The 72,089-nt window shown below is 41.4% G+C and overlaps 1 protein-coding gene across 1 annotated transcript; it reads left to right on the plus strand.

Moving 5' to 3' along the window:
* Positions 1 to 11,605: 11,605 nt before the first annotated feature.
* On the plus strand, positions 11,606 to 46,493 carry UGCG (UDP-glucose ceramide glucosyltransferase). Its single transcript, XM_064736457.1, has 9 exons — positions 11,606 to 11,890; positions 34,863 to 35,004; positions 38,454 to 38,556; positions 39,475 to 39,576; positions 39,978 to 40,090; positions 41,958 to 42,136; positions 42,586 to 42,672; positions 43,093 to 43,282; positions 44,046 to 46,493. Exons 1-9 carry the CDS (start codon positions 11,793 to 11,795, stop codon positions 44,214 to 44,216), a joined length of 1,185 nt encoding a protein of 394 aa, XP_064592527.1. The 5' UTR covers positions 11,606 to 11,792; the 3' UTR covers positions 44,217 to 46,493.
* The last annotated feature ends 25,596 nt before the right edge of the window (positions 46,494 to 72,089 follow it).

Raw genomic sequence — 72,089 nt, forward strand, 5'->3', positions numbered from 1 at the left:
TTGGGGTGAAATTTTGATGCAGCTGTTCCCACTGTTTCATCCTTGATGTCCAGATTGATATCACTAACCTTAACACAAAAACAACCAACTGCTTATACTTCTGTTCCTGGCAAGACTGTACTCGTACAAATATATGCAAGGCTGAACACAGACACCATTGGTTGCAAAGACTAGTTGATTCCAGAAGTAGGTGAGTCGATATTCCATTTCAGGGGCATCCTTTTGGAGAGCATTCTACCATTTATCCACACCAAATCACGTTAGTTCCAATCTGTACATCTTTATATAACAGTCACTCTCTGGGTCAACATGAAAACCAAACTGAAGAGAACTGCTGAGTAAAACAGAAGTCACTACCTGAAAAGACCATGATGCTAAGGGCTCTAGTAAGCCTCTGTCTCTTCTACTGCTGAGCAGTCCCCAGCATGAAACTAGTTCACACAACACCTAACAACTTAGTATTTGCAAAAAACTAAAATGGGTTCTGCTTAGAGAAAGGAAAATGTACATAGAATTTGTTAATTCACTATTTAAAAAATAGAGTTCTATTTTCAGAGCTGACTCCATTGTAAAAAATCAAAATTCAGCCTTCTCTCTCACCTGTTTTTCACCTGATTATAAGAATATTCTTTGCAAAGAAATTTAGAAGAACGGTAAACTGTAGTGCTTTTGTAATGGGCTTAAATAGTAAATGAAACTTGATAATTTCCTCAGCAGTTTTCCTCACATTTTTAAGGTTTAAGTCCTGTCAAGAACAATGTAACAACACAACTAAGGATGATCATTGCAAAGAAAAGGAAAATGCTATGGAAATACTGAATGTTTTTAGAAACAGAAATTCAGATAGCATCATTTATATTGGTTATCTAGAGAGAAGCTGAAAACTCAGGCTTCAAACTGTGCCTGTCTAGACTCAATGTATATTAGTCTTCTGAGCCACTTAACAGCTGCTTCACCGTGAAAGTGGTAATTAAATAACCACAGCAAAAATACAAATGACCGACAACAGAGGAAACTTGGCAGATCAGACCTCTCAGGTCACCTGATTGCTTCTAACTGGATGCAAATCCCTGTGCAAGAGTCTGTAACTGCTGTGGAAAATGGGCAAAGGTCAGAATAGATGATCCCTGTGAGCTGGGTAAGGAACATCCGAAGCACCAATTGCAAACACTCTGCATGAAGGACTGCACTGTTTCAGCTAGTCTCGGCTCACCACACCCTGTGCACTTCCCAGACATGCAGGTGTACCCACTGAAGTTGGGACCTCTCAGCCCAGTTCAGCATACAACTGGGAGAATGGCTGTATTACTCCAAGTCCTGAGCAAAACAGTTCTTTTATTCTGGAAAAAAGCACTTCTCTGTTTGAAATAGCAGGTCTGGGTTATGCTATAAACACATAACACAATTTGGAACAGTGGAGCTTCTCAGGTGCAGGGGCCTGTTACTTGCAACTCTTTTAAAGAAATGCAAGTACAACTTTTGCAGGATGTATACCTGTATTAGACATGGTAAATGAGAGATGTTCCCAAAAAAGAGTTGGGAAAACTTGCTCAATGTGGTTGTGAAACATATTTTCACAGTGGCTTTTATCATGTTCCTATGACCTCTATTATTGAGCTTAGTTTCACAAAATAAAGGAATTGGAATATCTGAAAGCATTGTGGTAAGATGGAGGAGCAGCTATAACAGCTAAATGATCAACTCTGAAATCGTTCATATCTGATTGAAATATTGTGTTAACAACTATTTAGAAACAACTGTTTATAAACCACTTCAGGAATAGCATTTAAAATAGCTTTATAAAACATTGTTTTTAAAATGCCAGACAAACTTTTCTCTTGACAATTTTAACTGTGTATTTTTGCCTTTAGTCCTCAAGTTCTTTCAGCAGCAGCCAGGGAGAAATTGAAGAAGATGTCCCTTTCAAACAGTGCTATGAAACTGTGACTCTTTGTGATGAGAACCAAGTACATGGCTAGAACAGATGTCTCAGTGCACTCTGGCTCCTTACACATAACCTTTCTGTCCATCTTTAGTCTGTACCTCCACTCATATTGTGGGAAACTGCATGCAAATACTCACAGATATCAGAAAGCAGATCCCAGCAGTCCATAAATGAGTGCAGAGTGATTCCTGGATGCTTGACAATTCTGTAGTGGTTGGGAAAGATTCAAATACAAATCATATCTTCAGAGCCATTTGGGAAAGAGGCATTCCTTAGGGATGCCTCTGACGAAGCTAATGGTGTATGCTGTAATTCCAGCCCTTGAGACATGAGTAGGAAACCGTGTGAGATATCTTGGACTGTATTCAATCACAAGTTATCTTGTCGTCAGTGTGTTAATCTCGACTTGAGAAATTGCTGGGTGCTCAGCTTCAAGGCAGGGCTGATCCTGATATCTAAGACAAATATATTTCTAAAGCGGTTACTACCTCCACCCTCTAAGCTTTGATAAGTAATGACCAAAACATCTTTACAATTTTGCTCACCTGTCTCGTCAAGGCAGTTTTGCTTCCAGGCCATCATGGCTGTAGTAGTGAGAAAGGACTATGAGCTTTTCAGCTGCTCCTGGATCTGCTTTGACTGAGCTCAGGAACCAGCTCAGTCATTAGCCACCCTTTTTGTACCGTGGTGCTAGTGTTGGGGCCCAGGAGTTTCTTAAGGACTAATCTCAGTGTCAGTATCCATAGATCCATTTAAATGTATTATTTGTGCAATATGTATTCTTGGAGTATCAAATACTTATTCTTGGAAGCAACAAACATTACCTTTAGATACAGTGTCCCATTTAGTCATGAAACATTACTATTTAGCTCACTTCTGTGCTAGATTCTGTTCCCTGGATTTCACCCTTTTTGGCTTTTACTCTTGGCTTACAAAAACACTCATGTTTTTGATCCCCAAGGGGGCTCTCTGATCACAATTTCTGTTGTCTTGCTCCCTGACCAAATTCTTTCCCCCAGTTCAGGCCCTGATGCATGTCTTTGGTTCTTAAGCCCTGAAACAACCTGTCCTTCATTGAATCCACTAAAACTTGGGAGTAGCTCTTGGCTATCCTTACTTGGGTTAACAAGAATGCGACAGTTTTGCAATAAAAAGAGTTGAGAGATGCAAAGAACCCTGAGTGTCTGCTTGGGTCTAGCAGGTGGAAAAAGAAACTTGATTACTTGTTCCTAATAGTAGTAGTATACCTTTAACTTGCACTCAGCATTTTTAATTTCCAAGAAGGTTTACTCTGATGAAACTCAGAAACTCTTCTGAAAATTATCAAATATGTAGCTAGCTAATAAATTTGTAATTTTGCTTGATTTTTTCCCTTATCTTTATAAAACTGAGATAACCATAGAAGATATTGGCCATTATGAGGAGATGTCAATGGCCAGTTGAGTTCCATGAATAAAACTATGAATTACTTATAGTCTGAGTGAAAAGTCCATGCATAGTGGGTATCCAACTGGACAATTAACAGCAAGAAATTTTTTAAGATACTTGTGAAAAAATCCAATTTTATTCTCAAAACTATTAATGAAAAATGTAAATTTAAAATATTACCCAAATAGATAATTACCTTCTTAATTACAGTAAATTACCTCCTTCTCTCTTGGCCAGTGCTCTCACCACTGCACATGGACCAGGCTGCTTCTAGGGTCCTTTTAAGGATGCTTTGTCCTGTTCCAAAAAGGGCACAGTCTCACCTTTGGGACACCTGTCCCCCCCAGATTTCACCCCCTGGGGCCGAGGGGTACCAACACTGAACCCTCTTGGCTCTGAGCCATTGCCTCGCCCTGGATGCAGTCTCTGTGTCACAGGAAACATGGTTCTGTCCATGGCTATACAAGAAAAGTGCAGCCAAAGGCCACTCCATCATCTCTTCCTACCTAAGATTCTTCTCTACTCTTCCGCATCTTTCACGTGCCCAGACCTTCACACTTGCACATTTCCTTCTTCTATTTCATCTCTGTCTCTCTTCTTGGAAGGTTAATGTTCTGCAAAGTTTTCATTGTCCAGAAAAACTGTTAAAAGCTCGGGCTCTGCCTGCCCAAACCTCCCACAGCGACCGGACACCTTCTCACTGCACACCCCCCTCGCCCCTTCGCCGCCGGCCGGGCTGTGCTGCCAGCACATGACATCAAATTTCAAGGTGGCACAGGCTCTCTCTCTCTCTCTCTCTCTGTCTCCTGGGGGGCCTGCCCGATGCCCCTCGCTGCTCTTCCACTCTTCCCCCCTTCCATCTTCGGGCCCGGCCTACCTCCCCTCTCAGTCCCAGGCCCGGCCTACCTCACCCGGCCGCATGGCTGCCCCTCTCCCGCCCGGCCAGCGGCTGGGACAGGGCAGGCCTGACCTGCTTCCCTCGCCAGAACCCAAGAGGGCTTCCCATGGGAATGCTCTGCTTTTAACCCCTGTGTTCTCAGAGGCGTATCCAATGTCCCCAGTGGCCACACCAGGTGCCAGTATTCAAATCTGAACACCTATTGGTGACCACAGCATATCCCAGAAAACTTACTTCCTCTCAAACCACGACACATTGTCCCTGGAGGTGTTTAAGGAAACACTGGATGTGGCACTCAGTGCCATGGTCTAGTTGACAAGATGGTGTGAGGTCAGAGGTTGGACTCGATAATCTCAAAGATCTTTTCCAATCATGCTGATTCTGTGATTCTGTGGAATATATAGAGATATAGATAGATTTACTATTTCCTTTTGTACTTCAGATATAAAAAGTATCATAACTATCACACTTTTTCAATCAGATGCTCTCATACCTATGCTCTCATCCCTGGTCACCACCTTCTTTTTCTCATACGTCCTCACAGGGAGAGATTCCTGGCCATCCTCCTTCAAAATACTGTGGCCAGATGGTTTTGTTTTCCAGGAGGTAAGGATAGTATAATATGCCTAACAAGGAGCATGTAATTTGTTTATAAGACTTAAAAAAAAAAAAAAAATACACTGGTGTGTAGATATGACAATTTTGTGACAATCTGTATATTGAAAATTATGTCTTTTCATCTCAGAGGGATAATGCTTGCTCTAAAAATTTCAAAATAAAAATGGAGAAAATAGGAGGTAAAGGAATAAAAAGGGAGCAGATAAAAAATGAAAAAAATTACCTGTTAACACTTATTATAATAAAGCCGGATTATTCTTGTTCATTGATAATTGTAAATTAAAAGGAGAGACTCTGGAGCATGTAACACAGGACAAGCCAGAGCAGACATTTGGAGGTGGGTCTTGAAGAACAAACCCTTACGAAATGTGGCTGCTGAAGTGAGGAATAAGAACTCTGAAGGAAAGACAGGAAAGAGCAGTAAAGACATGGAAGATATTCAGAGCATATATAGAAAAAAGGTTGAAATTATCTGTATGAATAAGCAAGGTCTCCTCATCAAAATCAAGTATAAAATGGAATCTTAGAAGCGGTGGGACCAGTAGCTCTGGAGGAATACTGACACTCTTTCTGAGCACAGAGGGAAATCCACAGTCCATCTGGAGTTGAGTCTGATAAAGAATGTGAAGGACAGTGAAGTACTCTGTAGCAAAAGAAAGATCATAGAAAATTTATGACCACTGCTTAAGCAGGGAGGATACATGGTGACAAAAAACGTGGATATCACTGAACTGCTCAGTGACTACCTTCAGTGGAGGAAGATCAGGAGACCATTCCACCTGACAGATGCACATGAGTGCTGAAGCAGCGTGCCTCTTCTGATTGTCTTTGGCACATCTGCAGAACGTGGGAGGTCGTTGAGCATTAGGAGAAAGCAAATGTCCCTCCTGTTTTCCAGCAGGGCCACAAACTACAGCCATGAAACTACAGACTGATTGGCCTCACCTCAATTGCTGGGAAAGTGATGGATCGACTATCCTGGAAACCATTTCTAAACAAACAAAGAACAACAAAGCGATTGGGAGTAGTTGGCATGGACTTATGCAGTGGGAATCAACCTTCTATGTAGGTTTCTCTGACCAGATTACTAGTTTTGTGAATAAGGAGTGGTAATTGGAAGTTGTGAATCTGAACTTCAGGAAGGCTTTTACCACTTTCTCCCACAATATATTCCTAGACAAAATGACAAGGAATAAACCAGATAAGGGAAGTAAACTGAAAGCTGCCTTGGGGAGCCAGGCTCCAAGCCTTGTGATCAGTAGCAAGAACTCCAGCTGGTGGCTAGTCCCTATTGGAATGCACCAAGGGTCAATAAGGGGGCCAGTGCTGTTTGAACCCTCAGAAAGTTTGCAAATGATACAAACTGGGAGATGTGGCTGATAACATACATGGGTAGATTGAAATTCAGAGGGATTTTGACAGTCTGGATGGATGGGATGACAAGAACTACATGAAATTAATGTAGAACTAAAGGAAGAACACTACAAATCCTGCATCTGGGGAGGAAAAACACAAGGCAGGAGTGCACACTGAGGGATAACTGTCTGGAAGGCAGCTTTGCAGAGAAGGACCTGGGGTGCCGGTGGGCACAAAGTTGACCATAAGCAGCAATGCACCCTTTGGAAAAGAAGGCCAACGTCATTGTGGCTTTCATTGTTTTGTGCATTGCCACTGCATGTAGCAGCATGGAAATAGACCAGCTGAGGGTCACAAAGATGACAGATACTGAAGCATCTGACATATGAGCAGTGACAGAAGAGTCAGGATTGTTCAACTTGCAGAAGGCCCTGGGGGAATGTTACCAATACACACAAATACCTCGTTGGGTGGAGTAATGAAGATGGAGACTGACTCCAAACTCAGCAAATTACTCTCAATGACCCTGCTCAAGCAGTAAGCTGGAACAGATGATCTCCAGAGGTCTATTCCAAATCCAGCTATTCTATAATTTTGCAGGTGACTCTGCAAAATTATTTACCTTGGTTATGTAAATGTAACTATTCTCCAGGTATTCCACAATTTAATGCTGAGTGCATAAGCCTAGTTATTTCCAACAGCAATACATGGGAGGTTTATAGGCTAATCAGCCTGGATCAACTTGTCAAGAAAAATACATATACCTGAAACACTGTTTGATATTTTTCTTTTAAAACTGCTTTCATGTTCTATTACAAAATTATTTCTGAAGATCAAAAGTACTGAGGCTTTATTGCTTTCAGACTTCTACTTTGAGGTTTCACTGCAACCTGTAGCTTTAACTTTTTCAACCCTTGGGCATAAGAGCTCTGGTCTCTGTTTTTTCTGGTGTTTAATTTTTTGCGACAGTAACAAACAAGACAAAGACTGTGTTATGGGCTAGCCTAGAACTACATTTGTTAAACCTCACAAGCCACTTCACATATGCAGATCAGATTGCTCGTTACTGCCAAACAAAGAGGATGCTGGCAAAAGTGTCTCTTTTTGGTCTCCCTTTCTTGTCCCTACTAGACAGGCTTTTATATACACAAGTGCTCTAGGACTTAAATATAAGTTCTAAACTCACTTAGGCATGGAGGCTAACAAGCAGGAAGCAATTGCATAGATTTCTGTTTCAAATCCAGCTAATAACTGCAAACTTAATTCTTAATCTAACCATGTAAGAGGAAGATGCAAGGCAGAGTACTCATATAGTAAAAATCATGCAGAGCTGTAATACGCACATTTCTTTGATTTAATTAAAAGGAACAAAAGTGGATTTTTAATAAAAGAAGACAGACATCTCAGAGTTTAAATTACTAGAACCACGTTTCAAAGACACACAATCCTTACCCATGCATGTTCCCTTTACAATAAGGTATTTTACAAAGCAGTTTCAGAGTGCAGATGCATAAATGGATCAAATCATTAAGCAAAGAGAAAACTTCCACTGTCTGTCCCCTTATTTTATATTTTCATAAGGAAATGACACATAAGCAAGAGAAAGCTAATTTATTCTTGCCTTTTATTTGCCCAGAACCTCAGTGTACCATTCTAAATGGAAACAGTAATGGTAAAGTGAACTGGAGAAAGTGTACTTGAAACACTAATAAAAATTCTGAAATAGCATTTCAGCAGATTTTAAATACAATTTTAACTGAAATCCAGGTGACAAGCTGTCTTGCCATCTGAGGATGGAGACTCAGATCAATTTTATCTCTCCAAAGCTTATGGTTTTTTTGCATGTAAGCAATGGTTTTCAACAGAAACCGATGGTTGAGAAGAAAATTGGGAGGTCTGTATAGGGTAAAAATCTTTCATAGGTATACCAGTAAGAAAAACTTTAGTGGTTTTGGTTTCCACAGCCTTCTCAGCATTAACACCAGTATCACTACAGATTAATCCACTATTGTTCCTTTGTTAACTAATTATATTTATCCCTTTTTATCAGTTCAAGATTACGTGTTTCTCTTGCATCATATTTGTTGTGGGAACAAGTCTCATATCTAGGCCATCTCAGATTTTTATTATGAAGATTTGTATTAAATTAATCTTTCTCAGTCTGCAACAAACTACACTCAGATGCTGTTAAAATCAATCAATATGTTGGCAAAATGATGAATGAACCAAGAACAGCAGCTTTATAGGATATGGGAGGGCTAATTTTTGTTTTTATTTTAAACATAGTACACATTTGCATTAAGTCCCAAGCACCTGATTAAACACCAGGGTGTACCATGCCCCAAGGCATAATGACGCACCTTTGAGTAGGCAGATTTGTCCTGCTTGAAGAACACTGCTCTCTGTGAATTGCTGCCTTCCATGCTTACAGCGGGGAGACCAAGTACATGTCCCTTACTACTGAACTGTCACAACTCCAGGTGGCCCCATGCTTCAGGAAATCTTTACTCTTTGCTCCCCCACTAATCTTAATTTACCTGCTGAAAGAATCCATGTGGCAGCAAATTTTACTAGAGAAATTGCTCAGGTTGAAGGCTATACCTGATTTTCCTCCATTACAATTCTGAAAGTATACTGAAGATTCTGCTTTTAAACCTTACATCAACTTGAACATTGTGTGCTGCAGCTTTTTACCTTAAACACCTCATGGGAGAGTTCTTTCTCCCCATACAACCAGAGGGCAGAATGACATCCCAGAGAGGATGACAGAAAGGTGGATCCTTGTCTAGACAAAGTTATTTGTACTACCTTGGTGTTTCCTCACACCTGCTTGAGGACTGCTCATTCATCAGTATGGCTAGCTGAAGTACAGGAGTCAGTACCTCTATTCCTTTTATTTATGAAGAATCCTCAGCAAAGTTTGTTTGCATGGAGTCATTGACCCTACCTGTTGCACAATAAGCAGCCTCTCAATTTAATCTCCCAGGCAAACACTTTCTAGGACAAAAAAAATAAGCTTTACTGCTTCAGTTTAATAAACTCTGGTTATTTGCTTTACTGATTACTGGAGACAGGCCCTCAATCTTCTTCAATTCCCTGTACTGTCATATTTTAAGCCAAGAGAATCTTGTGCACAGGCTGTTTCTGCCTTAGAAGAGAGATGCAAGCCAACCAGGTAAGGGTTATATGAGCTATATTCCAACAATTAATATGTATCAGCTCTGAATTCTTTGACTCAGCTAGTTTTGTGACTGTGCCAACATTGAGCAGGCAATTCAAATCATGGCTAAAAAATGCCTATAAAGCTCATTGAGGCAATCTTAAATTAATATAAATGTTATCATTAGACTCTAAATGAAGGAACAAATAGAAAAAAACCTGCCACTTGCAGTTACAAATGACATACAAACACAATAGGGGAATTGTAAAATTAAGGTAATTTGTTTTATTTGAAAAGCTACTTTTAAGGAAGTTATAATAAGAAATCACTGAAGCCAGTGAAAAGGCATGTTGCTAGCCCCATGATTTATTTATGTGGAAACTAGCGTTAACCAGGAACTACAGACTATACAGGCAGTGTTCACACTAGAATGGACTGATACCTCACCTGTTCTTACCAGTTACTAGTAGCTTTTCACTTTTAGTTTTAAATTCTAATTTGGTCAATTCCACACCAGATGAGATGCCTTTTTAAGTTGCCTTTAAATTAGTATATCTTAACTTCTCTCATACAACTAGAGCTAACTTGAAACCCAATTCTTTCTACAGTTATTGTGGTGCTATAATACTTTTCAAAACCACAAGTGAGTTCTTAGCAGAATTTATGAACACTCCTGAACCTACATTAGTAAGAGAAAGCGGTGGAGGGGAAAAAAAAATAGAGAATATACATACATTTTGCAATGTTCAGCTTGTGTTATTGGTGAAGACTCCTGAGAAAAAGTATATCTTCTCATGTACAGGTAAACATAGTGTCTTATGTAAGGCTATACTTATTCTGGCAAGCTCAGTATAGTCAAGGAACAGCCAGTCAAGTCATTTTATCTTCCCACAGCATACCCCAGATTAATGGAGTTAAATTTAAAACAGCTAATGCAATGCATGTTTGCCTATTACACAATAAGCAAAAAAAAGAAAAAAAAAAAAAGAAAAAAAAGAGATAAATTTATATTTCTGACCCCAGATCAAAAATGCTGAACTGTAAAAGAAAGCAGAAGTGTTGGGTGGTTTCTGCATATGAACCCCCTCAGAAATGGAGCCACATCACAGTAATAGTAATTGCCATTAACACAGTAATGAAATAAAGGCAAGAATAGCTGGCTCAGAGGATTAGGAATGAGCAACTGACTCTTTCATTAACTGGATGCTAACTCAAACGTAGCCAAGGCTAGTAGTCACAGGTTTCATTAGCCCTGCTTAGGCTCCACAGATGGCAGTATGACTGATGAATTGCCCCAGTCCTTGGAGCAGCTGCTCTGACTCACAGAGTTCAGCGCTGCCAGCCACTCACAGGTGCACACCTATGCTAGAAATAGCAATCCCGTCCTGCAGCATTCAACATCACCAAGAAAGTGTTTGGACTCAAAAGCAATAAAGAAAAATAACAAAGGCCATGCAGCCCTGTATCAGCCCCCCTGTACTAGATCTCAGAATCAGAGAGCAGTTTGTGTTGGAAAACACCTCTGGAGATCATCCCGTCCAACACTTCTGCCAAGTCACCAAGGGTCACCTAGAACAGGTGAACCAGGAACAAGTGGAGGTGGGTTTAGAATGTCTTGGGACAAGGAGACTCCATGACCTCCTGGCATAGCCTGCTCCAATGCTCTACCCCTGTAAAGAAGGTCTTTCTCACATTGAGATGAACTTCTTGGTGAAACTTCTGATTTAATTTATGGCCACTGTTCCCTGTCCTGTCACTGGGCCTCGCTGAAAAGACTCTGGCACCTTGGTGTCGCCACTCCCTTTTGAGATATTTATATCCATTAAAGAGATCCCCTCTCAGTCTTGTCTTTTCCAGACTGAACAGCTCCAGCTCCCACAGCCTCTGCTCAGAGATGCTCGGCAACACCGACAATATCCGTCTGCCCCCGATCCCCGGCTCTGTGCACAAAGGGCCACCGTCTCCTCAGCGGCCAACACCGAAGTTGGACGATACGGAACCAGCGCCTCCGCCGCGCCCGCACCCCTCCCCGGCGGCCGGAGCGGGCGGGGCGAGGCACCGCCGCCCTTCGCCTGCGGCCGCGGCCCCGCACCTCCCTCGGCGGCCCGAGGGGGACGGACCCAAGGTCAGGCGGCGGCAGCGGGCGGGGGCCGGGCCGGTAACGGATGTGCCCGCCCGCCCCGCCTCCTGCGCTGACAGAAAGGCGGCGGCGGCTCTCGGTGCGCTAGTGACTGCCGCGCGCAGGCCGGTGCGGAGCAGCAGCGGCGCCCCCGGAGCCGCCCCAGAGCCCGCCCGCAGCAACCGCCGCCCCCGGGCCGCCCGCGCCCCCGCCTCGCTCCGCTCCGCTCCGCCGCCGGCTCCTGCCTGGGCCGCCGCGCCCCCCGGGGATGGCGGTGCTGGCCCTAGCCTCGGAGGGACTCGCCATCTTCGGGCTCATCCTGTTCGTCGTGCTCTGGCTCATGCACTTCATGTCCATCATCTACACGTAAGCGCTGGGGTACGGGGGGATGGCGCTGGCGTTGTTCCGTCACCCACCGGCCATCGCGCCCGGGGAGCGGGCCCCGTCCCCCGCGCCGCCTCCGCCCCGGGCTGGCGGCTCCCCTGCCCCGGGTGTCAGCCGGGCACCCGCCTGCCTGCCTGCGGTGTGGTCCCCGCAGACCCTGCCGAGAGACGCAGGGCTCGGGCTGGCCGTGCTTAGGGCACGCCTGTGTCCCTGCCGTCGGTCTTCGGCCAGAAACCGTCCTCTGGTTTTCTGCCTCTTGGTCTGTGCGGTGATCTTTGCTCCGTAGCCCTCAGTGCTGCTGAGGAAGGCTTAGTGTTTGTTGTGTTCTGGTATACACTTGTAAAGTGTCCTTTCCCTGTGGTAGTGGGTGACCAGGGTGCACAGGACTTAAAAAATGTGTGATGTTTGACTGCAAAGGCTGTACGGTGCAACAACTGAAAGAGCACAGTACTCTGTGCCAGCCATAAGCACACTTCTTTTTTGTATTGAGAAATAATGATAGTGCTAGTAAAACAAGTATATGTAGTGAGTCAGATCCTTCTTGGATAAGTCCAACTGAAAATGCCTTTAGAGTTTGTGAGCAGTGTTTGCATTTTAGGGACTGACAAAGCAGATAGAACCTGGCAGAGGAATTTTCTATAGGTATGTAGGGAAAAGATTAAGAATGCATCTCTTTGTAGATAGTTGTTTTGCTCTCTTAAGTAAAAGGCCATTCTTGCATCACTACTAGGATTAGAAAATACCTGAATTTCAGTTTGCTTTCTTTGTGCTTATCTGTTCTCCTTTCTTGCTGCTCTACTGCATCTGATAGGTACCTGTGATAAGCCTCAGCCCGTTCTGAAAGCAAAGCTCACCGAATGGGTTAGGTTGGAAAAGACCACAGTGGATAATCTGTTAATCCTAAAGCACATAGCACAGGACTGTGTCCAGATGGTTCTTGAATATCTCCAGTGGGGGAGACTCCACAAACTCTCTGGGCAGCCTATTCCAGTGCTCAGTCACTTGCACAATAAAGAAGCCCTTTCTAATAGGTGGAACTTCCTGTGCACTAGTTTCTGCCTTTTGTCCTATTGCTTGGTACCGCTGAGAAGGGCCTGGCTCCATCCTCTTGGCACGCTCCCTTCAGATACTCATAGACACTGATTGGGTCCCCTTTCAGTCATCTATTTTCAACATTGAAAGCCCCTGCTCCCTCAGCCTTTCCTTATATGAGGAATGCTCCAGTCCCTTAATCATCTTCAGCGTTCTCTGCTGGACACTCTCTGTTGTCTCTTGTACTGAGGAGCCCAGCATTCCAGGTGAGGCCTCTCCAGGGCTGAGTTGAGGGGCAGGGTCACCTGCCTCAGTCTGCTGGCACTGCTCTTCATGATGCAGCCCAGGATGTCACCGGCCTTCCTGGCCACCAGGGCACTGCTGCCTCATGGAGCGCTTGTTGCCCACCGGGACCCCCAGCTCCTTCTCCACAGAGCTGCTTCCCAGCAGGTCACCCCCAGGCTGTGCTGGTGCCTGGGGCTGTTCCTCCCCAGCTGCAGGACCCTGCGCTTGCCTTGGCTGAATTTCAGCAGGTTCCTCTGTGCCCATCTCTCCAGGCTGCTGAGGTCCCTCTGAAGGGCTGCACAGCCCTCTGGGCTATCGGCCACTGCTCCCAGCTTTGTGCTGTCAGTGAAATTGCTGAGGAGGCCTCTGCCCTTCATCCACCTCATTGATGGGTAAATTAAACAAGACTGGGCCCACTAGGGACCTTGGGGGTCACCATGAGTGACAAGTCTCCAACCAGAGCCTGTGCCACTGATTGTGAATCTGGGATCTGCTGTTCAGCCAGTTCTCAATACGCTTCACTCTTCACTCATGCAATCCACGCTTTCTGAATTGAACTTATGGATACCAAAGAAACTTATGGATACCAAAGATTTGCTTCTGCTTCTTTTTTTTTTTTTTTCCTTTTGTGGTTTTGTTGTTAGTTTTTTGTTTGGTTTTTTTTTTTGGGGGGGGCAGTTTTTTTTTTTTTAAATGTGAAGTCACTAATAAGCTCTAATTAGTTTTATTTTCTTCTACTGTTGTTCAGTTATCCTTAGATCTTATATTCACTTGGATAATTAACTTCTTTCTTGAAAAATACCTGTATGGTATGTATATGGTATATAACCAAATGGCAGGGTTTCACTGGGGAGCAGAAAGGGCGCTTAGTGAGCGAAGAGACTGCTTTGGGCATGGCTGATTTTGGTCAGCTTTAAAGATGATAAAACAGTCCATTGCATGCTTAAATCTCAACCTGTCAAGTGGGCATGTGTGGTGCTACTGCTTAGAACTGCTTTTACAAATAAGTGACAACTGAAATGGGCAGGAGACATAAATGGGGAAGATGTGCAAGAGGATGAACAAGAGGCAGAAGTATGAAACATGCTAAGAGATGTGAGAAGAAAGAACAGGGAAGAGCTAGAGGGAAGAGTACACTTTTGGGCAGACAGTGCCACAGGAGCTATGCCCTCAATGGGACTGCCTCCTGTGGAGGCGCTACTGGCGCAGGGATACTTCTGAGTGCACTGTGGGCTGCAGGTAAGGCACTCCTGAAAGGACTGTAACTGTAGAGATGCCTTGAGGGGCTGCAGCCCCATGGTTGACTCTCCCCTGAGGAGATTGGAGCCTGTGGCAGGCCCAAATTGAGGCACAGACTCTGCCAAAGGGATTGCAACCTGTACAGCAGTCACTCGTGAGCAGTCACACCTGCTAGAGCAGAGTAACAGTTTAAGAAAAACCAGCGGTGGAAGAAAATGAGTAAGAAGTAAGGTATGGAAGAAAAACCATTATGTGCTGACCCTTGCCTGCTGTGTCATCTTGCTGGAGGTCTGGGGAGGGACTGAGAGTAAGGAACCATGCAAATGAGCAGTTCACATAGAAGGGTGAGGGGGAAATGTTTCTTACTGAAGCAGAGCCTGGGGAAGAAGGACAAAAGGTACTTCCTTAAAAGTTAGGTTGTCTTTTTTTCCTCAATGCCCAAATTGATAATTAGTTGCCTGATGATTGCCAGTAGTTTAAATTGAATTGTCTGAGTTGAGGCAGTTTTGCCTGTGGCAGTAATTGGTGGGGAATGCAAGCAGCAGCTGGACCTGGTATGGCCTGCATCTAGAGTATTTGCAGTGGTGTGAAATCTGGAAGGAGTTGTGTTTTTTGCTAATGAGCATTACAAGTGCATGTATAAATTGTGTGTTAACAGGTGGAAAACTTGTCAGTTGTGGATGGAGTGGGTAAGAACTGGGGTGATCCAGTCTCAGCCTCTGAGGCCTCTGGTCTGCTTCCTGCAGGGCTCTGGAATTGCCATCTCAGTAGGGCCAGAGTCAGGAACTGTCTTTGACAAAGTAATGGGCTGATGGCAGTGGGGATATTTAGAGTTCAGTTCAGCAAAAGAGTGTCCTGTGGTTGGAAGTGAGCGGTTGGTAGCACTGAGGTGACCAAACTGCAAACTGTTCTGGGTTCACAGGCAGTTGTGGGGGAGCTGCCCTGGTTACAGTGATTTGGCAGGTCTGAGGAAAAAGGACCACAGCTTCCCATACTGTGACCACACAGCTGCCCTCTGAAGTGAAAATAATGAAGTAGGGGACACCATCCCAAGCAATTGTCCTTGCAGCATCTCTGGTGGTGCTGGGAAACAGTAGGTGATGGGATGTAGCCGATGGCTGGAGAGGGCACTGTGCTTTTGGAGCCTGAGCTGCTTGTTAGCATTGCCTGTGTGAGGGAGGATGGCTGGGAGGTTGTCTGATGGAGCTGCACATGGAGGAATGGCCTGCTCCTGCAAGCAAGGTAGTCCTGTGAAGGGAAGGTGAAGGAGGTGATCAGTGGTATGTGCTTTGAATGCTGGAGAGTATTTAGGGGCAAAGGGCTCCAGATTAATGATGATTGCTGGTGTTATGGCTGAAAATGCTGGTGGCTGGGCACTGTTACTGGTGCCCTCCATTTTATAGAAAGGATCTTCACTTATGGACAGAAACTGCTTTTTATGTTGGAAGATGCAGTATTAAAATGGAATTAGATTATATTTGGCATATAGTGGATAACACATTTTTCCTATTACAGGCAGTAAAGAAGAAGGATGAAAGTAATTAGTCCTCCTGTTTTCTCCTTACAGACAGGATTGTTGATTTAATTTTTTGAAGTCATTGAGGTACTGCTTGTACTCAGTCTGCACTGTGTGTAGCCATGCTCTATTGGTGAGTTGGAAGGTCCCATATGTGCTAGTGGTGTATTAAGATAATGTTGTAACATGGCAGTAAAGCTGTCGTGGACTAGACAGTCATCCTTCTGTGGTTTCCCATTGGTATTTAGGAAGTTTGATTTAGTAAAGCATTTAGAATGTGTTACTTAAGCAGGTAAATGGAGTTATTCAAGAAAGTAAGCTTTTTTGTATTGAAATGCTTTCAGCAGTTGTTGAGATTAAGATCAAGACAATATTTATTCTGCATTGGTTTATACTGTACTTGCATTCAAAGCTGTAGGCTTTGAATATCTAAGGAATATTCTTCCATTCTGTATTTGCGAAATCTGGTTCTTGCCACCTCTTTCCTCTACTTTGAATGGGTTTGAAACACAGAAACATCTGGGTTAGAAAAGACCTTCAAGATCATTGATTCCAACCTTTGACTGATCACCATCTCATCAATTAAGCCTTAGCACCAAGTGCTATGTCCATTTCTTGAATATCCCTGGGAAAGGTGACTCTGCAACCTCCCTGGGCAGTCCATTCCAATGCTTGACAACCCTTTCTGTGAAGAAATTCTTCCTGATATCCAACCTGAACTCCCTCTGACAAAGCCTAAGGCCATGTCCACTTGTCCTGTCAGTAGTTGCCTAGAAGACATCAACCCCCACCTGGCTACACCCTCCTTTCAGAGTTGTAGAGAGCAATAAGATGTCCCTGAGCCTCCTCTTCTCCAGTCTGAACAACCCCTGCTCCCTCAGCTGCTTCTTACAGGACTTACTCTCTAGACCCTTCTTTGGCTTTGTTGCCTGTCTCTAGACAAGCTCCAGCACCTCAGTGTCTTCCTTGTGGGAGGCCCCAAACTGAACAGGGTACAAGGTGTGGCCTCACCGGTGCCAAGAGGGACAGTCACTGCCCTGGTCCTGCTGACCACACTATTTCTGATATAAGCCAGGATTCCATTGGTTTTCTTGGCCTCCTGGACACATGTCTGGCTCATGTGCAGGCAGGTGTTGATCAGGACCTCCCAGACCCTTTCTGCTGGGCAGCTTTCCAGCTACTCTGCCCTCAGCATGTAGCCCTGCATGGGGTTGTCTGACTCCTGAGCACGACCCAGCAGTTCACCTTGTTGAATCACTGCCGTGCCTTAAGCCCAGTAGAAATTAAGCACCCACAGCAGCTCACTCATACCCCCCACTATTCCCACCTTGGTGGAACACCACCTCACAATTGATCCTGGCCTATTGATCCAGATCCCTCTCCAGAGTCTTCCTGCCCTCCAGCAAATCAACACTCTGGCCTCTTTAGTATCATTGTGAACATACTGTGTACTTGATCCCATTGTCTGGGTCCTCACTAATATATTAAAGATGTTACATGTTTGTCAACTCTCTAAAGCTATCTATCTTTTTGTCTTTATTTATCTGGAACTAATGTGAAGTCATGCTCTGGCTTTGAGTCTTCATTGTTCTTGTCCCACATGTCAGTGGCAATTCTAATTACAGCACTTAATGGAAATCACTTTTAGGCAGCCACAGTCAGTTGATATTGAGGTTGCTCATTTTCTTGGTTTGTAGGTGTAAGCAGGAAGGGTAGTGCATGACACTTAATTGATAAACATACTGCTGGTTTTAGACAAATTATTTTAAAAAGCTTTTAGTTACAGTAGTCAATGGAGAAATAATGAATTCTGCATTTATGTGGCATTTTGGGTGTAACAGGCCTTGTCTGCTGAGTGAACATCAAGACTTTTCAGAAACATATACAGATAATAAAAAACCCAGACGTAACTAAAAGTAATTAATAGCCTTATTGTGTGTATGGACACTAGGAGGAAATTCAGTTTGCACAGATGCATAAAGATCAAGTTTCCTGAGGTACTTCTGCAACATTGAAGGGCTTAAACATGGCTTCCAAACCTAAGCAAAAACCTCCCCATTGCTGATGTTTAACTGCTGCTTTTTTTAATGTGAAGTTAAAATACTTTGGTTAATAATTCCTCGTTGCATAGTAATTGTGATACTTAGTTCTTAAGAAAAAAATAATTTGTTTCTCTTCGCCCTGTTTGTCTTGTCAACCCTTTCTTTTTACTCTTTGACCATCTCTTGCTGCTTAGTCTGTAATTTGTGTCAAGGTTTATCCTCTAATCTCTTAGCTTCTCATTGTCATCTCACTTTCAACTTTTTGTGTGTTGCTGGGACTGTCTCCTCTTTTAAACTTTCTTGTATTTTCCATTGTCTGGCAATAGACTGGGTGAGATAGCTGTTAAGAGCAGCGCTAGTTACACAATTAGCCATGATCGAGTTGCATTTTCTTTGATTTGTGGAACTGCTGCAGACACATCTTGTTGCAGATAGGAGCTAGGTAAGTTGTAGTGTAAATCTAATTTAAAAGGCAGTGTTTAGAGAACTCTCCTGTTACTAGCAAGTGTTACCAGGCATAAGTGAAAGAACACTTCGATAGACTCTGATGGAGATAATCCAGCTCTCTACTCCTGGTAGCTGGTGAGAGGTACCCTTGCCTCCTGATGGTAACCAAACTTGGAAAACTGCAAAGTTTGATTGTACTGGAACTTCTCTGGGAAGTGGCTGGAATATGTCTAGCACACACAGAATGCTGTTTCTCTTTTTGGGTATGTGACTTAAATGAAATTTTAATCAACTTGAGCAACTTGCGCTTAAATGTCTTATGCAGGTTATCTTCCTCAAGGTACATAGTTTTTCCATTTATGTAGCTGATGACAAGGATGATGCAGAGTTTTGGTGACTCTAAAAACAAACAGATTGTTGTCTGTGATTTTGTATGTATGGAACAGGGAATGAAGCAAATTCATGATCTGATTAGCAGTGTCTTTTTACAAAAATTCTTTGAGGGTTAAAAGCAAGCAAAATGACATACTTAAGTGTTTGACCATAAACTGGGACATTGGAGAGGCAGAAAAAGTTGGAAAGTTATCTGAGGCTTATGTTTGATATCAGATGACATTTCATCTTCCTGATTTTTCCCTGAGTAACCCTTATCTCCCATAATCTGTGCATTGATGATGAGCCCTACTTTATACAGAGGTCCCAAGGTGTTTGCAGCAAGTGTTACATCCATAAAACTTCATGTTGTATGGGTTTTCAGCAAGTGGATAACAACATTGTAGCAAGCCAAATCTGAGAGATAGCAATGCAAAGATTGGAAGTCAAGTGCAGTTACTGGGGAGGAACACAAGAAATTCATAGGGTATGGAAACACAGAAGTCAGAATAAACAGAATATCCTGAGTTGGAAGGGACCCACAAGGATCGCAGAAATTTAGCTCTTCTTCTGCAGGACCAGCTTTGAGAGTCACAGCTACATGCCTGAGAGTGTTGTGCAAGCACTTCTTTAGCTCCAGCAGACTCAGTGCTTTGACCATGTCCTTGCAGAGGATTCTTTTTCTAATATCCAGCCTAAACCTTCCTTGACCTTCATGCCATTTCCTCAGGTCCTGTCACTGGTCACCACAGAGAAGAGATCAGTGCCTGCCCCTCATCTTCCCCTCACAAGGAAGCTGTAACTGCAGTGAGGTCTGCCCTCAGTCTCCTCTTCTCCAGCCTGAACAGACCAAGTGACCTCAGCCCCTCCTCACACGGCTTCCCCTCCAGACCCTTCATCTTCTTTGTTGCCCTCCTTTGGATGATCTTTAATAGCTTTATATGGTTTTTTTTTTGTATTGTGCCCAAAACTGCACACAGGACTTGAGGGGAAGCTGTACCAGTGCAGGGCAGAGTGGGACAATCTCTAACAACTTAGAGGTGAAAGCCATTTTTTTTCAACACTGAAGGAAAGTGAAGTGCTTTAGGTGGGAAATACCAGTTTTAGGTTAAGTTCCACCTCTTGCTTGAAGCGGAAACAAATTTTCATAGTTTGCTGTATACATATTGCATTGATATGATAATAATAGCTTGTGATAGAAGATGGAAACTATTGAAGGAATGCTAAGTTTGAGATGCACAAAATGATCAGGTGTGAATGATTGCTGGGGCCATTTGTCATCATTGATGACGTGCCAAGTTTGCTGATGGTACAGAACTGGAGAGAGTGGCTAATACACCAGATGAGTTCAGAGAGACCCAGACTGGCTGGAGAAATGCTCTGACAGGAAGCTTATGAAGCTCAAACTGGGAAAATGCCATGTCCTGCACCTGGCAGAAATAACTCTATGCATCAGCACAGGCTAGGCACTGAGAGGCTTGAAAACAGCTTGGCAGAGAAGGACATGGGATTGCTGATTTGTGCCAATCAGCCTACCAAACATCAGTTTGTGAGCAGTGACATTCTTTTGGTGGAGAAAGCCATTGCTGCACTGTTAGCAGGTTGAGGAAAGTGATCCTTCTGTTCTACACAGCACCAGAAACGCTGCCTGGAGTGCAGAGCGCAGTTTTGGTCTCTCACAGTATGAGTCATGGGTATGCTGGAGCAAGTCTGGCTTAGTGCTACAGGGATGATGGTGGGACTGCTGTATCCTTCACTCAGGAAGGCACTGAGAGCTGGAAATCTGCCTGGAGAAGGCTTGGAGGGATCCTGTTAATGTGTGTGAGTACCTGATTATTTGGGGGGGTGAAGGGTGTGAGGTCCAGGACTCATCTCAGTGGTGCTGTGTGACAAGATGAAAAGCAACAAGGACAAATTCAAGCGAAAGACTGTAATTTTAAAGTAGAGAGGACACTCCTGGCTGAATGTTGAAACAGGCATTCTGGAGAGTTTGTGGAAGCTCTGTCCTTGGAGACAGGAAAAACTGGGTGGTCCTTAGCAACCTAATCTAGTTACTCCACTTTGAGCCAGGCATTTGGAGTAGCTGACCTCCAGAGGTGCCTACCAACCTCTGCTAAATGGTGATTTTTTTTTTTTTATGTGTGAAAGATGACACTGAGGCAGCTGTTTGGACCATTACAGAGCAATAAACTAAGAAAGGTTGTGTGGAGCTGTAAGTTTTGTGTGTTGCTTGTTTTAAACAAGCTGAAATTTACCTGATACCATGTAATCATAAGGCTTAAGACAGTCCTTAGGGGAAGTAATATTTTAAAAAAACAGGAGGTGTTTTTTTATACACTAAGATTGTGGTTGGATGAGTTTCTGTATTACAGGCTTGAAAAATGGGGAAAGCAAAACAGTGCAGGACCAGAAATCTGAGAGTGGTAACAGTGTGGGAGAAAACCAGTAATGCGGAAGGCAATTAAGGCAGGCCAATTCTTTAATAGGGGAGTCAAGAGGATGAGACAGACTATTTGGGGTAAACATTAAGGTATTAGTGGCCCTGAATGATTTACTAGAATGCAAGAAACGTAAGCCTAAAGACTGTCTAGTGTTCATTTAAAGGAAAGGAATCATGGCAGTGGTGGATGGTGTACTTACATTGAGAAGAGGGTAGATAGTACAATAGATGCATTTTGATTTTAAAGCCCACTTGTCACATCTCTTGGAGTGGTTTGTGTGGAAGGGGAAGATAGAAGGCTCTAAGATTTGGAGTATGTAATATGGAAATTAAATGGGTTGGGTTAGTGGAGCTCTTATAGGGCAAAAAAAGTCCCGCTTTTTATGTGAGCTGGAGTGGAAAAAGCTGAATAGTGGGATGGGGAAAAATGTCTTTTGGTCAGCTTTTATCAGGATACATAGATTTTAAAGAAGTTGATATTTTGCATGAACTGTTTCCATTAAAGAACAAATGTTGATTAAGGTGGATGAGTAGAATGATAGATGATAAATTACTCTAAAAATTGGAATCTAAAAATTCTGTTCTAGCTGCTCTATGACATGCTGAGCATATAACTAGTTTTACTGGTTTACTAGAGCACCCTTCAGTATTTCTGTCCATCACGCCCTGAGAATGGTGTAATGGTAAATAGTGGTGTCACAATTCATTAGGATTTTTAAATTGCTTTTTAACTGAAATAAAATACCATAATTTTGACACATTTAATATTGGTTTTACATTTTACTGAATACTACTGTTTAAAATAAATTATTGATTACTTTATTGTGAGAGATGTTTTCCTATAGACTAAAAAAAATTTCATTTTGCTAATTGCAAGGTGACTTGTTTTGCATTTTCTTGTATACATTACTTTTAATAGTAGGTGGTGAGGTACATATTGAAGACTATATCATCTCATAAGTACTTTGGGTGAATTCATACCCTGAATCAAATTATTTCAGTTTCAGCATGTATAAAGAAAGTCTTATACTATCCTTTGGACAACTAAGGTAAAAAACTTTCTTACAAGTATAAACTTGTAAGATAGAAAGCTGATGGGATGCATTGTGCTAAATAAAAGATTAGGACTTTCTTGCCAGTGCTACTTTCCTGAGGAATTGTTTTATTTCTCATGACAGTTTTTTGAATGCCCGGTGCTTCTAGACCAGTCTTTTCTCATTAAAGTATCAGGATAACTAACAACCTATCTTTGCTCATTTGTACTGGTAGCTGATCTGGTCAGGTTTTGACCACTTGAGTTCCAGTCTTAGAAATACCACTTTATAAACTAAAGATTATTTTGTTTTCTTCCCCCTCTGTTGATAGGGCTCATCTTGGATTTAGTCCATGACGAGGTATCTGTAAATGAAGTTAACCATTCACTTTGATGTTTGCAGCTGTCCTATTCTTGTTAAGCACTTGCCTTGATCTTGATTCAATTTGCCCGTGTTGTAGTGATTTTCCAGATGACTGCTGCTTTGGTTTAATAATGGGTAGTATGCTGCACCTTATTTTATGAAGCAGAAGTGTCACTTGTCTGGTCATATGCATACATTGTTAAAATATTCAAGCCGATGAAAACCAGGTATTGGTTCATGTACTGGGCTGTTACAGAGCAAATATCCGATGTTTTATATTGAAATACTTGGAGTTAAAAATTGGATCAAAATTGAGTTCAAAATTGTTACTTCACACTTCCTTTTAAACATTTTTAAGAGATAATACATATGTTTTGTGCCTACATTTCTGAGAAGATTCTTTTGTGCAGATTGTGTAGTGGTAAGGGCAGTAAATTTTTTGGCAGTACAAACCAAGTATTGTGGTGTTTTTGTAGACATAAGACAGATAAAATTTGTGAAGTTAGTTTTTCTGGTTTGTATTGTCAGAAATGTAAAAAAAAAAATTATCCTTCTGAAATGCAGTCAAACATGTTGAATGTAGAAGTGTTATTTTAGCTTAACATTTTCTTTCAAAGCGTTTTTGTTTTTATGTAATTGCTTCCTTTAGTTTCTGATGTTTCATACGGGAGACTTATTCAATCTTTCCAAGGTATTTGCAGCACGAGGGCAGTCACCCTCTCACTGACAATTGTGTAGTGCAGACAAGATGTACCGCTTTTTTATTATCCCAGCTGTGGGTAATGTGGTCCCAGACTGTGTGTTCAAACTTGTGTGAATTGGTGTTTTAGTGTCTTTTTCAGCAGTGTGCTGTTTTGTACTCTGGAAACACTTGCTGCTGAGTTAATGACATAAAAATCAGACTGTCATACACTGGAAATAAAGAAAAAATGTTGGCATGGTACCGTGCAGTATGGTTGTTAATATAGTTTCTGGTGAGCCCTTAACATAATTCTGCTACTGGCAGTTAATTGTTTTGGAAGTTTTGAGGGAGAAGAAACTGGAAAAAGCTGCACAAAAGGAGCAGCCTGGGGTCTGTAGGATGCACATTATGTAATGTTTAGCAAATCATGTTGTCATTTAAACTTGTGCCTTATGAAATAATTGAGGCTGAGCTAGTTTAATCTTAACAGATTTTCAAAATACAAGTCAGAAAACCAAATAGAGTAGTCTCAAAATTTTTCTAAAGCTTTGTGTTTTAGAAGCTCCCAAACATTGATGGGTTGATCCTGTACTAAAAGCTGTCTCCTGTGGTTGGTTTTTCTGGCCCAGAGTTATGGCCATCCCCTGGAGATACTTTCATAAACAAAACATGAATTGTGTTGGATGCAGCAGTTCTCTAAACTTGCGCTGTACTTGTTGCAAGGGTTTCCAAAAACATTTCTGTTTCTATGCCTTAGTAAATCTTTATTTGATGCACCAGGGGATAATCCAAATCCCTTCCTTCTGTTATACTTTTCTAAACATTTCTGCCATTCTAATCTGCTTTTAGTGAGCGTGCGGCTATGTGGTGACTCAGATCAGCAAGCGAGTTTTTTCTGTGGGGTAGTTCCCTGTTTGATCAGCAGGCTGGTCCAATTTGTTTTGTGGTGCTGCCTGTTTTATAGCCACAAGTGGGCTGAGGGTGTGGGAAAGCAGAATCAGGGAATAAACTGCTATTTTGATGGCAGACTGTAGATAGACTACAAGGAAAAACAGTGTGTTTATTTTAATGTTTAGCATGATGCAGTAATGGATGTGTTGTAGGCATCTTGCTATGTCTTTGTTAACTCCATTCAACTTGCTGAATTGTGAACTAGCAAAGATTTGGTCAGTAAAAGGGTTCCTATTGCTTCAGGTTCAGGCACAGCCTATTGTATGGCTGTTTGTTTCTCCCTTTATCCAGAGGGAGTGGGAGGCGAGCTGGGGAGGAAGTGTGTTTGCTGGCTTTAAGCTGAGGTCTCTAGTGTTTGCTCTTTCTTACTCCTAAAAGATAACGTCAGGGTTTTTTCTACTTGAAACTGTTAAACAGGTTCGAAAGCATTTTCAATTCCCCCGTTTTCGAAAAGACTGTATCAAGTTGTGGGTTGCAGGTACTGAATGTGACTTAATGGTAATACTTGGAAAATCCTGGTTAAAGAATTTCAGTAGTGCATGGAGTTTTTAAATTTGAAATGGCAAATAGCACTAGATAGGACTTCAGCTGTTCTATATTTAATGATTTTTGTCCTTATTCTTAGCCACTGATTGAATGACTCCAAAATTGAAAAAGCAAATTGGTACTTGGTTTTTGAGAACACTCACCTTCTGAAAAATAACAGTGGTCACAATCTGGTTTGTTCTTGATCAATTCCAGTTCAAGGCCTATAATTTGACGCTTTGTTGGTTTTTTTTTTTTTTTTTTTTTGTTTAAAGTTTGGAGTTTCTTTTAGCTTAACTTTTATTTTTCTAATTTCTCTTCCTCTCCACTACCTATTGTGATTTCAGTGCATTACTTTGTAAGATCCCTTTCTTTTTGTCTGTGGAGGTTATGTGTAGGACAGGAGAAAATATGCATTGGAATTGAATGAAGTGTTTTATTTGCCTTGTACATTCAACTGGCATGTGATGAAGCTCAACTGTAACATGCTTTTCAACATAAACCCCTAGCATGCAAAAGGTGGGTTTGCTTTTTTGTTTTCAGTGGTTTTGCAGGCATGCACAAACCTATGACTTTTTCTGCTGGCAGACAGTCACAAGCAGTCTTCTGTAGCAGTCTTCTCTGCTACAAAGTGCGTATCTGAATCATACCTGCCATGTTTTTCTTTCAGACTCCTATACTTCCCCCTGTCTCTGAACATTTTATCCAGGCCAACTGACTTGTTAAATGTTTTTAATTACGTTAGGGTTTCCCCTTAAGTCCTTTTCTTGTTGTCCACAGCTGCCTGTTTCTGCTTATCCCTCTTGTTGGATCTGAAGGTTGTGTAGCTATGAGGCTGGTGAGTGGGTGGGTTGACTTGCCATGTGTCCGTGTGGCTGTTGAATTGGATGTGAGCAGTGACAAAAGTGGAGGATGGGAAAGAATGCCTCTCTGAGAGCAGTGACTGTCGGGTGCAGTGGTTTGACCCAGGCCAGCAGCTGAGCAAGGGTGCCTGGCACTAGCATATTTCTATAAGCTGATGTCTTCCTTTCAGTCAAGAAAGGTCGAAGAGGGATATGCCTGAAGTATTACTGCAAGAGCCACTTTTGAACACTGGCATTGTTTTCTGTTACTGATTAACTGAAGTTAGCTTTTTGTGGCAGATAAGGGAGTGAGTGCTGTGAGGGAAAACTGTGATGTGGAGTTGGTTGTGGAACAGTTTTTAGGGGCCTGACCCAAATCCAGCCCTTCTGGAATCCTGCTGAAGCATGAGGTGGAGGGAGACCCTATTCCTGCTCTTCTCCTGTGATCTTGGCAGCACATTCAGAGCCTTCTTGAACATACTGTGGAGCTTTGTGCAGCCTTCCATAAGATGCCTGAACTCTAATTTGGCAGAAGACAGTCTGAAGTGGAAGAAAACAAAATCCAGATTTAGCTTTCAGTTGGGTGAGTGATTTGAAGCAGGATTGTGTGTGCATCAATACTGGCACGATGTCTTGCTTGGCTGGTATTGATGGCAGCACAGCAGAAGGATTACTGGGGGACCTTTGCTGCCTGTGAAGCAGCATGATTATCTTGCTGCATCCTTTCAGGCTTGCTAGGTTGAACTGATGAAATTCTATAATTACATGTTGAGTAATAGTTATGTGGTGGTTTATGAATCTCAGGTAGTTCACTGTGGGATCAGACAGTTGTCAGCACAGGACATCCCAGAAAAAGAGGAGAAAGGGGGAAGAGGGAGTGCCTCTGAGCAGCAGCCTGCACTTCAACTGGTTCAGCTACATTATAAAGCTCTTCTCAAGGGGAAGAAAGGTTTAAAGCAAGACCAAGGTGTTTAATTCTTGCTTTAACAAGAATTCTTTCAGTTTACTAAGAGGCTAGTGGCCACAGGTGATTTTGGCTTTTCTGTTTGTTCTGTCTTTCAGTTTTTAAAGCTCTCTGACATCTGTGAGGTTCATAAAAAGAGTAATAGTGTAGTAGGTCTCCACAGTAATGCAGCAGTAGTATTTCTGTGAGCTTAAATCTGGACAGAGAAGTATAAGAATTAGATACTTCATAATAGTGTGTTACTCAGCCTTGATTTTATCATTGCAGAGTCCTCTTGTGTTTCTCTGCCTCCATGTTTTGCTTCCTGATGGGATCTACTAGAGCCAATCCCTCCCACCTTCACATGCAGACAAAAACCTGCACATATATATTTATTATACAAAATGTAATTATAGTCATAGATATTTATTTTATAATATTATATATAGAAAAAATATTATTCACATAGGAAACATAGCAACATATGGAGTCATAGAATAGTTTAGGTTGGAAAAGCTCTCCAAGATCAAGTCCAGCTGTTAACACTGCCATGTCCACTACTAAACTGTGTCTATAAGTCCCATATCTACACACCTTTTAAATGTGTGGTAACTCTGCCACTAAACGTAGCCCAGTGCTGCAACTTGAGGCCCTTCCTCTTGTCTTGTCACTTGTTGCTGGGACCAGAGACTGACCCCCATGTCACTACAGTCTCCTTTCAGGGAGTTGTAGAGAATGATATGAGGCCTTCATTCTGCTCCCTATTCCTTTCTTTTCACTCAGAGACCTTGTTACCTGGAGAAGAACTGGTCTCACTAGTAGAAACTGAAATGAAGAAGACAATATCTGAGCCTTTCCATATAATTTCCTAGTATGTTTCCTCTGCATCCAGTAAAGGATGGAGGTTCTCCTCAGCTCTCCTCTTTCTCCTCTTGTTGCTAATGTGTTTATGTATATATTTTCTTGTCTTCTATGACAGTAGCAAGATCAAGTTCTAGTTGTGTTTTGGCCCATCCAGTTTTCTCTGTCCATAACTTAAATGACACCAGAGCTGCCTGCATTGTCTTTCAAAGGTCATAAACTCTCCTTTTCATCCTGAGTTCCAGCCAAAGCTCCTTCTTTAGCCAGGTCACTCATCTTCTCTGCCTTGTCTTTTGGCACATGGGGATAGCCTGCTGGCTGTGTCTTTAGGATTTCCTTCTTGGATGTGAGGCTAGCCTCCCAAAGTACTGTGTTGAACGATCTCCTAAACAGGCCAAAATCTGCCCTCTGGAATTGGCAGCTCTGCTGACCCTTCCTACTTTTCCAAGAATTAGAAACTCCATCATTTTGTGATTCCTGAGCTGCAGCCAGCCTCCAATCACCCCAGCATCCACCAGTCCTCAGATCACAAACAGAAGATCCAGTGGGGGCCCCCCAATGGGCTCATTCAGCTTCCTGACACCATTGGTATCTTCTGCCACTCCAGGAACCTCCTCGACCGTTTCTTCTTTGCTGTATCGTATTCCCAGCAGACATCTGTGAAATTGAAGTCCCCATGAGAAAAAGGGCTAATGATTGAGACTTCTCCCAGCTGCTTATAGAATAATTAATCTGTCTGTTTTTCCTGTTTGGGTGGTCTATAGCTAACTGCCACCTGGGTTTCTGCCTTTTTGGCCTATTACCTTGATTACTGCCCCATAAACATTTAACCCCAAAATCACCGTCATTCAACTCTAGACAACCAAAACAGTCCCTAACATACTGGCTACCCCACCATCTCTCTATCCCTGCTTATCCCTTGTGAAGGGTTTATAGCCAGCCATTGTAGCACTTGAGTTGTTGCACTGTCCTTCCATGGTGATAGCTATGCCATAGTTTTCCAGCTGCACAATGGCTTCCAGCTCCTCCTGTTTGTGGCCTATCCTGCATGCATTGGTGTAGATGCACTTCAGCTAGACAATTAGTTCTGCCACCTTTTTTTGGAGGTTTGTGACAGTTTTCAAACACTTCTGTTGTTTCTGGGACCTCAGTAACTCTTGTCTTTGCTGCAACATAGATCTCAATCCCCTACCTCCACTGAGAGGGCCAGCTGACAGACCTCACAGCACACTGTCCCTTAAATACTGACAGTGTCCCCAAGCTTATTTCTACCATGCCTGATCCCTTTAAATTACTTTAAAGCTCCTACAATGAGCTGTGATAATACCATGCAGAAATCCTTTCCCCTCTTTGAGACAGGTATACCCCGTCTGTTGCCAGCAGCCCATGGTGTCACATAAACCAATCATGGATCAAGAAACCCAAAATTCTGCTGATGACACCAGTTATAGAGCCAGGTATTATATTCTGCTTGATCTTCCTATGATTTCTTCTCTCATCCTTCTTTGCAATGAAAGGATATAGGAGAAACTGTTTGTGTTCTGATCCCATAACCAGTTGTCCCAAGGACGTTATTCTGTGCACATTATTATCCGTATAGAAGTCTTCTTCCTGTATAAAAAAGATTCTTGGTTACCTAATTTTAAAAGGATCAGATGACTGTATAAAAAGTTACTGCTGTGAGATACTTTTTTATTAGCTGTCTATGACTTCTTACATGGAACTATCTTTATAATATTACATTAAGGGTGGGGTTTTATGTCTGCTAATGTTAGTCTTGGTGAAGCAATGATGCTGTTAACACTTTCATGAATTTAGGGGTTGTCTGTAATACTTTTTGAAATCCTCCAGTCTTTTACAGTTATATTTAATGTACTGACTAGTGTGGTATACCAGTAGCAAATGTTATTGTTTTTTCTTTGGTGGCTAAAGGTACCAACTTTTGGGAGTATTTTAATTATATATACATGGTTAAATGTATAGCTATATAGATAGGTGTATTTCATTATATACATATAATATGTAAAGTGAAGAAGATATGAGGAGCTCATCCTTTTTACCTTTCTGTTATCAAAAGGAGAATAATCTCACATTTTCTTATTCCTGTTTAGGATGAGATCTTATGCCCTGTATTCCATAGCAGACCAACACTCCACAAAGACCTGTTTGAGGTTTTTCAGATCACTAAAAATTCAGAGTTGAAGCAGGAGAACTAGTCCCTTTCAGAATTAGTAATCTGCTACTTTATCTTGATGGGCTGTGAAACCACAGTCTTTAAGGAATGTCATAAGGGCTTTCTGCATGTTGTTTTGCTGTCCGGCAATATTTAAGTATCTGTTACAAATTTCTCATCAAGGTTTACTTATCTCCCTCCAGCAGAATAGTTATTTAGTTAAATTAGCTGCTGAGGGAAGGTTGACATGAGGGAATAAAGACCGTTGAGCGTTTTTCAGCTGTGTTTAAAATGTGTATATCTGAGAGACCCAGCAGCTTGTCTACTGTAGCAAGGTTTTTGATTGTGCTAGAAGAGATGGGGAGGGACTTTTCACAAGGTCATGTAGTGATAAGAGAAGGGGGAGTAGCTTCAAACTGGTGGAGTAGGTTAGATTAGATATTGAGAAGAAATTCTGTACTGGGAGGGAAGTGGGGCACTGGAACAGGTTGCCTAGAGAAGCTGTGGATGCCACATTCCTGGAAATGTTTAAGGCCAGGTTGAGCAGGGCTGTTGGCCACCTAATTTAGTGGAAGGTGTCCCTGCCCATGACAGAGCATTGGAACTAGATGGCCCTAAGGTCCCTTACAGCCCAAGTCATTCTGTGATAATACTCTTCTGCCCTTTATGAGCTGGGGAGAAGAAGTGTTGTCCTGGCCTTTTTTTTGGTTGCATAATTTGGTACAGATTAACAAGAATTTCATTCTGAACAGTGATAACTTGTCAGGATTTTGTCTTTGGAGACTTTTTTCCCAGAGGAAATCTGGGGTACAGGCTTCTGTGTGTTAATTATTATTGTGATAAGCAACCAAGTTAGAGAAGATTTTGCAGGTCCTTTTTCCATGATGCTGGATAGTGAAACTACAGCTCTTGGCCTGATTCCCCTATGGCTGCTTTTTCTTTTTTCTTTCCTCATCTATGTATGCCAGTACCAGACTGTATAAAAAAATTTCAGTTTCACTACCTAGGGACTTCAGGCTGATTAATTTAATAAATGTGGTGCCAAAGTACTTAAATACAACCTGGCTACGTTTGCACGTTTGCACTACGTTATCTGAAAGTGCTTATGAACACTGCTCTGCCAGCAGCTGTTTCAGAGTTCAGAGGTCATTGGAGGTTTTGACTGCCTGGAACTAATATCAATGCAAAATAACATATATTGAGAAAGGATTGCTTGGCTTTATAATTTTGAACTGTATGTGTTATACATGCAGAGTAATGTAGAAATTAAGACCTTTGCGATCACAATGTAAGCCTGAGAGAACTGAACCCACACAAGCACAAGTTAGGGCTCAAAACCACCATCTTCGTCTTACTTCTCTTGGAGACTTTGGTACATATACTGTAGCGGATTTGCTTAAAATGTACTTGCATCAACAGTGTTAATGATCCTTAAATTTAGTCTATTTTGACTTTCATGTTACATGTTAGCCTGAATTTCAGTACTGTAACTTTTTTAATGGTTGGCCTGTTTCTCTGGTAGGTTGTCAATTTAATTCTTTTTCAGAATATGCCACTTCACAAGTAGTCCCCAGTGTAAAATGATCTGGTTTACTGTTAATTTGCTGTTTGGTACATGGACTCTAGCAGAGCACCATGGTTACTTTAGTGTCACAATACCTCAGTGCTTTCAAAAGGGCAGGCTGCCCCTTTTGTGCAGTGTTATGAATAGCACATGAACTGAAGTCTTACTTAAGATAGAATGTTAGGGACATGCTTGCCAGTTGCTGTCAAAACTGTATGGTGCTTCAGAACGGAATGGATTGTGATAATGCCGCATGTCTTATTTGTGTGTTTTGCTGGGTTTCTCTCTCTCTTTCTGTCTCTTACTATAATTCAGTCAGCATGGTTTGTAATAGGTTGCCTTGCAAGAGTCTGCAGTTTTTTCACTTCATGCTTATTCACCACAGTCCTGCCTCAGAACTGTCTTTGCAACTTAGTACAATGACACTTCCTTATAGTTTTTCCTGTTTGTCATGGCTTTTGTTGCTGTACAAAGCTCTATGTATCGGTTCTTTTTTTCTCCCTTGCGTTACCTCCTTTTTGACCCTCCTGGTCAAAGATGTATTCTTCACACTCTTCCTTTTTATTGGCACAAAAGGCCTTATTTCCTGTTTTGTTTTTGAACGTTGCAAGGAAAATTTCTGCCTGGGGCGGTAGCTATCTGAATTACTGCTTTTTTTACCCCTTTGGTCTGACCATCCCTTGTCAGCTAAACAGTCAGCAAGACTATTTCAATTTACCTCCGCAGAGTCTAGGCCTGAACTCAAAAACAGCACTAGGACATTATCTGCTTTGTTCTGTCTTCGTGGTCAACTCATTGTTTATTTTCTGTAACATTATGCGCATGATGTCTAGCTACTCACCTACCTAAAGGCAAACGTGCAGACTGGGGCTGATTAGGTATCAAATGCCACTGTCCCACATCAGGGAAAAAAAATAATCTAGAGATCTACTGGAATCTTGTCTCTTACTAGATCTTCTTCATAGTTCAGTAATTTTACTTGGTGAAGATGAGAATTGATAACATTAGATACATATTGCAAGAAAATAGTCTTTCAGTCTGACTACTCTTCATGGTAGAGAATTGCAGTATGTGGTACATATGTTAATTTGCAAATCTTGTTTCTGCAGATACTTGTCCTTCAGTTATTTATGTATATGTATTTTCTTGATGCAAATTCCATTGTATACTGTCCCATTGCTACAATGTCGTTTACCACAGAAAACTGAAGGAAGTGAAGCCTCTGTGAATAAAAGAGATTGGACCCAGAAAGATTTGAAATAAACCCAAAAAATGTAATTAAAACCAAAGGAGGTTAGATGTTGGTACCAAAAAAAGATGTATTTTACGTAACAGTAAAAGAGGCAAAGAGAAAGGGAGAGGAAAGAAAGAAAGAAAAAGTGTGCATGTGGGGTGGGGGGACAGGGAGAGAGTGACAGGGGTTAGGTAGAAGCGTGTCACCCATCTGAGGGTCCCAAAGACGTCCCATTGCTCCCCTCTGCCTGATCTTCTCGGTGTGAGGGTCCCCCGTTGCCGCCGCCACGCACCCCAGAGTTCAGAGTTCCGTGGGTTCATCCACGCTGTGGGCAGGTGGCATCGGCCCGGTGCCCCCGGGCAGGGGCCGCTTTGACACCGCCCCGTGCAGCACCGAGGGTCTGTGGCATCCCCTGCAGCGCTGTGGCGCCGGCTCTGGGACCCCTCTGTGGGGGCCTTTGGTGGCCGTGACGCCCCCTGTGCCGGGGACAAGCTTTTCCTGGGGTGAAGGGGCCCCTCAGGCATCTCCCGTGCCCAGCCGAGGGTGGGCGGGCACTGCCTCTCACAGAGGGATCCAACAGGCACCCAGATCCTCTCCTCCCCCGCCCTTTGGGGCTTGGGGCTGCCATATCCTCCCTGAAGGTGCTAGACTTGATTCCTGTGTGAATGTGCTCCTCTCTCCGAAAACCTGAGCTTACTGTGTTTTGTCTCCATGAGCGAGCAGTTCACTGCCTCAGTCAGAAGCTCTGTTCAGGGTGTGGCATCTTCTCTGCAGTATTTGTAACAGAGTTTCACTGTATAGTTGAAAGGCCTTCATGAAGATATTTAAGCCTTAAGTTAAAACATTCAGTCTCCAATATCCATCAATCTTTTGGATTTAAATTTTGTGTTTATTTACCCAGGAGTGTAGGATTAAGCATTCATTTTAGTCACTTTGTGATGTTATTGCCAGCACATTTTATATATTCATTGTGGCAGTTAGGGACATGGTTTATCTGTTGCCCTGGTAGTGCTGGGTTAACAGTGTGACTTGATGATCTTAAATGTCTTTTTCAAAACCTAAACGATTGTAATTCATTGCTGAAATACCAGAAACTACTTGAAATTGTGTGTAAAAGTTTATCCATGGTTCTGACCTAGCCTGGTGTCAGGATTTTTATGCTACAGTGAATTGATCCTTAATCTTTTCTTGAAGTTGTTAACAAACTGACCAGTAGGATCAACTGTTACCACTGTTTCAGTTTGCTCTGAATTTTGCATAACTTGATGCAGGAAAAAGCACCTGAGCCTTTCACTTGTTTTTCATTATTATTTTGTTATAATACTATGTTATAAATGACAATATTATATTGGCTTTTGCATTTATATATTAGCTTTTGCATGTTGTTATTAATCAGAACTATTTTGATATGGTACAATATAGACTTACTTTTAACTGCTTTTGGCATAGTATAATCTCTCAGTTTGTATAGGCACCATATAGCTTCTTTAAATAGTAGTGTTGTATGTGTGTATATGTATATATATATATACGTATATAAAATTTCTTAGACCATAGCCTGCTAGAGGCTGTGGGATGTTGAAGTGCTTTTTCATGTAACTAACTCAGCAAATGGTGTAAAATAATGAATTTCCCGCATGCAGGGCCTATCTTGTCTGAAAGACAACGTAACTCAGGCAAAAGCCAGAACGCTGAGAAAAGAGAATTTATTGACCCTGGTTATCAGGGAATAAAACCACAAGAAGAAATAAAATATATTGATCTAATCAACAGGATGGTACACAGACAAGTCAAAGGTTAAAAACTGAGCAGGAAAATCCCTGAAACATCTAAAATCACAAGAATGTTTGAATAATGAATGAAACTCATGAATATGTATGTAATGTAACAGTATATAGAGAACATTGTTTTACACTAACTGGTGTGTTTTCTGGCCCATCACCAAAAACACCCCAGCTCTGGTTATTTGTACTTTTTTTTTTTTTTTTATCCTGTTTTAAACTCTTAAAAATTCTCAGGTGTGAACTTTGTTTTTCACATACTGTGAGTTTTAATGCTGTGAAGGAAGGCATCTCATCTCTGCTGCAGTTTGAAAAAAGGTCGTATTCCTTTTGGTCAAAATGTTTTGTGTAAAATGCATTAATCTGAAATACCTATTAAGTTAAATAAAGCTGAATGTAAACTACATGTCATGCTAAGGTTTTTTTAAGTGTTGGCTTTTGACATCAGCTGTTGACATCAACTTTGACATCAACTACTAGATAGAAAAACAGCTGTTTTTTCAACAGCTAGATTTAATTCTTTTTGCAGCAATTTTAACTCCATAGCTTTCTTAGTTCTGACTGTATTTTGAATGGCATTCTCTAGCATATTTTCTTAAATGGTGTTATGTGCTGTTTCTCATTACAGACGCCTCCATCTCAATAAGAAAGCCACAGACAAACAGCCATATAGCAAGCTTCCTGGTGTTTCACTTCTAAAGCCGTTAAAAGGCGTAGATCCTAACCTGATCAACAACCTAGAAACCTTCTTCGAGCTGGATTATCCTAAAGTATGTATATTATTTCATGTAATTTTTTTTCTTCCTATGTCTCAAAAAGTCACATGACGAACTTGGATGGTATGCTGCTTGGTTGTCTTGGATTGTTCTTCCTTCTGTAGAAAATGTATCATTACATATTTTACACGTTGCAAACAAAATTTACTCCTTTTGTAAAAGCTGTCTATTGAGGACCATGTCCAAGGCTTAAGGGTGAAACATACTCTACACTCCACTAGGATTTGCCTAATCGATATTGCTGTATTGCGGAGTTTATAGATTTAAGTGCTTCATACTGCTGCAAGAGCTTACTTGAGAGGCAGGAAATTCTCCTCAGTTGACTACTTCTCTGTAAGAGATCCTTCAATAGAGAGCACTTTAACTGGTAACCTGAAACTTTTTGGTGGTTCTTACTGATGGCTCATCTAATGAAGAGTTGCTCTGTGATGAGATTGAGTACCTCACCAGTTGCTGGTAGGTAGGGTAGTCTCTAAGCCATGTGTTAGTGTTGAGAAGCAGATAGTTCAGAAAAGCTCACATTTGCTGTTAACACTGTTTGACTGTGTAATACAAGCAATAAGCAATGTAATTGATTAGAGCAAGGAGAGCATCTGACACACTTAAGAGCTTAAAAGAAGTAAATGTTTGCTGTATCATTCAATATTTGAAGTATGCTCTTGTGGATAGGAAAAAGTACATTTTTTACTGAATTTGTGTCTGCTGAATTCTGAAATTTGAAATTTAGCTTTAACGTAAAAGCTGCTTTTTCTCAGTTCTTCTCAAAACATTCAGTTTGCATCTGACACTGCTTCTCCAATTGTAGAAGGTCAAATGTTTGTGTGAGCTGTACAGTCAGTGTTTGTGTATACTAAGTAGGCAGGGTAGAACAAATAAAAATCTCTAGCACTTGGAACTAATCAGAAATTGGAAGTTTTTTCTGTAATGAAGCTTTGAGCCTTTTGAAGAGCTTCAGACATGAACATACAAATTCTTTCAGCTCAACAAAGTGCAATAAAGTGTAGCACATTTGAAAGCCATACTTAAGGCAAGCTGCATATGCCTACATTGCAAACAGTGCAAAGAATCCTCAGCGATATCATAAGCTGTTATATGACCTATAATGAGCATCCAAACATCATGCAGGTGAAACATTTGTTTACAAATAAAACTTGTTTAATAATTAAAAAAAAAATGTTGGATTTTGCTTTACAAAAGGTAGTCTTGGTCCTTAGTTCTGAAAGCATATGGATAATTACTTGAAAATGTTGCTACTTCACACAAATCTGAGTTTCAGATAACAGTAGATAATCATGTTTTTTCCAAGGAGAGTGAAAATGCAAGTGTGAATGCTTCAGTTTGCTGCAGCACGGATTGGACAGTATGAGCAAGGTCCCCAAACTGTCTGAAAAAACTTTTTGTAGTTACTGTCCAGAACTACTTTAAGAACTACTTTAAGAGATGACTACAGGAATTAGACCACCAGTATTGCCTGGTATTCAAAGTTCAGCTGTGCAGTGAAAAATCATTATGGAAGATTAATCTGAAACTTTTTCCGGTGAAGCTGAATTCAACCTGCGGTGATAATTATTCTCTTCTGATACTCTGTGTGAAATACTCTTCTCTTGAATGGAATCCAGTTATGCTGTCTCAAAACTGCAGGACTTAAACATAATATTTTTATAAGCGAAGAGTTCTTACCTACTGTGCGTATTGTAATTGTGCAAAAGTTTCTCTATTCATGTTAAATTCAAATGAACCTGATGGTAATGCTTGTGTCAATAAGCTTTTTTTTTTTTTTTCACTTTGCTACTGCATACAAAGGCCATTTGATTTGAATTTTTCTTTTCTCAAGTATTGGAGTCTGAAATATCTGGCTTACTTCTGGTTGAATTTCTTGGAGAATATGGACATAGAAGTGTCATGGCTGCCATGGATTGAAGATTGATTACATAATGACTTGGAAAACCAATTTTATTGTACGAATTAATTTTAATGTGCAGTAAAAATATAATTTCTTCAGTTATTTATTTCTATGGTGTTCATGCTGTCAAGATTCTGTTGTGATGAGAGGACCTGTCTGCTTAATGAGGCAACTCTTAAAATCCATTCTCCATGCTGTAAGATGGTAGAAGTCAAACTCTGCATGCTCCTTAGCCAAATTGACTTTAAGTTTGCATTCTGAGAGGTACAGATGTTTGCCTGATAGTTTGTAGTGCTAGAACAAATTTTAACTCCCATTTAAATGATTTTAAATTTCCTCAATATTCTGAATGGAGTTAGAGTAGATCAGGCTTTTGTCTAAAACAATACCATTTATTAATTTGAAGTATATATATTTAACTTAATATCTTCCATTGTATTTAATACCCCCTAATACCTCTTACTGAACAAGAACATCAAAAATTATCATCATAGAGCCAATAGGAAGCTTTCAAAATTCATTTTTTGCTTAAGTAGTTTAGTGAAAAGAAAGTTTTGTGAAATGATAAAATAGTCTAAGGGAGAATAAGAACTGTTTTGATTGCTAGTTGTGATCCTTTTTTACAGCAACTGCTGCAAATGTCCAAGAAAATTGGTTCTTGTTGGATTGAATTTTTCAGTCTTTGTCAAAATGGCTTTTGGGTATCTTGATCAGAAATTGGCATTTTTTGTATTTTATTCTATTTATTGGAGCTTTAATAGCTCTAATTTTAACAAGGTAAAAAAAAAAAAAAAAGTTGTATCAGGTAAGAATTTGCTTCATTGCCAAGGCAGAAGTACCTTTATCAAAGCTGCCTCAATGTTGAATGATTTATTTCTTTGCCCACTATCACTAGCTTGTATATGCATGTAGCATCTACAGCTTTCCCTTAACACTTGTTTTTTCAACCGTTACTCTATGAATAAGAAAATACATGTATGTTACATATACATATTCCTGAGCTTTGCTATACAACTAAGTATACATATGTACATATACTGGTCCCTGTGGGTTGTCTTCCAACTCTCTTCTGCATATATATCCATAAAGTAAAGGAATGGAAGATGTAGTTCAGAGGTATACAGTCATAGTGTGTCATAACCTCATTTTTAATATTTCAGGTGCTGTCATTTCATTGAATATAATATTTAAGATTTCATATGTGAGCAAAAATGGAAGTGGAAACAAAAATTTTACCTTGTATAGCAGAACATCTTATTTTATGACTAATAGAAACTCTTCAATAACAGAAGAAGTAATGTTCATCAGTAAAAGAGCTCATTGAGACACACCTATAGTTGTTTTTTCAGAAGTACTTGGCTGTGCATTAAAAAACTAGACTCATTTAGCTGTAAAACAACCCCTTTGTTTTTAATTCTGTAACAGCACTCTTTATTTTTTTAGCTTACTACACTCTTAAACTTTATTTCATAGACCGTATGGATATTAGCTGTATGTATGTAAATATATATGTGAGTGTATACATTTTTGTTTTTACTAGTATGAAGTACTACTCTGTGTACAAGATCATGATGATCCAGCTATTGATGTGTGCAAAAAGCTGCTTGGCAAATACCCAAATGTTGATGCTAGACTGTTTATAGGTAAGCAGTGCAACTTGAAGGTGGGACTCTGACTTGTAACATGATAGGTCTTCAACTCCATATGGAGTACTCTGCATGGAGTTGTAGACTCCATACGTATATGGACTTAAATAAATAGTTGTCTTGTTCAGCCCATGTTGCTTCTGTAGCTTAATCACCATTTTGCAGTAAAAAGTAAGTTTGTAGTCAGTCTGTGACAAAAGTCCAAGAAAACTTAAGAAGGAATGGTTTGGGTAACCCCCTGCAATTTTATCTCCTAATTCCAAAACAACAGTTTAAATCCTGTCTTTGCACTGAACTAAATGTGCAGGAAGTGACTCAGAGTTGTGGCTGTATTTGAGCTTGAGGTCCTGCAGCAATCCTTTTTAATCTGCTTAGGCTGTGTGGCTCTTTCTTCACTTTGTATTTGAATTAGCGGAGAAAAGGGGTATTAGAACAAGGTAGTAAAATGTAATTCTTTTTTTTAATCTGATGTGAAAAAAACTTTACCATATCTGTCAGCTGTATGTGAAGGAGTGTGTGTCACTTTATTCTGCTCCTTTTTAATTTTTCTGCTGAAGTTACTATAGAATACAGTCTTCATAATCATAGTCTCAAAGAATAAGAAATGAATAATATTTACCTTACAAGAATGTAGTAATAAGCTTTATAGTTCTACTGCTGTTTTAATTACATTAATCTTGCTACACTGCTATTTTAAGGAAGCATTTGAATATTTTTTCTTTTTATTCTTCCAAGTATAAAATATAGAAGTGAAGATATACGTAAAATATAGACATTTTGTATAAAAGTGGACTTTAAGAATTGGCGGGTAAATATTTACTCTACTTCAGTTCATATATTTAAATATTTTGGATATTGAGTCTCAATTCTAAAAACTCCCCATACATTAATTTTTATGATGTTTGTATTTTTTAGGTGGCAAGAAGGTTGGCATCAACCCCAAGATTAATAACTTAATGCCTGGCTATGAAGTTGCCAAATATGATCTCATATGGATTTGTGATAGTGGAATCAGAGGTAGGTGTGTATGTGCTAACTGTTAAACTGTGCTTATTCGCCATAAGCAAGCAGATTTTGGAGACTAATTTAACTGAGATTATAAGCGGAAATTAAAGTTAAAAGTCTGGAAAGAAATAAAAGATTGTGTGAATAAAAGATTTTGTGAAATAAAAGATTAGCCTCTAATTAGAGGAGAAAATACCTTTAAAACTACAATTCGGACTGTTTCCATTTTATTTGTTGTTGATCATAATTGTTAATTACTAATTATTTTTGTGAAACCATTTTTATAATATAGGACTCATCAAAGCACATGTACTCTTGATGCTGGTAATAAAATGAGAATCAGTGTCTTGCTGCAGTAGTCTGCTAATAACAGAGTTGCTCCATCAAGTGTCATTTTTTCCTTTGTCACTTAGTAACACCAGACACGCTGACAGATATGGCCAATCAAATGACTGAAAAAGTGGGCTTGGTCCATGGGCTCCCCTATGTTGCAGACAGACAGGGGTTTGCTGCTACCCTTGAACAGGTGAGTGCAGTGTTGTGGGGGGAATCTTGTTTTATTCTTTTTTGCTTACAAAACCTTGCTGCGTGAAAGCTATAATGTGCCTCTTGTACTTTGTGAGTGACGAAATGGTTATTTTCTATCACATTCCAACTCAGGGTAACTAGGGCAATTTCTAAGTGCTTCAAAATTCCTCTGTGGTGCTCTGTCTGTTGGTTCAATATTTAGGTTTACAATAAGAGCAGTAAAGATTACAAGATACACATTTTGGAGTTTATATTTAAATTTATTAAGAAACTGAAGAATTGAACTTGATGAATGCTTTCTAGTGCTTAGTCAGAAAGGACTAATTAATTTTATTTGGATATCTGAAAAAGCACACAAAAATGGCCATGACAAGTCTAAGGGAAGTCTAGCTCACACAGTATCTTACTTCCAGCAGGATTTACAAGCAGTGTCTTTATGGAAAGTAGAATAAAAGTAAGGCTTATATCCTATTTTCCTGTAATACTGCCTCAGTGTTCTGTAATTTTCAGCTGAGAGACTACCTGAGCAGGAGCCAGACTTGTATGTTTACTAATCCTTAATATAAAAGCATTTTAGTAAGAACAGATTTCTTAAATGAACTTTTCCATTATTTTTTTGAGTCCATATAAATTTTTAATATGTAATTTTCCATACCAGGAAGTTGCATAGACCTATTTGTTACAGGATGTATATCTGTTTACTCTGACCCTTGTTCTGTAGTGCTATTTCATGTCTCATAATAATTGTATTGTGAAAGAGAAAGTGAAAGTTTGATTCCTATCCATCATCTTCATATTACTCATTCTGTTCTATTCTTCCATGTCCTCTTTCTCAGTAAGTTCTCTTTGGCAGAATGAAGAGTTTGAGTTTGCTTTTTTGTTCCTTGTGTCTCAAGGCATGTAATCTAATAAATTTTTATTTGGAGCTGGCCTGTATAAGGCATTTTGGCCCAAAGCTAACTGGTAGGGGAGTGAAAAAGAGAAATGTGAGAGATGAAAGTGGTGAAATTCAGTTCATTGCTCTAAGTGAGAGATGGTTTTTGCTGATTTTTTTCTTCCTTTTTTCTTTTTTTTTAAATGGTACAAAGTCTGAATTTTTTCTTACGAGAGAAAAGCAGAGGTCTGTAGCACAAATTTCCTAGTACTGCTACTTGTTAAAGCAAGAATTACAACTCCTGCTCCTGTATTCCTGGAAGAGCTTTTTGCCTGCTGATCCAGGGTGCTGCAAGATGAGCACACCTTTTCTTGAATGAGTTACTTTACCAGTGTGAAGGCAGTCTACACTAAGTAATAATGAGAGGCACTAGCACTCATTCCCTCTGTTTTGTAGGTCATTCCTAGTCTTCAGGTACTGAATCTTGTAAGAAGTTTTTCTCACAATCTGAATTTTTTCTTCATTGTTTTTGTTTGCAAGCGTGCTAAATAAACAAATTTCCCATGCTTCCATAGAATCATATAGTAAGTTTCTACGAACATGTATGCAGAAATGCAGTTAATTTTCACCTGTCTGTCAGTTATCACCACATAATACATTAATCTTAGTGATTAGTCGGTTACTTAATGGATTTTTAATACATATATTCCTTGAGAAAAACTTCAGTAAGTTAGAAATGAAATGCAAAATGAAGTGCAGTAGTTCGTCATGAGAATTTAAAACCTGCTTATAGATTTGCAAAAATACAGCCAATATCACTAATAGATTTCTCAGATCTGGGGATACACTAGGTTTTCTAAAATGGTACTAAAGGTCTTTCCAAATACACCATTGTAATTGGCCACACCTAGTGTATTTTACCCTCCTTATGTTTCCAGAGGAAAAAGTTGTCATTGTAATACTTAAATACAGAGTTTTGTTCTTTTCACAGGTCTATTTTGGTACTTCACATCCAAGGTCATATATTTCAGCCAACTTAACTGGCTTTAAGTGTGTAACAGGAATGTCATGCTTGATGAGGAAGGATGTTTTGGACCAGGCTGGAGGACTGATAGCTTTTGCACAGTATATTGCTGAAGATTACTTTATGGCCAAAGCGATAGCTGACCGGTAAGATGACTCTGAAATAAGCTTATTGCTTTAGGTGTAGTTTAAATCTTTCTTTTTGTTTGCTTTTTGGGTTTTTTTTAAACACACAGCACATACTGTAAGTATTGATGTTCATATCAGCTTCACATATGTATAGCAAGCATATCAATGACATGTGCTTTGTCCTGTCAGTGTAAGGCTTTTAGCAATAATTAAGCCATATCATTGTCAACTCCTTTAGAGAAAAGTTTCAGAACTTGGTTTAAGTTCTGAGTTTAAGTTCTTGGTTTAAGTTGGTTTTTATTTTTCCAAAGAAGAGTATATGGTTTTGGTTTTTTTTGTCTACACCCATTGTAATAATAGGGCACACACGCCAAAGAAACTTCTCAAGCCTAATAAAATTGTGGCTTTTATCTAGTTGGTTTTTGCATCTATTTACACATTTTTATTATAACAAATTCCTTTTTCAGGGGCTGGAAATTTGCAATGGCCACGCAAGTTGCAATGCAGAACTCTGGTTCATATTCTATTTCTCAGTTTCAGTCCAGAATGATCAGGTAAGATTTTGATCTTTATTTCCTCTCCCACCCATCCCTGCTCCCTTCTTTTGGTGGGGACAGCCTCATGAGAGGAAATACATTTTCCAAGGGAATTTGATCTAATGCCCAGTGTGCTAAGGTTCAGTGCACAGCTTGATGCATGCTTCTTCATTAGTGCTGGGGAAGAGGTGCTGACTTTCCACAGAGGAATGACTGTTACAAGTATTAAGAAAAATTAACACACCCCTGTCCTTAGTACCTTTTAAATGCTATCCATAGCATCTTTTAAAAGGAGGTTTTTTGCAGTATTTTATTTGGAGGTGTTAATTAAATCAGACTAGTATTTTAGAAAATACCGTGATGGCTTATTTGGTGAGGCAGGGGAGGAGGAGTTAATGAATAATGCAAAGTCAAAACTGATTTGTTTTTCTTTTCTAGGTGGGCCAAACTACGAATTAATATGTTGCCTGCCACAATAATTTGTGAGCCAATCTCAGAGTGCTTTGTTGCCAGTTTAGTTATTGGATGGGCAGCTCATCATGTGTTTAGATGGGATATAATGGTATTTTTCATGTGTCACTGCTTGGCATGGTTTATATTTGACTACATTCAACTAAAAGGTGTTCAGGTATGTAATTTTTTTTTCCAGGAGGTTACTAAAATTACTTATTGCCATTAATTTCAGCAAAAAGCTAAGCTTAATTACAACCATAAATAACTCTATTGACATGCAGGAAATAGCAGATCTAATCCTGTTACTTCTCAGTCTTCTAGCTTCAGTTACAGTATCATAAAAAGGAGGAAGTAGTTTTAATTTTTGTATTCTACAAAATACAATGTTGTAATTTTGTATTCTACAAAATTCTGCTCTTTCCTCTGACTAGGCTCTGAAAGTTTGTGTCCCCTTAATTAATATTCATGTTCCAAATCTGCTTCACAAGGGCATGTGCAGAAATTTTAAGCTCATTTGACAGTACAAGACCAGAAGCTTTGTGGGATTTAATTTTTTGGGGGGAGAGGAGGTATTATTTTACTTTATTTTAGTTGTCACTTTATCTTATATTTGTTGAGGTGTATGTCTACTCATACACACACATTTTTCAATTCATTTTGTTAATAATGGATAAGGAGAAAGGCCTTATAAAACTTTTAACATAGAAAGATGCCACAAATGTGAACAGCATTTGTTATTCTAATGCTACAGAAAATATTTAATATGGGTAATTGTATCTTGAACAAGAAAATATTCTTGGGTTTTAATGAAGGATGCTATTGATACATAAATCTGCCTAGTAAGCTTTATAAAACATTTTTTAAAAGGTTTTAAGTTACTTTAAAATTTCTCTTGAATTATCAGTATGATTAAATACCTTTCTTTTTATTGTTTCTAGGGTGGTGCTCTGTGTTTTTCAAAACTTGATTATGCAGTAGCTTGGTTCATCAGAGAATCCATGACAATTTATATTTTCCTATCTGCTTTGTGGGACCCCACCATTAGCTGGAGGACAGGGCGCTACAGGTTACGTTGTGGAGGCACTGCAGAAGAAATTATTGATGTATAGCCACACATTTGTAGCTGTGAATGTCAAAAAGTGAAGGGGGAAAGAAAAGTATTATAAGTTGTTTATATACTTCCAAGAAGATCTACCTTCAGTAGTTTTATTACTTGTATGTTTGGTATCTGTTCTTCAATTTATTTTTGCATGGCACTTGCATCTGTGAAAATACATCTGTAGTCTTGGCCAAATGGTACCTTCCTTCTATGTAGAAATAAAAATAGGGAGAATTGGTCCTGACATCTGCTTTCTATTTAAATGCTCTGCAGTAGACTTTTTTAAAAAAAATATCCTCTGGGATATGAACAGCTTCTTACTCCTTGGTGTGCTAGGCTAGCAAAACTAGGGTTCACATAGCTATTTTCCAGCTGGATTGCACAAGACTGTACCTAGTAAAATCACAGAGGTACAGCTGATTTTTGTTTTATCCCACTAAATTGAGCTAGTAATGGGACCTTGGGAAAGAAGCTCTGAAATGTTTTATGCCTACCTCTTATAGTTGCTGCAGAACAATATGAATAGAAAGACTAAACTGCTTTGCAAAAACAAACTAAAGCAAATCTGTAGTCTTGTGTTTATATGTATATAGGGAATATTTTAATCATTGCAGTAACCAAAAGTGGACTGTGTTGGATAAGAATGAGTTGGAAGGATTTACTGGTCAAGCATGTATTATGGGCATCTTTTGGCCAAGTCTGATCTGGTTCTGTCTCTTGAACCTTGTTAAGCACTGTGCTGTAACTAGCCAAGGTGATCCCCTCAGTACTTCCATCCTTTTTTAAGGGGTGTTTGTTTTTCTCTGTGAGTGAATGCTTTCATGGTGGGGGGAGGGTGTTGGGTGTGTGTGTGGTACATAGTAGGGAGCAGAAATACATTTCAGAAACATTTCACACATGAGCTATTTTCTTACACAATGTCTTAAGAATGTAATTTCATGATGCAGGTATTTAATATCTTTGTAAAGTGAACATACATACCTATACTAGTCATAATTAAGTATTCAATTGCAGTAGATATTGTGAATATATTAAAGGGCCGGGTGAGTTTGCTGTTACTGATTAAAACTGTAGTCTTAATTTAGATATCAAACTAAGTTTACTCTTGGCTGTTTGCCTGTTAGTCTAGCCTTTAAATTGGACTTCTGTATTCCAGTGGTATGACTAAAAGGACTAGATTATAATGCATGCCATGGTTTTCCTCTCTCTGTTCCCTGTAACTTGGTTTTCAACCTCATTGTGATATTTCCTAATTTGTGGTGAACTGGACTTGTTTTCTTTGAACATTTTTTATTTAAAAAAAAAAATAGCAAAGCTAGAGAAGACTGTTGCATAAGCCTTTTGTTTTCATAATTGCATTTATGCTGCTTTACTTTCCTTCATATGGAATAGCATATTGTCACCATGAAAGTGAACTGCTAATTACAAGGTTATGTCAACAAAGCAGCTCTAAAAGTTGGATTATTATTAGTTGGATGATGTGTAGCATATTAGCAATAATCACATGTATTTATAAAAAATGGACTTTTAACCTTACTGAGCCAATCCCTTACCCATCATATGCTACACAAGTGTAATGTGTAGGTATTTGTTGTAAAACATAATCTGGGCCAAGATGCTTCATCCGCATTAATAACTCTTTGCCTTATGGTAACATGGAACTTTTTTAATGGGCATTTCTGTATGAACAAAGGCTTGTGATGCATGCTTCATACTTTTCATGTGAATCAGGAAGAAGCATTATTCCTGAGGAGAGATTTACACTGAAACCTAGTCTAGTTGTGACCCACAAAAACATTCTTTTTTTAATATTGTTTTTGACATAGTTGAATTTCACTGACAATGTTTGTATCTTCATTTGTTTCATGAAGTTTGATGCCATTCATTGCACTGCTGAAGTGAAGCTTAGCTTGCTACTTGCTTTATGCTGATTTCTATGCAGGCAATGGAACAGAACCAAAAAAAAAGGCTGAACAGACTTCCGTTTAAAAAACTAGGTGGGGATAATTGTTTAACAGGTGCTTTGGTATTTGTAAAGCCATCTTTGGCTGTGAAAAATAAAGCTTCACTTAAGCAAATGGTTTCATTTGGGTGTTGTTTGGTTGATGATGAAATGGAAACCAACAGTGTCAAATGTTGTAGACAATGCTGCAACAGAACTTTTAAAAGTTATCAACAGCTTATGTAAAAGTTATGTTGATTTACAGCTGTGTAGAATACACTTTGTTTATTTAAAATAATTGTATTGTTTTTCCTTTATTTAAAAATAAATTTTGAATACAATCTATATGGAGTACTTTTTTTCCTTTCTTCCATGCTGTAATGTGACAGATTTAAGTATTTATGGCAGTTTTGTTAGATTATATTTCTAATTAATCTTCACAGCAGTAAAGGGGTGTGCCTTTAAAGTTTTTTTACAACTACACCATCTCTTTTGGATTTTATATTGGACTGAAATTAACTCAAATGTGCTAAACTGATTTTGAGTTGTTCTTAATTTTTTAGAGTAGCTTCAGTGTACAAAAATTTTGCAAGTGAACAGCATAGTTCCATATCTATTCTAACTAGCTTAGATTCAGATTTTAGAGGTGATAGCTGTTGCCACAGAATATGTTGACATTGAGAAATAATGTTGATCCTTTGTTTTCAGGTACACTAACTCGGAAGCACTCTGAACTTGCTCTGCCATCTAATTTGGCTTTTTTTGTCTCTTCCCTACCATTTATGAACATCATGTGAAACTTAGTAAGAGACTGTGTTTATGGAAGGGTTGTTGGAATCCTGCATGCGTGGTGTAAACAAACACTGCTGGAATCACTTGAAAACTATTTATAGAAACTTAAATGTTCCTGAGTGTATTTTGTGCTCAGTACATTTGCAGCCACAAAGCACAATACTTAAATACCCTTCCCTCAGTGATTTCATTACTGTCATGCCTACTGTTAAAATAATGTTGTTGTTTTCTGTACTTTCAGTTGAAGTCTTTCTCCCTTGAATTCCTTTTGCCACTCTCCTGTTTCCTGCTGAATGCTGGCTACCTACATTTCCTCTCAAGTCTGTTTTGACAGCTGGAAAAGCTTGTCTCTAACCACCTGTTTTCACAAATCACTTCTGGAAGCTGTTTCACTCATCCTAAAAGCTTTTAATCCTCACACCTAATTTCTGGTCATCTAAATTTAGGGTGGGTTTGAGCTCCAGCTTTTCTTGGATTCAACTGGTTTCCCAACAGCACTGATACTGATGATAGCTGTTGAGGCTGAGGAAGGCTAAAATTTAATATAGCAATAGATATACTTTTAATAGCGTTTTAATAGTTATACAAAAAGATTTCTGCTTTTATAGTGTCTATGCTTGCATAAATAACACTTAGAAGAGAGGAATGGCACTGTATAGAATAGCAATAATTTCAAATTTAGTCCATTTTTTGGGTCTGAGAATGTTAGTTTTGAACTAATGATCAGATTATTCTGAATAGTTTACTACTTGGATATTCAGAGTGAATGCACAGGTTTACATAAGGATTTTTCTTATCTCCTAAACTAAAATCTGTGTCAAAGGCGGTACTTAGTGTTATAATGCAGTTATCTGGGCAGATGAGAATTTCCCTCCTCAAAGTCATCTCTGCTTTTATGTTGGTTTTGGAGACTATATGAAAGATTCTTATGTTAGTGTGGTAAAAATGCACTGTAATTGAAATCAGGGTCCTGGGATGTGCTTTAACAAAAAAAAAAAAATCATTAAAAAAACCCAACCAAAAACACAACAGACAAACAAGAAGCTTCCACAAATAAAACCAAACCTAAAACCACCACAACCAAGGAAACCACCAACCACAGAGCCAAACCCTGCTGACTTTGTGCATCCTGTTGATTCTGAGCCTTTAGAGTTGGACTGCTTAAAAGATTGTTAGCTGTGCTGCACTGCACAAACCAATTTCAATTGCCAGCTATCGCACAATTGAGAATAAATGATAATTCTTATGGTTAAATGCACCACATTCTGCTTTTGTTTATTTGGCAGGTCCCTAAATGTTTCTTTGTAGCAGTTTCTAAGGACAGATGCCCGTGTTTTCAATTTTAAGTCTTACCTGTCATCCGTGTCCAGTTTTTCTTACAAATCCAGCATTAAGTGCAGCATACCAACCACTCCTGTGGATCCTAAGGCTTTGCTGATGTTCAGCTATAACCTTGCAAGGTTGTGACCAGTGGGCTTCCTTTTCAATGGCAGTTCTAGGTTAGTGTCCTGTAAAAGTTCTAACTATGCTGAAGCCCTGCAGGGTCCACCTGAAAGGATAAGTGTCTAACAACCCTTTTAAGTGGAAGATGTGTGTGCTGCCCATCTTTACGCTTAGCCGAGGTTAAAATAACTAGCCAGCGTAATCCTGTAACCTAAGAGACTGCAAAAAGCAAAGTATTTTCAATGCTTTCCAACACAGCATTTGGAATGCTTTATTTCTTGAATTCTCATCAGATCAAGAGTGAACTTCTGCTTATGTGTGGTTTGTGCTTCTGGGGAGAATTTTTTTTTTTTTATGAGCTGAATCAGATCTAATGATTTTTCCCTTATTGTTGGTGTGACTGCAGAGGCTCAATTAGGAAATGTAGACCAGGGAGCCCTGCACTAGAAGTTTATGGATTGCTGCTTCTTTCTGTCTCATCCCTCCACACATTCCCCCAACAGTTTTTTTCCCAGTTTCAGACAGGAAGGAAGGGCCTCAGCCAAAAGCCCAAGTGCCAGCTGGAATTAACAGCCATATTATATGTAGCCAGTTTGTGGGTGACTGGGAGAGGTCAGTCTCATATCCCTGTGCAGGAAGCCAGTAAATTCACAGGGAGCACAAAGCAGGAGCTGTCAAAAGAAATCTCTTCACTGGGCTTTGACATGAAGTGAGTTATTATTCTTGACTTTGTCTTTGCATCCTCTGGGCCTGTGTTAAACTTAGATCTGCTCACAGGGTGGAAGTGAGCTCAAGCCAATTTAAAGCTCTGTTAGCCCTCCCCCTGCCTTTACTGTATGATGAAGTGCTTTTCTTCTTTCAAGCCTTGCCTAATGCCTGGAAGAGTGTATTTCTATATGTTGAACGGTAACTTATTTTTGGTGGCAATAACTTCACCTTTTCTGTGATACAGAACGCTGGAAGAGGTGATAAGACAAACACAGGCCTGTAAATTACATATGTAAAATGCAGTAAGACATTCAAAAGTGACTCCCTAACCCTATAGAAATGAGAAAATAGAAACGATGAAGCCTTTGGGGGAATCTGTACATACAATTTTTGTTTTTCTATTGCATGTATACACACTACATACATAAAGGTATAGGTGCATGTATTTTTATGTATGAACTTTATATATAGATATATATGTACTAATGCCAAAATAAAACCTTGTAAGAAGTCTTGAATTTGACAAACGTATTCTTTCTGTAAGTGGACCATGCAGGTAAATTAATGATTCGCTCGTATAAAAGGCCAGCAACACAAAGTTAAATAAATCATGAGCCACTGGGTCTAATATCCAGTTCCATTTCATGTCTCAGTAAGCAGACAGAGGAAAGCTCAAAACCTGTAATTGTCTTCCTGGACTTTTTACTTATAAGCCTGAACAATGTTTTATCCATCTAGACTTTGATATCTTCCTCTAAGAATTCAGAAACTCTGCTTCCTTAGCTGGCAGCCCCCCAAATCTGAGCAAGGCAAGACCCATATTTTTGTCACTTGCCTCCTTTCTGTTCAGTTTTATTGGCTTCTGTTCCTCCCTTTTGGGGCAGCTGTTGTTCCTGAGGGTCTTTATAAAAAGAGTTTTCCCAAGGAGGGAAACGTGGGAAGGAGAAATAACAGCAATGAGAGGTGGAACTGGTGAATGCAGTGTTAAATTTGTTTGTGACTAATGCTCCAGAATGAAGTATGGGCAAATCTGGCCACATTTAGAACATACTAGGTAACAAGGAAGAATAAAAGAGGTGAAACTTTAGAAAGATTCTTTAAATTTTAAGAGTTCTTGCTCAGAGAGAGGCTGGAAACCTCTGAAACATTCCTGAAGGCTAGATATCTAGAATAAGTCTCTTTCCATGAATTTTATGGGGCTTTCAGCGTGATCTGTTTAAGGGTAATGTTGTATGGCTTGAAAAGGAGGAAAGCATTTCATCTGGGATTGCAGTTCACTCTGCAAGACAGGGCAACTTAGACCTGTTGTCTCTGGATTACAAACCTCTCAAAGGCTGCTTTATTTTGGCTTCCCATGTCTTGAGACATTCAGCTTGCCCTCCTGCAGATGATTTGCAGGGAGGATGGGAACAACTTGTCACTGTTGGGCCATTGGCTGAGCAGGGAGGGAGCTCCAGCTGGAGCAGGCAGGTTTGGACTTTTCCCATGTTTGGGAATGTCTGCAGCCACTGACTTTATTTGAGATGAAAATGTTAACTCCATGGTATGGTGTGACTGTACCATGAAGGGTCTCTGCTGATGCTGTGGGACTGGGGTGTCCAAAAGCAGACTGCCTGTCTAGTAGGGAGAAGGCAGATGTTGGAAGGAGTGTAGGTTTGTGAGTACTACGCTGGTGGTGGTATGAACTAGGACCCCTCTTACTAGAGCTTAAAATCTCTATTTAAGCTGAATGTTCAGGCAATGTGGTTCAGGCACAGTGATAAATGCTCCCGCAGTGATAAATGCACTGGTGAAGGTGAAGCGTGTCTAGTCTGTGTGCAGACTGACACAAACAATGATCTCATCAGTGCGTCAGCAGCACGCTAGCTCTGCTGGGACACAACAGTCACATTTGGCATTCATATTTTTGTGTGTGTACATAAAAACAGTCTTTCTGCAGCCAGAATATAACTGCATAATATTTTCGTGCTTTGCCTGTCAAACAGATTGCTTTTGTATGCAACAGGTGATGACTAAAGAGATTATTTCATTTAGTTTAAAAACATAGCTGAAACGAACATCAGAAGTAAAATTTGGCATTTCCAGCTCTCTGTCCAATGATTAAAAGAGAATCTGGTGCAGTTTTGCCTCAGGCAGAATGTTACTGTCAGTGAACAGTGGAGTCATTCTTTATGAACAAATAAAGTCATAAACCAAGTCTGTGCAGCAGGAAGGACTGCACTTGTCTGTACAGACTGTCTCAAGGCTGGTTTTCGTGGCGTCACAGCAAAGTAGCCAGCTTTACTTTCCTTGACTTAGGCCAGGAAGCCATGTACACCATTGGGTTTTCAATGTCAAAATGCTACAAGTATCCAGAGGAAATTGCCCTTCAAGTCCTTCAAATGGGTGGTGATAGCGGATTTGCAGGATCACAGAAGCCAGGATTCTAGTCACAAAATTATGCTGTTTTGCATTGCATGAGTAAGGTAGCATTTCCTGCTGTTGTTTCAAGCCTAAACACAGATTATATCCTAAGGAAAGTATCTTAGGGAATAAAGGAGTCCTTTTTACTAAAGATTGTTTCCTCCTCCAAAATCCAGTAGAATTCCCTCTAAAAAAACTCCATGGACTTTGTCTGATTTATAACTCCCAACATCGTGGGGTCTTTTTCCCCTTGTAGGCTGTGAAATGTTTTGAGTTTCTCAGTCCCCAGGAAGCTGATATTGTCATAAATAGGCCAGACACAGTTTTCTTCAGTTTTCTAAGTGGGAGATGGCAAGTGTCTGAAGGGATAGAAGCTCTACCATTTCAGTGCTCTGCTGCCTTCATCTGGTTCGCACTGCAGCCACTTCTGATCTCTGCTGCACCTGTGGGAGCCATTTGCTCCCACTGCAATACTGCAATCAGTGGATAAATCTGTTTCCTCCTGTCAAGGGAATTTTACCATCTCCTTCCTGCTGCTAGCAAAGTGTGAAAATCAGAGAGCACTAAAGGGCATACTGAGTTCCAGGCTGGAGAGCCTTGTCTCCATGTACAACAGTGTGCAGATGCTGTAAGTCTGATACACTGATGCTTGGCAGTTGGTTTTTGGGAACTGGTTCCTGCCAAGGTGGTAATAAAAGGAGGGGGGAAATGGTATTTGCTTAGCATTTATTTAGAGAAAAAGACATTGTTTGAAAAGTCTTGCTGTAGTATTTCCATAAAAAAAACCCAGTCCTTGCTACATGTCTCCTAAGCCTTGTTTCCAGTTTATGGGATGTTCTCCATACTTAGCTGAAACCTGTTGTTTTGCAGGGAGAAAGGTGCATCACTACCCACTTGAGTTTGATCAGATCAACACAAATGTCCATTTTCCTTTATATGCCCAGCTGATAGATCCTTAAGGATTTTTTCCCTGTATGATATGTTTAAGTCCTTTTGTGATGAGCTCACTTTGTTTAGTTACTATCTCTGTGTCCTCTAGAAGTACTCTACAGATATCCACAAGTGCGCAGGCAACAAATCAGAAGAAAACTCTAAGAAAACTTCATGTGACAAAGAAATTTCTGCCTCCAGCCAGAGGGTGTCTGTGTTATCACAAGGATCTCCCCAGTAAAAATGGGTATTGGATTTTCAGTAGAAGATGGGTAATCACTGCTGCTTCAAACAGCACCAAACAGCCCACCAAAAGCCTTCACAGGACAGGAACTTCTTGCCCCCTGATCCATTCAAGACTGGACGTGTGAGCTGGTTGCTTAGGACTGGGTCCAGGTGGATTTTGAGCATGCAGACAAAAACTCTCTGGCCATACTGTGCATTCACTCTCACAGCAAAAGTGTTTCAGAAAGTACAAAAGCAATATCCTGTGTTTCAGTTTGGGCCCACTGTCTCTAATCCTGGCACTGTGCACCACTGAAAAAAGTCTGTCTCCTTCTTCACCCTCATCAGGTACTTGTACATGCAGATAAGATGCTCTTGAGCTTTCTCTTCTCCACACTGAGCAGTCCTAGCTCTCTGAGCTTCTCCTCATTTGTCAGATTCTTCACCTCCTTCATTGTGCTTGTGGCATTCCCATGTTCTTGCTTGAGTTGCGACCTCACCAGTGCCAAGCATTGGGAAGGATCCCACTCCTCAACCAGCTCTCATCGCTCCTTTCTGTGCACCCCCAGACACCATTTGCCTTCTCTGTGGAAAGGGCACGCTGCTGCCTAGAGTTCAGCTTGGTGTCCAGCAGACCTTCATTTCCTTTTCTGCCAAGCTGCTTTCCAGACTGTCAGCCCCCAGGTTCTGGCTGCTCCCTTCTGGGTTCAGGATTTTAAACTCCTCCTTGCTGAACTTCATGATGTTCCTGTTGGGCCATTTCTCCAGCCAGACCAGGTCCATCTAGATGACAGCATGACCTCCTTGCTGTCACATGTACATCAACATGATGTGAAAAGGGAGCATGAATCTGAAGTTATTTTACTTCAGTATAAATATGGAAAAAAAATCTATTAGTCTAAACCAAAAGCAAAATATATCCTTCTTGGTCTGAAACAGAAACAATGCAAATGGATTACTGATGGTAATCACTGGCTGTAACTACTGGCTGCATCACTAATTCCTGAAATAACTGAGCGAAAAAGATAATAAATGGGTTTTGTTAATCCTTGATATATCCAAGCAGAGACTCTGAGTTATGAGTCATCTTGTCTGGGTGAGGGAATCAACATCTTGTCCTTCACAATAACAATTCCTCTTTGCCTCCAGTCTCTCGGCTAGGTTTCCCCTTCACCTGGCCAATGTTTCCAGGGCCAGCATCTTACTTCCAGGTTTCCTATTGCTGTTTTCTCTCTCTCTAGGTTTGCTCTCTCTGCTTTTCCTTCCTATTTCTTCTCTCCCAGCCAAGTACAGGCACAGGTTGCCACTCCCTCTCCAACCACATATCCATGGGATTGGGGTGCCTGTCCTCATCTCTGGGCCTCTCTCGTGCTTATGTGCCGAAGATCAGTTATAGGATCACTTTGAAAAAGTGATGAAGCCAAGTTGGAGGACAAAACAAAGGATTGTCTTCTGTGTTCTGTTTTTGCCTGGCTATCCTGAAACCCAGAGAGATGGTGCAAGGAGACACAGTGTGTCCAGTATCTGTGTCCCTGAGAAGTGCTGCTCTCCTGGCTTAGACAAACAAACAAGCTGTCTCGCCAGTGGCCATGGGTGCTTGAGCTTGACAAGTCACTGCAAATTGTAAGCCTTGAAGCACATCCTCCACGGCAGAAATATGAGCCTCTGCCACCGTCCAGGCACAGGTACATTGGGCACAAGTACATTTGGGGACAGGTGCATTGGTACATTGTTACATTGTACACAGGTATATTGGGTACAGGTATATTTGGGCACAGGTACACTGGGTATAGGTACACTGGGCACAGGTACATTGGGCACAGGTATATTTGGGCACAGGTACACTGGGCACAGGTACACTGGGCACAGGTACATTTGGGTACAGGTATATTTGGGCACAGGTATATTTGGGCACAGGTACATTTGGGCACAGGTACACTGGGCACAGGTACATTTGGGCACAGGTGCATTGGGCACGGGTACATTTGGGCACAGGTACACTGGGCACAGGTACATTGGGCACAGGTACATTGGGCACAGGTACACTGGGCACAGGTGCATTGGGCACGGGTACATTGGGCACAGGTATATTGGGCACAGGTACACTGGGCACAGGTACATTTGGGCACAGGTATATGTGGACACAGGTACACTGGGCACAGGCTAAAGAGATCAGATATTACTGAATGCCACTCCATTGTGCTGGCTGTAGGGATAAATAAACCCTCGGCAAGTCCATTTCAGAAAACTAAATCCAGTTGCAAATGAAGGGAAGGAGTCAGGTTTGGGAATTTTGGGGTTGATTTTTCTGTTTGACTATTTGTTTGTTGCTTTAAAGTTGGAAGGCCTCAGTGGAGGGTATGGTGGCTGGCAGAGGGAAGCAACTGCAGTGATCAACACCTGCATAAGCTGCAGCAGGCTCACAGCCTCAGACAGAAATGCCTTTAATGGCTTAGCACAGATTTCAGTGCACATGCTGGGCTTTGCATGTTGGGTTAAGTGATTTAGATTTTATGACTGGCCATTAAAGCAGCAGCTTAGTCATAAAATGTATTAAGCTGTGGGAATTTGAGTTGTGTATTGGATTAGTTTTAGCTTTAAGCTAGCTAAACAACATTAACCCTGTGCATATTTTGTTTATACACAATATATACACTTTCAAACTAAATATATTTACCTTCATATTAATAATTAGTTTTTATTCTTTAGCAGGGTATATTTTAAATGAATTTAAATAAACATTAGACGTGATTGCTATATCATAGGTTTTGTTTGTAAATAGAAAAAAAAAGAAAATGTGGTCTTGATTAATTTCTTCCCTTTAATTTTATATTATAATATAACATTTTTATGTTAGTAATGAAAAAATTGTAGATTTCCATGGTTTCCATGAGTGCTGTCTGGGTGTGTTTGTATTCCTTCTTGCTAAAAAGACCTTTTGTTAAAACACAGTATTCTTTCAACTGGGTACCAGTTTTTAGCTTTGAGTTTTTCCACCAGGTGATACATCCTATTTCTGAGAAGCTTCAGTATTTATCTGGCAGCTACAGGCTTGGATTCCTCATTGTCTTAATTTGTTCCAGTGGGAAAGAGAAGGAAAGAGTATAAAATGCTGCCATTTTAAAATCTAATACCTTCCATCCTCTTTATTCTGGTTTGCCTGGCATAATGGTGCGTAAGGCAGTGGATGTGTTCTCTTTGTGTCTTGTTTGAATGGCTGTAGTGGTATTTGCAGCAGTGTTACTTGGAATTAGTCTTTTTTCTAGGGTGTCTTCTTTTGCAAATGTGTCCTCTAGACTTACATCACCCTGTGTGTGTACCTTAGACTTGCTCTCTCAGATTACGTTCCCTGCCCAGGAAAGAGCACAACATTTTGTGTCTGTTTGACAAAAAAATGCATATAAAATAACACATGCTGGTGAAGTCAGACAAAGTCTCTGGACATTGCCACAGGAGGAGATGAACAGTTTTTTCTCGGAAACACATCTGTCAAAATCCTACACACCTCCCACGGCACTGTGTTCATGCCCGGGACAAAGGGCAGTGAGAAAACCTTGCTGAGGTATTTGCTGTGTGCCTGAGGAGGTGGCAGCGCCCTGCAAGGGCAGGGACAGGCTCGGCACCTTGAGGCTTCAGTGATGTCTGAGTAAATGCTGCCAAGACCCAGAGCCCCTGCTGTGCATGATCATAACCCATGAACTTCCTCCTCATCTCCACTCTCAGAACCATAACCTGAGCAGACTGAAAGTGAGTGCTTTTAACTCATGCCATGTACTAAGCTGTTTTTCTTCTAGGCTGTTTTTAATATTAATCTTATTCTCAGTATTTAGTCATGATCACCCATGAATCAATATTCAATTGGCTTTTGGACTTAGATGTACTTTGCAAATAGCACTGTTCTCTTGCCTGTTTCTTGCATTGTTTCTCTGGTGGCTGAACAACTCTTGTGATGTAAGCTTTTTGGAAAGCCTGCCCCAGTATCACTGCATGCTGATGTTTTTCTCATTAGCAGCCCTTTCCCCATTCAGCCAAGAGCACAGCCCAGATGCTGTGTATTTGTTTTTGCTCTGCTTTTGGGAAGTAGAGCCTGTGGGACATGTGGTGCCATGGCCACTGTGGTTCTGGGGGCGAGGGAGTTGCTGAGCAGGTGATGGCATATTTTGGGCAGCCCGGGGCAAACAGCCATGCCTCTGGTGTCCTGCTTCCACATTAACTAACTACATGTAAACCTTGAGCAATCTAAAAATGAAAACTCATGGCTACAGATTATGCAAACCTGTAATCAGTGCCAATTATATTGGGCCAGAGGCAGGTCTGAGGATGCCTTCAGCTGGTTTTATGTTACTCATCCTTCCCAACTTCCTTTGCTAGGAGATGGCTGTCCCAGAGTGTGGTTCCTTCTGCTGCCAACAGACAGCCTTGACTTGGCACCAGGATCAGGTCTCAGCTGGGTAAATAACTCTTTCACTTAGAGGGAATGCAGCTATCTGGACCACTTCTGGCTGAGCAGCATGGATGGAACAACATTATGCACACAGTTAGCTGTGAGCTTCCAGCCAGGAGGCTTCTGTGGGCTGGGGGAAAAAGCTTTAAGGCAAATTCAGAGAAAGACAAGGAGGGTGGATGGAGATGTGAAGGCCCTCTTTTAACTCCTTAAATCGTGTGCTCTTCTCCCTCCTGGGGCTGGGAGGAAGTAATTTGGAATTATATTCTTATGAGTCCTCCTTCAACCCTGCTGGAGTTATCACTGCACAGGGAAGCAGAATAAAGAGGCATCCCTCTCCATCAGCAATGCCACTGAAATCAGGTATAATCCATTTTCCCTCATGGCGCTGCATGGGGTGGGCCCCTGCAGTCGTCCATGAGAGGATTTTGCTGCTCTGCTCTCACGCTGGAGGAGGGAGTACAAAGAGGCAGAAGTGGCAGAGTTGGCACAATCACCATGTGCAGCGGGTGCTGCCGGTGCAAGAGGTGCTGCCAGCCCTGTTGGGCCCTTGAGAACCAGTGTCAATGTTGTATAATTAGGTTTCTATTTCTCCAAGGAGCTGACCCTGCTGAAGTCTCTTTGCTGCCCAAGAGGTGCCAGTTCAGTACCAGGTCCCCCCAGCCTGTGCAGTACCATCACTCTGAGATGCATCACAGGGTGCTGCGTGTCCCTGTAGGGTCCAAGCATCACCTTCAGGATATGTAGGGCAGCCTGCAGGAGGCATGGGCAACACTTGTGAGATGAGTTGTTGCCTAATAATTTTGCTGAATCTGGAGTTCAGGTGGAGCCAACTGTCTTGTATTCACACAGAGGGCAGGACTCTGGTGGGTAAAGGTTGGGAGCAACTAGAATCCTTTAATCAGAGAGTACCCTGTTCCTTATTCTGCCCTATGGCCAGCTCTGATCATCTGGGGACATGAAACAGGGACCTCTGCAGCCTTCATAGCTGCCAGTGGTGCTGCACTGCCCATTTGTGTTGCAGCACACTCCCAAAAACTGGTACCCATTCTCTAGACACCTTGGGGAATGGGCCTCTCCTACCAAGGGGAGTAAATCTGTTCGTGACTCTCACGAAAGCTCCCTTTACTTTTTCATGCTCTTGGAGCTCAGGTGGGAAAAACCAGCAACCTCTCCTCCCAGCAAACGGTGCTGTGGCACTGCACAGCAGTGCTGGTTTTTCAATTGGCACGTGCTGAATACCACAGAGGTTCATTTTTCTTGTTCTTCTTTTTTTTTTTCTTTCCACAAAGGATGAAGGTAATGCAGTTTCAAGAATGTGGGGCTTTCTGAAGCATACTGAACAGAGTTATTATTATTACTGTTTGTAGCAGTAATAAAAGATTTGTCAGTGCTGCCACTTAGGAGAAGCACATGAAAAACATCCTCTGCCCAGCTGCTCTTGTTGTGTACACATGACTCATCCCCTTGCTGTCTGGATAGGAAATAGCAATACTTAGCTTAATCCAACCCACTGCCAGATAACACTGCATCTGTTTTGTGCAAGTCCAATTCCTCTAAAGCTTAGTATGTCTCCAGAGAAACGGCAAGAACTTGTAATTCCTGATGCTGGAGAGAAGGTTCACACCTCTCTGGAGCTGCTGACCAGCTTGCAGGCTTTCTTAGACATTTTAGACTTGCTTTTTGGAGGATGAAAACTGTTCACAAGTGCCAGAAGAAACAGCAAATTATCAGCACCAGGAGAGACAGTGTTCAGTCACAGACGGGATCTCAGGTGTAGCTGTCGAAGCAAATATTTCCCATGTGTGTTATCCCAAGATATCAATGGGACTGGCACCTGGAGGGCAACACCTCTCATCCCGGGAAATTGCTGATTATCAGAAGAGGGTTAAAGACCAGTGAACTCACATGCACATGAGCAATGTCCCAGAGCCATCTGCACTCACAGATAGCAAAGCTGTGAGAGAGATCTTCTGTCAGTGGGCAAACGTGTTGCTGGCCCATCCCTGATTTACCTTCTGAACACTAGCCAAAGGTTCTAGCAATAAGTTTTACAACCCCCACAACAGTCAGCCAGTATGAACAGGCTAATATTTGCTCAATATCAGAGATTTCTACTGTCACTGTTTTAGCTGCAAAGCAAGGCAAATGGCTAAGCTCAGGGCCCCTCCATTGTAAGGCCTGATAAAGGAGTGGGAAGTGAGATCTGAGACTCCAGTATGAAGTAAAATAACTCTCTGACTGATGTAAATTGGTGGAAGTCTTTTGTTGGTTATCACTGTTGCCAGTTGGGTTTTTGTTCCACCAGCTACACTGATTGTCTTCACTCTGCTGAAAAGAACAGAAAGGAAAATAAGAGAGAAGAGCAACAATATAGTCTTTCTGAGAAAGGAAGCAGCCTGAACAGGCATGTCTTTGGTGCTATTTGTCCTGAAACAGTCCTTGGCCTCTTTCTAGCACAGCTTTACTGCGTGATGAGTCATAAGTTAAAGCTTTATGCAAGGAATAAAAGTAGTAAGCGTGTGGAATATGCAGGCATAGAAGCTACCTGCAGTATGATTCCTGAAGCTGAGATAATTTTAGAAGGAAATTGTTTCAAAGAAATATTTCTACTTATGCACTGAAAAAAAAAAAAAAAAAAAAAAGCAGAAAGTAAAAAGAAAAAAATCCCCAGACTTCTAAATTCTGGAAACTTCTGCATGAAATTAGATCTGCATTAAATCAGCCAAAAAACTTTGGACTGCGGCCCAAAAGGAAACTCTTATAATACGTAGCAATGGCCTGGGACAGACCTGTGGAACAAGGCCTAACAATTCTGCCTGGTAGAGGGGCCTCTCATTTAAAAAACTTCTTGAGAGAAGTCATGTGCCAAGCCAAAATGTCCCTGGCTGTGGCTGTTCTGTGGGTTTTGTTCAGCATTTACTATCAGAAAAACCTGGGCACGTTGCAAGCAGACCTTGGGACATCTTGTCCTATCTCTTCCACACTCTATGGCAATAGTGACACTGTTGACAGTTTTAGCTGTCACCATGAGAAAACTGGCCCTGGAGTTTGTGCTGCAAATGGTGACAGATGGGTTGCTGTCTCTTGATGACCACTTCAGGCAGACACAACCAGGCTCCATCAAACAGCCCAGGTTTTGTTTGCAGAAGGGCCTGTGTGGCACCTGATGGGTTGTGTGGGGACAAGCTTGCCTTGGTGCATCAGCACATCTTTGCAAACTGCTCTCATATATTCATATGCCATAGCTTGCTTGCAGGAAAAGGCTACAGGAAAAAAAAAAACTGTAGGTGACACAGTTTTCTAATGGTGCAACCATTGTAACACTGGTGGCCTGAGAGGCCTTAGTATAGAAATGGAATGCTAGTATTTTTATCCTGCATGTCATTTCATGGTTTTGTGTTTGCTGGTTTGTAGGAGAGGAAATGCTTTTGCTTCCTTGCAGTTTTTCTTCCCGAGATTTCTTCCTGTGAAGTAATGAGCATGCATAAAAATCAATGCAGTAAGTAATTTAGCAAATGTTTTCACTTTAAAAGAGAAACAAAAGCATGTCTATTTTGGAGAGGAATTGGTAAAGCTGCTATTTTCTAGAAGTCCTGAAATTTTCTATTTTCCTCACCTCCCTCCAAAAGTCCAAGTAAAGACAAAGCATGAAAGCAAAACTTTCTGGCCCTGAGGAGTTACAAAAGTGTATCTGGAAATGTCTAGATAGAATTTTGACGTAGTGCAGAAAATAAAGTGCAGAAAATTGTATTTCTAGAGATCTTGGAGACAGATCCTGAATCTGCTGGCCAGTGGCTGAGGCTGACCAGTGTGAGGGGTAGGAGTGATATGGGGAGGGTGGATCTTGCAGAATAGGCAAAACCAGTGGGAGAAAGCACTGGCATGGGAAGCACTTCCCACAGTGCAGCTGGCACTGTGCTTTCCCAAGAAGAGGAAGAAGGGCTCCAGCCCTCAAACCCAAGTTGCAAACACCATTGATCCCTTTGACTACCAGCTTCCAGATCTCCTGTCTAGGAGTAATTGTGCTCTTCTGGTAAATGCTGACAAAAGGGCTTGGTTTTTGTTTTAGTTTGGTTTTTTTCTCTACGAGGTTTTCTGAGGCTGTTCAGAGGCCTCTGTGCTGCGGGGCCAGGATGGCTGGAAGTCACTGCTCAGTGGGGCCAGGGCCCAGGGCATGCCCCAAGGCATTAGGGGCACCATGCACAGCAGCTACTGACCCTCCTACACAGAGAGAGTAAGGGATGTCAGCTTTGGCACCTTTGGCTCATGGCCAGCCTCATACAGAGGCCCAGAGTGTATGACACTACATGTTGGCACATGTTGTCTTGTGGTATGTGCTAGAGGAAGGTAACTAGAACATGCACATTTGTCTTCTTGAACTCCATAATAGTGTGGATCTACTGGGAGTTTGTGGTGGTTTCACAGTTTAAATTGAATAAGAATACTAGGACAAATTACAAATTATGTGGTGTTTGGTAATTGCAAATGGGACAAGCTAGCTGTCCCTGGGCTCAGCCTTCAGAGGGTAGTCCTTGCCTATGACCAGTATGTTCTCAAAGTTACTGATTGTGCTGCAGAGAAGTGCCAGGAATGCTTGGAAATACAGCTCCAGGCCCTTTGTCGTCTTTCTGGACTTAGTCTAGTATATCCATGTCTCTCACACAGGAAGCCCAGAAAGAAAAGCTAAAGAATCCATCGAAAGCATGAGACAACTGAGAGAGCAGCTGGGATTGGATGTGGCCCTCGGTGCCATGGTTTAGTTGAGGTGCTAGGGCTGATCTTAAAGGTGTCTTCCAACCTAATGATTCTGAGATTTTTCTCCTTTCAATTCAGTGAGAGGGATTCAGCTGTGTGAGTTTTTCATTTTCGTTTTAATCTGAATCTCTGCTGAACTCAGCTGAACATTGCATATTTGGAGAGTTTCATTTTCAGTGCACTTCAACGAATTCGTTTGCAAGTAAATGTCAGGTTGTGGTTTCTGTGCTACTATGCACTGAACTGGTGGTTTTCTGCCGACCAGGCCAGCAGAAAATAAATCAGTGGAAGAAACCTATTGTTCAAGGGCTTCACTTGCCAGATATAGGTCTCTGTCTCTATTAGAAAACCTGGAAGCTTGGTATACAAAAGCAAATTGAAAACCACTACTGTAATGTCAGTCCTTTAATTCCAAACGATGCTGCCAGATCCAAACACCAGCACTCATCCTCAAAATGCAAACCAAAATATCCCTTTGCTTGTCCTCCTCCTGAGCAGAACAGCATTTGGGGGGTGAGGGGACAGGGGCAGGCACCAGAAACATTCCATAGCTGAGACAGGGTCTGTGCCTTGGTCTTTCTTCACTAGCAATGGAAATAAGACTGAAGAAAAGATGTAGGTGCATGTTTGGTTGGTTGTGTGATGTACTGAAACAAACCTGAAATACAGAAATTTTTTGGGCTGGAGGAAGTAGCTTAGTATGTGAAAGGAGTAATTTGACTTTTGGTTTGTTGCATTATCTCACTCACAGTGGACAGCACTGTTCATGGATCAAGCCTTCCAAGTCGCTGGCACAGTGCAAACCCAGAGCAAGACAGTGTCTGAGTCGAACCCAGGTGTTTTCCTTCCCCTGCACACTCTGCTCAGACACAGGCTCTCAGTTTTGCAGAGCACCTGTAACACGTGCAGGTGAAATAGAATGCTATTTTTGCAGTGAGCTGTTGCAGCTGCATTGACACAGCTAACAGCCTGGCTGCAGGTGTGAGCCTCTTGTGAAGCACACCCAACAGGGGACACACCTGAGCAGTTGCAGCCAATTTTATACTTCAAGGGATGAGTTACAAGTCACTTTATTGAAAAAACTTATTTCCTTTTTAAGTGTCATCTGTCTTGCAAAACAGGGCTGCCCAGAACAGCAAGGCTGCCTATCACTACAGCAGCTGCCTTACTGAGATGCACACTAAATGTACTCCTGTGGAAAGCCAAATCCCACACTTTCAGGCTTGGACCCGGCCTGCTTGGGCTAATTCTAATGTATTTGACAGTTTGAGAACTGGAATGTTCTGAATTCAGTGTAAACTGAAGTTTCAACTAATTTTGATTTTGTGGTTTTAAGGAAGTTTTATGTCTGTTTCATAATTTGTCAGTGTGTGAGTTCTGTACTGATATGCTTACATGATTTTTTAAATCACATCTGTTTTTTTTTTATGTGCAGTAACTTGGAATAGAAGGTGGTCTTATATCTTCTGAGATGAGAAGCCAAACGGGAAGTTGAAAATGCAATATCTGATCTCTGAAAGCATGGAACTCACAGGGCTGTAGACATAATCTCCTTGGGGGGGAAAAAACCTGAGGAAAAATTTTATCTTTTGCAGCTGATGTCTCAATTTGAAATTCTGTCTCTGGGTCTAACATCTAACATGTTCCTCACAAAATTGATTGAGTGGTAGCTAATTTGCAAATTTTGTGATCCTAGATGTCATCTGTTTCCTTTCAGGAAAGTGTTTGTCCTCAGTGCTGCACATTTTGACTTTACATGGTCAGGAATGCATTTGAAGGCAGCTGTAACAATGGTTTAAATGACTGCCCTTTGTCTAATTCAAGAACAACTGGTTTTGTCTAAGCAGAATTTACACAAATTCATTATGTTCCTTTAGAAAATGCCACTTATGTGTTGGATTAGATGTCTCAGACACATTTACAAATTCCCGAATTTATTCCTAAATACACATATTCCCCCCTCCCCCAGTGTAAAAAAACAAACAAAAAATGGAGGCTGACAATGAAGCCAGCTTGGGCTGCATGCTGAATGCCTTTTTCTTGTCTGCATGTACTTGCTGGAGGTGGATGGTCTGCTTTGTGTGCTCTGGAGAGGCAATGCTTCAGTGCCATTTACAACAATCCAGGACCATCCAGGATAGCTGTTTTTAAAACATATAATATGTTTAATGCATAGTTTTAAACTACAGGTTTAAAGCAATGCCATTTGACACTTCAAAAACAATCTTCAGTTCTTGGACTTGCATCAGCATAGAGATGCCTTCGTATACTTATGTACAATAAAAATGTGTGTGGCTTTTAGTCTAGCAAGCATAGTAATTCCCTGAATTCATTCTGTCAGCTAAAGGCTGTCATCTGAAGGGTGTACTTGAGTCTTGGCCAGAGAGGGACAACAGCATTCAGCATTTCCTTGCTTCAGTGAGTATTGTGGGAGGTAGTTCAAAGGAGAAAAAACAAGGACTGTCTCACAAGTGAAAAAGATGAAGTTTGTCCTATTTTTTTCCCTCATGTTCTCTGATATTTTCATAATACTGCGTTTAGTCCTGATGTACACAGCACCAGTAATGCAGCCCAGTGATATTCTAGATGACTGTGCTGTGGTCCTGTTGAGTTTATGACTCAGTGTACTCAGTGTTTTCCTTAATTGTTTATATACAGATATTTACTTGATTTTTTAATATATATCTTACATATTAAGAGTTTCAACATGATTTGTCCTATAGTTGCAAGAAAATGTGATAGCTCTGTCTGATACTACTTGGAAGGAATTAACTGGAGAGTAAGGTGAAGCGTGTTGCAGAGTGGATCATAAAGTGTAGAGTGGAGAGAGGTTGGTATGTAAAGGGGAATATGGAAAAGGAGCTTGAAATAATGCTACAGGATGTAAGGTTCAGTGAAAATGAAAATGTGCAGCATCCTGAGGCTCTGATGCTGTGGTTTGACTTGGTGTGATGGTCAGTGTAGCTGAACAGCCAGAGAATGGGGGTGGTTGGGGGGAATGGCAGTGTGTGTGTGTTTGGTACAAGAACTTACACTAGGGGTGACTCTGCTGCAGATGCATTGGCTTGCTCATCTTCAGACTCAAACTGCATGTTGTACTCATTACGTGCTTGGGACAGAAATGTCATAACGTTTGCACAGGCTGCAGTTTTCTTTATTACTACAGCTGGATTGCACAACTGTTCAGATTTGTTTGCTTTGCAGTTTCATTAAACCTTATCTTCACCTTTAAGGTTGTGGTTGAACAATGACTGCTGCTGCTTTAAAGGAATTATTCCCAGAGCTGCCTCCTCTAACCTTTGACATGATCCAGGCAGTGATTGCCATCAGAGCCTTTTGCAGCATGCTGAATGTTCATGTCACTGTAGGCTTTCTTCTGCAATGGCAGAAACTTTGGTCTCCCCTGTGCTGGGGTCTGCCTGCAATTCATGTACTCCTTCATCCTCTGCTGGTTTTACTCTGTAGCCTCCCAAAATATCCTCTGCTGGTGCTTATGTTTGTCTGCTGCTCCTCTGAGGACTCAGCTCCAGAACAGAGGCATTGTCTTGGTGACCTTAAGATTCAAACTGTGCGTTCTACTCATTACCATAGAAATTTTCTAATATCTTCTGTTGAAAGCCAGTTTTATCTCCACAAGATACTTTCCGTATAAGTCAGTCTGTTCCCTTTTTCCTTGTAAGTGTTGTTAATCTGTCACCTGTTGCTGTTGTGTGAACACCTTCTTTCCACTATTAACCACAGCTAGCAGGGGTTAATATGATTCATGTACAGCTGGCAAAGGTTAATGTCGTTCACAAAGTTGCAAGACTTAGGCCTTATCTGCCTTGCCTGCTATTTATGTGTGGCTGCAATTCAGAGGAAAATCACAGCTGCCTATCAATGGAAAGTTTAGGTCTAATTTCCACCAACTAATCTAGGTCTTTCCAAGATGAGTCACCACTGAAGCCACAGACTTTTGAACCTCCCTCACAGTCCCACATAGATTTTTCTGCAATGACTGATTAGTTGCTATCAGTTAATGGAAACCTAAGCATGCTGACCAGGCTTACAGGGTAAATTAGGCCCTGGGTTTTCTGGGCAGAGGATCCTGCACTGTTCTGTGGCTGTCACAGGAGGCAGGTGTGTGCTGAAGAAGAAGCAGGAGAGGCTGAAAGAGGCACAGAGCAATCTTAGGGGTGCATGCATTGTTGGAGGGCAGTCTACCAGAGAGGCCAGTTGATGGTGATTTTTACAGCATGTGCAAAGTTGGGACTCTCTCATGTTTTAAACCTAGACAGCAACTAAGAACCATACAGATACAGCTGATCACTCGCTCTCCCCTGCCCCCTCACTGGGGAGGAGAATTGGAAAGGAAAGTAAAATTCCAATCTAAACCTCACATCACACAGCTTCAGGCCATTCCCTCAGGTCCTGTCACTGTCACCACAGAGAAGAGATCAGAGTCTGCCCTCCTTCTTCCCCTCACAAGGGAGTTGTAACTGCAGTGAGGTCTCCCGCCAGTCTCCTCCAGCCAAGTCACCTCTTCCACTTCTCACACAGCTTCCCTTCCAGAACCTTCACCATCCTTGTGGCCTCCTTTGGACACTCTCTAACAGCTCAATGTGTTTTTTGTGTTGTGGCACCCAGAACTGCCCCCAGCACTGGAGGTGAGGCTGCCCCAGAGCAGAGCAGAGCAGGACAATCCCCTCCCTTGCCTGGCTGTGATGCTGTGCCTGATGCCCCCCAGGACATGGGGGCCCTCTGGCTGCCAGGGCACTGCTGGCTCATGTTCAGCTTGCCATTGACCAGGACACCCAGGGCCCTTCTAGAACACTGCTCTCCAGCCTCTCCTTTCCCAGGCTCTCTGTACATCCAGGGTTGCCCCATCCCAGGTCAGAACCCAGCACTTACCCTTGCTGAATTTCATACCGTTGGTGCCTGCCCAGTCCTCTCATTGTCAAGGTGTCTCTGCAGGGCCTTCCGGCCCTTGAGGGAGTCAGCTGCTACTCCCAGTTTTGTATCATCTGAGACCTTACTTAGTAACCCTTCCAGTCCTGTGTCCAAGCCATTTGTGAAGACAAAGAGCACAGAGCTGAGCATGGAGCCCTGTGGAACCCCCAGTGACAGGTCACCAGTCTGGTGCCACCTCATTCACTGTGACCTCTTCTGCCTGGCCCCTGAACCAGTTGCTCACCCTTGGCATAATGTGTTTATGCAGCCACGTGCTGGACAGTTTGTCCAGAAGCATGCTGTAAGAAACAGCATCAAAGGCTTTACTGAAATCCAGAGAGATTGCATCAGCTGGCTTCCCTTGATCAGCTAGGTGGGTTATCTTATCATGAAAGGAAATCAGGTTTGATAAGCAGCACTTCCTCCTCATAAAGCCATGCTGGCTGTGTCCAGTGACTGTGTTGCTCTTCAGGTGTTTTTCATTACCTCCCAAAATAATCTTTCTGTAATTTGACTGAACACTGAAATGAGACTGTAGTCTCCAGGGTCATCCTTCTTGTCCTTCTTGAAAATTTGGACAATGTTCACAGATTCCAATCAGCTGGGATCTCTCTGGGTTTCAAAAGCTGTTCAAAAATCACTGAGAGAGGCCTTGCAGTGACACCAGCCAGTTCTTTGAGTACTATTGGATGAACCCCATCAGGCATCATGGACTTATAGGGATTCAGCTGGAGCAGCAAATCCCACACTAGTTCAAGACTGACTAGGAGTTCATCCTTCTCTCAGCTGTGGTCCTCCAGCTCAGGCCACTGCAGTTCCCAGATTCTGTCACTGGTGTTGAAGGTCAAAGCAAAGAAATCATTAAACTGCCTTGTCTGTGCCCAGGTTTATGAGGTGACCATCCTCATCCTAACGGGCTGATGTAATTTCTGCACTCCCTTTTCCCATTAATATATTTTTAAAACTCTTTTAATTGTATCCCCCAGTATTGGCTAGCTATAACTTCAACTGCGCTTTGGTTTCAATAATTTTATTCTTACAGTAGCAAAAACCATCTCTGTATTGCTCCCATATCACCTGACCTTGCTTCCACTGGCCATATACCTGCTGGTTTTGCCATAGCTTCACAAGAAGATCCCTGTTCAGGCACGCTGGCCTTCTGCCTTTTCTGCTTGACTTCCAGCATTTGGGAATTGCCTGCTCCTATGCCCTTAGGTGGTGATGTTTGAAAAGTGACCAGCACTGATGGACCCCGGTGCTGCAAAAGCATTTTCGCAGGGGACTTCACTCACTATTTCCCTGAGCAGCCTGAAGTTTGTTCTCCTCATGTCCAGAGCTGAGGTTTTGCTGGCACTTTTCCTCCTGACAACAACTCGATGCTCTCTGATCACTGAGGCCTGGATGGCCACTTGTCTCCACTGCTCACAAAATCCTCTGTGTTAATAAGCAACAAATCTGGTACCTGTATCTTGAGATTACAACCCAGGTGTTTTAGCACTCTTCCTGACCTGATTGAGTCAGCTGTGTGATACTTCCAGTAAACATCTAGCAAGCTGAAGCATAAAGGACAAGGGCAGATGATTTGGAGGCATCCCTTAGTTTCTCAAAGAATAGTTCATCAGTGTCATTGTCCTGGCTGCATGGCCTATTACAGGCTCCCACAATGACATCTGCATTATTTATGCATCCCTTAATGCTTACCCAGAGGCTGTCAGGTGTGTCACTGCCAACTGCAAACTCCACACACATTCCAGCCTCTCCATTACTTACAGTGCCGTACCACCTCCACCTTGCCTGCCCAGCCGGTTCCTGCTGAAGTGTCCACAACTACCCATCCTGGCACAGCAGTCACAGGACTCATCCCACCAGGTTTTGCTTATCCCAGTGATGGCAGATCTCTGGGACTGGGCCAAAGCTTCTGCTTCCTCTTCCTTGTTCCTCATGCTGTGTGTGTGTGTGTGTGTGTGTGTGTGTGTGTTTTTATGGGAGGATTTCAGGTGTGGTTCATTGCACCTGTCACCTTGTGGAGCCGATTTAAGCACCTCATGAGCAATTTGTCACTCAAATTTTGGTGCGGCATCCTGCTGCAGATCACTGGCAAGACTGATTTTTTTCCCATTCCCCCTTCCAATCTAGTTTAAAGGTCTAATCAGCACTGCTAATGTGTGCAAAAAAGGCTTTTCCCCTTCTGAGAAAGGTGCATCACATCAACTGCCAGTGGTTCCACTATTCTAGATCACTCCATGATCAAAACACTGTACAGTCCTTCATTTAGGATAAGCTTAGCAACAGACAAGACGTCTGTGTGCTTTCAACATAATTTTCACTCTGAATCCAAAATAGAGCACTGCACCCACTATTAAAATTAACTCTATCCCAGAAAATTAATTCTATCCCAGTTAAACCAGGACAGATTCCCAAGGGAAGAAGCTTTGGCTTTGCAAATTACCTTTTCCCACAACCTCTGTTTCTGCCAGAAGCTTCTGTCCCACAGCATGGTGCATACTTTGAGAGACCAAGCTTGCTGTGCATCACAGCCCCGGCTGCATCCTCCTCTGCAGCAGGGGAGGGCTGCTCACATGCCAGCAGCAGTGAGAGAAGTCCTGCAGGAGGACTTGTCATGGACAGGCAGCTGTTTGTGGGTGCTTGTGGATCTCTCATCCCGTGGCTGTGGACTTTGCTGCCATTACTCATTTAGCCAAGTCATCATCATTTAGCCAGCCCTGCCATCTTTTCCCTACAAACATCCCGTTCAGCAGCTGTCCTTTTGCACCCTGGGGCTTGCCAGCTCCTCTGGTCATGACAAAAGACCAATACCTGATGTGTCAACAACTGAGATCTGAAGCCTTTTCTTCGGGCAAGTTATTTTTAGCTACAGATACCTTTACCCTCCTCCATTTATGGTGAGTTGGGAGAGTCTTTACTCTCTCCACCTTGCCAGCTGCTAATATCTGCTTTTTGCAAGACTGCTTTGTGCTCTTACTGTTCACCTGTGCAGGGAACAGAAAAGCAGAGTGATGCTTTCATGAAGATGCTTCCATAGACACAAGAAGAATTCTCAGCCCTTGCAGAAGTGGACACCTGCATTTATTATTTATTATTTACCTAACACTGGCCTTGGAAATTATCTGCTGCACTGCGAGCAGATCAGGTGGCAGAGTGTTTCTCTGTGTGTTTCTTCTGCAGACAGGGTTTACAGTCTGGTCTGAACACCAAATGACAGAAGCATCTGGTTACAGTTAGCAGGCAAAACCATTACAGGAGCAATGAGCAATGCAGGTGCAATGCAGGTGCAATGAATTTTGCATGAGCATATTTGCTCTTTGCCCATGACCATCTGCAGTTTCAGGAGGGAGGAATTTTTAGTTGAGGACAAAATGCAAAGCAAAATAATACTTATGCATCCAAGGCAAATACTTATCACAAATCCAAATTACATAAAGCTGAAGAAATATCTTCTGAAATGAAATGAGACTAAAATAGCTAATATTTATAAAGCTTGCAGGAGTAAATTCTTGGTGAAATTATAAGAGAGCAGAGTATCCTGAACAAGGCAGAATTTTACCTTACTTGTTATGATATCAAACCATCGCAAAGTGAAATTATTGTCATTTGAGACCACCACCATGTTGGTCTGAGCAATTTCTGAACCTAGGAACACATAGACCCTCTTTTGGACTGTGGGAAGTCTTCCTACAAAATCCACATTTGCTCAGACAACATATTTGCACAACTATTCATCCACTACTCAACTTACAACCACACTTGATCCAAGGCAGTCTCTGAGATGAACTTGATCCATTCATTGGCTATTTTTATAAAATCTTCAATATTCAATGGGAGCCATTGTGAAAATGCAGCCAAATCTGCAGCTGCAGTAACTCTGGACAAGAGTGTGTGGACAAGGTGTGGAAGACAGAGAGACAGATGGCTGCAATGGCTGTGTAGGGTGTAAAACTGTCTTGTCAGGCTACTCTGAACCTCTGGGAATTCCTACAGACTTTTCTTGAGACCCTTCTTCCTTGTGCAATAATCCCTGGGTTTTTTTACCCAGCTGGATAGACTCCACTGTATCAGCATCAGCTATAACCTTGTTTTACTCTGGGGAAATATTTATTTTCTTCTCTGCCTCTCTAGCTCTCAGTTCTTGTGGATTAATTTTTCCTACTTCTGGGCAAAAACCAGCATACCTGATTCTTCTGATTTGCTCTTCCACTACTGTATTTCCATGCTAAATTTTTTGTGTGATGTTGTTTGAAGGCAGCATAAGTCTGTTTCTTCATGGCTGTATCACCAAGACCACATTTAGAAGCTTTTGGCTTTCTTTTTAATGGTATTTTCCTCTCTAAAGTAATACTATTTTTAATATGAAAAGCCATACCAGGAGCCTGAGTATTATTAATCTAGCCATTGTGCAAGTCATCAACAGCTGATTAAGACCTCTTGTTATTTCTGACATGGAGCACAGGAATGAAAGATGTTAATTGCCCACATTTGTGTGAAATCAGTGAAAATAAGCCAGACTGTTGTGAATGTCAGAGTACACACTCTGTCTGTGACAAGAACAACATTGTGTAATCTCCTTTTATTACAGGCCAAGCTAGTAACACATTATCTCATGTTTTCATCAGCTAAATGCATGCACACAGACCCTTACCTTCCATCTGCTCGTCTCCATACAAATTAGGATACTGCTGTGGATCCCTACTCCTCCTGCTCTTCTTTCATTCCATACTTCTTTCCACCTTTCTTACCTCAGAGAGAACCGCTTCCTCCATCCACTCCCCTTAATGTCACCTTCTTTGTCTCCAGGTTCTGCATCTTGTTCTGGAAACAGGGCTGGGGGGTTGCAAGAGTAGTGCTCAGGCTGTTGGTCATGCCAGTGATGTTTGTACCAGCATTTGTGCCTGGTGGTACCAGGCTCCTGGGGGCACAGGAGTGCCTGGCCCCGAAGATGCTTCACAGAAAAGGCCCAGCCTCTGCACCAGCCCAGGGTGGCTCTGGGGACTGAGCAACTTCTGCTGATTTTGCCCTGTTCCTCTCCCTGATGGATGCCACCATCTCAGCTTCCCAACTGGCTGCAGATCCAGCAGCAGCGCTGTGGGGAGATGAACAGGGATCCTGAAAATGGTGTGGGTTTCCTTTGAGTGGGTGTGCTGGAGCCCTAATGCTCCCATTACACTTGTACGAGATTTTGCTCCTCCCGCTAGTTCTCTGACCTTGTTCACCTGCAACTGAGGGTCAGAACATGGAAAAAATAGGTGTTTGAAGGTTATTATGGCTGGGCTGTCTCTCTCCAAATATTGCTC

The sequence above is a fragment of the Zonotrichia leucophrys genome, chromosome Z, assembly GCF_028769735.1.
Source record: "Zonotrichia leucophrys gambelii isolate GWCS_2022_RI chromosome Z, RI_Zleu_2.0, whole genome shotgun sequence".
NCBI classification, from domain to species: Eukaryota; Metazoa; Chordata; class Aves; order Passeriformes; family Passerellidae; genus Zonotrichia; species Zonotrichia leucophrys.

Bases quoted from the DNA above. Each gene is read 5' to 3' on its own strand.
- UGCG (XM_064736457.1), top strand. From the start codon at position 11,793: ATGGCGGTGCTGGCCCTAGCCTCGGAGGGACTCGCCATCTTCGGGCTC. The intron at 40,091-41,957 runs GTGAGTGCAGTG...TTCTTTTCACAG, and splicing joins TTGCTGCTACCCTTGAACAG to GTCTATTTTGGTACTTCACA. The intron at 42,673-43,092 runs GTAAGATTTTGA...TTTCTTTTCTAG, and splicing joins TTTCAGTCCAGAATGATCAG to GTGGGCCAAACTACGAATTA.